Here is a 61508-nt window from a genome sequence, read left to right as displayed (position 1 = left end):
TGACCTTCATTTGATGCCTTATGCATCCAGCCCTACTCTCTGTTGTTATTTTTGTATTTATGTTTTTAAGACTCTTTGTTTTTTTCCTCTCGTGACAATCAGGTGTGTTTGTGAGAGTGAATGGTTGTTTTTCTCTGTGTGCCCCGGAATTGGTTCGGAAAGAGTTCAGGTTGTACCCCACGTACTGCCCGAAGACAGCTGGGACAGGCTGTCCAGTGCGCCCGCACCCTTGCAATGAGATTAGCAGCTCAGATAAAGGATGGATGGATGAATGAGTTCTATTGTAAATTAATTTTGAAAACATTTATGGTGCAGAAGTCAAAGTTCAGGACTGTATTATGATCACAAATCACATTTGTAATATTATATGCATTAAATATACCGCTGATCCTTAGTAGCATGATACTTTTAATCTTCTGGGCCACTCCTCCTGGCTGGCGTACGGGAGACTGTAACAATCACTTCTTGTTTAGCTATGTTTGTCGCATTATTTAGTTTTTTTTTCTCTCTCAGACAATTGCCAGCTATTTAGCTGTTCAAAGTTGGATATGTCCCCAGGGTCAGGGGCCGACAATTTTTATGAATAAAGCTAGAGGGTCAAGGCCGGAATGGTACAGAGATCGCAGCCCTAACACTAAGAGACAATCATGAGATAGGTGACTTGAGCCATATATATATATATATATATATATATATATATATATATATATATACACATACATACGTTCACACATACGTACATACATTTTTGGGGGATGGTGATTGTACCACGAACATCGCCCGAGAACATGTAACTTGTGGACGGTCCCTAACGGGCGGAGCGAAAGTCAAACTTCACGCCAACTTTTTCTCGCTGAATGTAAGCTGCGTCTTCCCTTCTCAAGGGTCATATCTACTGCGACAAACAGCAATTCAAATCTATTCGAATACCTCAACGAAGCTTGAAGCGAAGCCGCCGTCAGAGGACACACTCGAAGTGAGTCAAGCCCCTCCATCAAAACAAATGCGACTAGATTTTAATCGGACAGTTAGCCATGGCGGGCGGCGGTGGGCGACTGGTTAGCAAGTCCTCCTCACAGTTCAGGGGTGCGGGGTCCTCCGGGTACTCCCGTTTCCTCCCACATTCCAAAGACATGACATAGGTTGATTGGCTGATCTAAATTGTCCCTAGGTTTGAATGTGTGTGAATGGAAGTTTGTCAGCCATACACAATAATCATGTTTGGTTTTTTATGGGAGAAATTCTCGTCATACTTCAGGTTTTGCTGTTCTGACTGAAATAAATTACAGTTTACAATTATTTTAGTTGAGTCATATTTGTGTTTGTTTATACCATTATGCTAAGCATAATATTGTCTTGTCCATAGAGGACAGTGAAAGTGCGTGTGTAACTAGGAAGAGGGCTCTGAAAAAGCATGCTTATGAAAAATGTTGGATTTAGTTACCTTATTAGGAGTGATCAATTCATAATGTTCCCACACGGGAGACGTATTAAAAAGACATACAGTTAATATCTAAATCTAATCTCTGAATTATCCCAATTCTACAAACGATCAAGTTACTCTCCACAAAACCCCGCATTTTATTGTATAAGGATGAGGGGTTTGTATTGCCCTACATTCGAACCATTTCCCGTATCAGTCACGTGGTACGGTTGGGCTGCAGGGCTTCATACGTCATTATTTCCGGAACCTCCCTCCAAATGAAGCAATCCCCGAAAAAAAAATGAAGCAATTCCTGATACGCCCTTCGTGGAAACGCCCCTTCCCCTTCTCAGCAGGCGCTCCAAAGCCTCAATATGTAGAGGAACGTTACTACCTGCATGAATTAATCAAGAGTAACCATCCTTTTAATTCTTCTGTCATTTGTTTGAATAAAAATACATCTCTTTCAAAATCGATAGGAATCACTTCTGGGTGGACTTCTTGCAGACCTCTGAGACGCTGAATACTTCAAGTGGGAGTCACGAGACCTCACGAGCATCAATGCCTATTGAAAGATTGCTTTCCTAATGTTTTTCAGAAGGACTAGGATGACTGTGTGGGACTGTGCAACAGTCACAGGATTTTCCCTTTCAGAACAGCATTCTGTCCAGGAAGCATCTCCAATGAACTCTATTACTTACCTCACCGGTAATATATTTATGATGGATCACAAATTGTATTTGCTTTACTTTTAACTCGTATTTGAATGAATACAATCTTTTTTTTTTACCACTGTAGGTTTGGGTCCAGAGATTGTGGTTTCACATTTCAACAGGCTGAATTAGAAGCTTTTCCAGAGGCTCATCTGTCAGTGACACGATCATGCAGGAGTATTTGTATTTTGTCATGGAGCACAATAGGGTCCAATGTTAGTCCGTCACTTGCAGTCCGCATCTGAACTGAATTTGAGACTTTCTCAGCTTTAAACGGAAAGATTTGTATTGTAATTGCTGCAAAAACGCCTTGTTTGATAAAAAAAAGCAAAAGAAACATTCACTCATAGCTTTATTTCAAACTGAATTATACACAATAAAATATCAAAACAATGAGTATTTGTAACATTTAATGAGGGGTGTGGTGGCTATCGGAGTTTCTGGAAAATGTCTATTTTTATATTTTCCTGGACGGCCAATGTATTTTCGGACTGATCAAACCACACCACTCCTTCGATCCTCTTGACTGTAATTTGAGGTGTAATTTCAGCAACAAAGAATTACTGTACAAAATGCGACCAGTAGGGGTCATCCAGACTGTTAAAAGAATATCGATTTTAACAAAAAAAAAACTATATATATATATATATATATATGTATATATATATATATATATATATATATATATTTATATTTATATTCATGAAATGTAATCAACTGTATATGCTACGTACAACATGGCAACATCATGTTGAAAAGAGCTGTTTGAGTACCAATTCTAATTCAACCAGGAACTCTTTAGTGTAGCAAACACCTGTCGCAAATTTGACCTGTGGATTGTTTGCAATTGCAAGTCTGCATCCTGCTTTACTGTGTGTTAAGAATGCTTCTTATTTCCATTTTCTGACTGTGTTCTACATATCTTAAATATAGATTGGAATGGATGAGGAGCTACAGAATGACTTTCTGATGAACACAACCCTAACAAATGAACTGGTAGAAGTGGCAAAGGAGTCAGCATTTATAAATGGTTTCCTTGTGAGGCTTAAAGAATCCCCCAACTCATCAGAGGTGAGAATTTCCCTTCTTTTTGAATATGTTAGGTAGTCAAGATGGTTACGTAAAACTACCCAAACAATTTCTACAAAACTAAGGTGGAGCATGAGCCACTGGAACTAGTTGTGCATTCACCAATTGTGCAATCACCATTACACAATGTATTTTAGGTGGTGACACATGCTCCCTTCACGGTCTTCCCCACACCAATGCCAAAAGCTCTTTTCCTCCAAGGCATGGAACTGCAAACTCACTACAACACACTGGTGGATAAAATAAGCCAGGACCCTGACTTCCTGCAAGAGGCTCTTGCCAGGTGGAATGCTGACTTGTGCATAGTTGGGATATAAGCGCAGATTTCAAATATTACAAACTATAACACATTTTCTCTTGACACATTTTTGTATTCCAGCACCATTACTGTGGATGATTTCACCGCAAGGTTGTTCAAGATACACCAGCATGTCCTCAAAGAAGGACGGTTGCAGGTAAGCAACTCCACCTGTTTTTCAAATTTTCTTAGTGAAGCATGCCTTCAGGGACGTTTGTGCTCTGTGGGACAATCATGGTGGAACAGAGAAGAACCATAATCTTTTCATATCACATCACAATAACCACTCAGCATACAATTGTCCAATATACTTAAGAATAAGATTCATGGTGAATTAAGGAATATCATCCAAGGCCCCCCATTAAATCATAATAATGCTTGACCCCAGAAATAATGGACAAAAAACCCCAATTTTTTTTAAATCTTAAACCATTGTTTGTCTCGTTACCAAAATTAAAAAAAAAACATTAAAAAATATGTGTTTATATTATTACACATTTGCGTCACAAATGATACCACAGGCATTCTGACATTCAAATGATATAATAAAAACATCAGTCTTTTTTGGTTTTTAAACTTCTACCTTTAACAGTAACTCTTTTGATTCATTGTGATATGTTGTAAGCATGAAAGAAATGTGGAATATTCAACAAAAAAATTGGGCTCTTAAGTTTTCCTTTTATTATGAACAACATTAACCATGAAAGCAGCAGTTCAGGCAAAAAGCAACATCAGCCTATATGTCTTCAAATTGCAACTGTGACACTATGCCACCAAATATACACGTACCATCTTCTGGTTTTGAAGCTGTATTTGTTCAGAGCGGACAAAAAATCCAGAAGACCCACACCACCCAAGAATCTGTTGAATGTTTCCATAGCTGCATGTTGATAAATCTGATGCTTTGCAAGGGAAATAGTTTTTCTGCACTGATTATGCACACATCTCGTACTTTTGTTTTTGTCCCTATTTTGCATCTTTACATCGAATTATATATATAATTGAATAATTTTATATATTATATAATTATATATATTATATGTTTTTAAAAAAAGACAAACCAGTCTAATTGTAGAGGTCACAATGCTGACACTGTCTTCATCAAAATGTTTGGTATTCTTCCCATCTTCTCAGTCAATTGTGTTGGGTCTGAATCGATCCGACTACATGTGGGAGAAGACGGAGGATGGACACACCTCTCTGAAACAGATCGAGATCAACACCTTTGCTGCTGCTGCTGGAGGCGTCGCCTCACGCATGCCTGATATCCACAGGTAACAGTTGTCAATGTGTAACCCTAAAATAATTCAATATTATGCAAATAAGTATCTTGGATGAATATACCAGAAAGCCCCTGAGAATCTGGGCAAAATGTCCATAGCGAAACGGTCTTCTGATGTCGCACAAGCTTAAGTGTGGAAGGAGTAAGTACTGCCGGCCACAGGCGGTTTTACAGGGTGGCAAGGGGTGGCAGTTGCCATCTGTTAAAGAAATTTAAATTTGTTGTTTGTTGTTATCAAGTTTCAAACTATGCTTCCAGGTCAAATGAAGTTCAAGTGAACATGCTCCCTTTTGCCGTTAGAATTAGCAGGCAGAAGAACAGGAAATCGGTCAGCTTAAACTTAGCAGAAGTGTGAACCAAAAGATGTCTTGTAAGCTGAAACTGTTAGAATAAGCCGGAAGAGTGTGGGCGAGTGTGATGAAGTCAATGTTCAAGTTTTCCATTCTGTATGAGTTGCATATTCAAATTGCTTATGCTATGATGCAAATAAAAACCATGCGGGAGCAGGAAGCTCCGGCTTTTCCTCTGACTGCTCAGAGGGAGCCCCTCGCGAGAGACCAAAGACAATCTTGGCTGGTTGATTCATTTGTTCAAGCTTGTTTTGATAGAAACATCCTTCACACCATCTTTACCAAATTCCTTGGCACCCCACTTGCCAGAATTTCAAAATCTTACCATGTGAACCAGGCTTGAGACGTTCAAGGTTTAATCTTTTTAACAAGTATATGCTACTGGTACCCTACCCAACCGGCTTGTCTCTGAGCCAGGGCTGAGCTGGCCGGGCACCTCCGCATGCTCGTATGGTGGCTGCTGCAGGAGGGGGCTGGTGAAGAGGTGTGGTAGGCGTTCTGCCACATGGTCATTCAAATTGTGTCCCCAGACTCAGTGCACTCCATGCTTGCATGAAGTGCTTTGGGACTGTGGCTTAACATCTCATCGTTTTGGATAAATAAAGGGTCCATAAAAACAAAATAAGTGTTTATTTTAGTTTTCGTTTGCATTGTGATTTTTCATTAAAATGCTGCTTTAAAAATGGCTTGTAAAGCTACTGGTAAGTTTTAAGATTGAGACAGTCTGACCCTAGGATAATTTATCTTTGTATTAATCTCTATTAAAACAATTTCAACATCCAAATTGTCGACCTTAGTTTTTGCACTGAATTTCTGATGTTGATGTTCCTTAAAATTACTTTTAATATTGACAAAAATATTGGTTTTGTTGCTGCAATAGACACATCCTCAAGGTGGCTGGGCAGCTCGAAGCGAGCCAGCGCATCATCGACAACAACCCTGCGGTTGGTCAGGCCAAGGCTTTGGCCAAGGCCTGGGAGCTTTATGGCTCAAAGCGGTACGTCCAGTGAAACACTTATTAAACAACATTTCATTGAAAAATAAGTTTAATATCTGAAATAGGCATTTTTAGAAAGAATTCTTACCTCGTATATTGTATCCATTGGGCTTTCCAAAGATGGCTATTTGATACAGTGATGCACCGTACACCTAACGTAGAATGTGTGTCATGTGATAAAGTGTTTAACAGGAGCCCTGTTGTCATTAAAGAGCGGTTGTCATGTTCTTGGTGGAGGAGTGTCAGATCAATATTCTGGATCAACGGATAATTGAGAATGAGCTGTGGAAAGGGTAAAGTGTGATTACTTAAGACCTTCACAGAATCTTCAATCACCTTGATGTTTAAAATGAAACCTTTGCTGCATTATGCATAATGTGCTCACTGACCAGTTTTCATTTCATAATAACCTCACAGTTTTCAATGTGTTTCAGGAATATTGCCAGTATACGAAAGCGTTTTGAGGATGTCTCTGAATCTGGAAACCTTGATGAGGACAAAAGACTGTTGGTGTATGTGTCTTCTGCCCATTCATATGCAACATGACAAACATAGCCGGCTGTGTTTTTGCTTGTTTTAATACATTTCTGTCCGACCGCAATTTCAGTGATGGTAAGGAGGTTGCAGTGGTCTACTTCAGGAACGGTTATATGCCTCAGCACTACAAGTCTGAAAAGGTAAGTGCGTTTTTCTGCAAGCACGATTTGAACGTCCACAGACCATGTGTACGCACAAATGAGAATGGATCAGCCTTCGAAAAAAACACACCTGTCAAACACATCCGAGATGCACAATGTATTGAAACTTCAGTCATTTTTTAAAAAATCCATCTATCCATCCATTATCTGTACACTGCTCCTCACAAGGGTTGCGGGAGCCTATCCAAACTGTCTCACGCGCGCACGGGGAGAACATGCAAACTCCACACATGAAAGCCGGGGCCGGAATCGAACCCATGACCTCTGTACTGTGAGGCCATAGTGCTAACCTGCTGTCCACCGTGCCGGCCATTTATAAAATCAATCATAACAATTTAGATGATAATAACTTAAATCACCCGTTTGCTAATTAGTCGACTAATTTCCCCAAAAACTGTGAAAGACATTTCTCTTCACTTTTATCCTCGTGCCGTTCAAATTCATGCGTGTGCCTTTGTAGTGTACGAATGAATCCCCCGCTGTCTGTGTGTTGGCGTAGTCACTCAACAGGCAGAGTGCGAGTAAGCTGATTGCAAATACAAAAAGGTTTGACAGTTGACAAACGACCATCGAAAAGATCAATGGTACCCACACTGGGGCTTATCCGTGATCTAACACTGATGGCATTTATAATATATAATTTCCATTTTTTTGTTTACAGACCTGGGAGGCCCGCCTGATGATGGAGCGCTCTTTGGCTGTGAAGTGTCCAGATATCAGCACCCACCTGGCTGGAACGAAGAAGGTCCAGCAGGTGCTTGCTCAGCCCGGCGTTCTGGAGAGGTTTTTCCCCAACCAGCCGCAAGTAGTTGAGCAAGTTAGAGCCACATTTGCTGGCCTCTACACTCTAGACATGGTGAGCAACAACCTGGGGCTGTGCAACATAATGTAATGTTTTTTTTTTTGTTTTTTTTTTTTGCTTGTACAATTCCACAAAAGTTATTTTTTGTTGCTCTGCAATCCAGAAAAAATATTGCCTAATTACGATTGCACAAGGTGTGTTGCAGCCGGGAGAGATTGAATGCATGCAGGAAAGCGCCCGTCCAGGACTGTAGTTTGGCACCTATGTCCTACAGCAGGGGTAGGGAACTCCAGTTCCCGGAGAGCCATATCCTGCCTGTTTTAGCTCTCTCCCTACTCAAAACACACCTGATTCAAATAATCAAGATCATTTCAGGCTTCTAAGGAGTACATCAACAAGTGTGTTGCCCCAAACAACTTGGGTCCGAGCATCACTGGGGCACACAAACCCCTCCACCACGATAAGGTGCTTGGTGTGCTGGTGCTTTTATGTGCACAAGATAACAGGAGTTAAGATTGCCTTCTGAAACATTCTCCGTAGGAGACAAGCCAAAAAGTTAATCTTGTTTTCAAACCCATACTGTAACTGTTAGGCCATTTATACAGTTTTAGAAGAAAACTATTAAATGGTTTGATTTGGATGAAATCTGTTTTTGCAGTGCAAATATGTTTTAGGAGGTGAATCTTGCAAAATCTCATCTTTTTTTTTTGTTGTTTAAATTAAAGGGAGCAGAAGGTGATAGAGCGGTTGCAATGGCTTTGGAGACACCGGATCGTTTTGCACTGAAGCCTCAGCGAGAAGGAGGAGGTACAGTCGAAGAAATAAAAAGTCATTCATTTCATCATACACCATAACATGTTTCCTTTCCCTACACGGGTTAAACTGCATTTACCAGGCCAAGCTTGCATGGGATAGAGCTAGCATTGCTAATTTTCATGCTTTGCTAATTCCACAATGATTGAACTTGATAAATAAACAACATAACCACATTTCCTTACTTGGAGGAAACAACATTTACGGACAAGAGATCTGTGAAGTTCTTGGCAAAGTGAAGAGCAGTCCAGAGAGAATGGCCTATATACTGATGGATAAGATCCAGCCTGAGTCTACACAGAACTACATGCTCAGAAGAGGCAAGCCCTTAAAATTAAGTCATTGCTTAAGTGAAATGGGCTTCTTCGGCACCTATGTGAGGTAAGCAGTTACTATTGATTGTGTAACGTTGCTATTTTGCCACATTAGGATGCTTGTTTCTCATTGCTGCTGTCAGGATGAGGACCTAAAAGAAATACATGAAAAGGATCTTACATAATCCTCACTTTCCGTTTTTGTGCAGGCAGGGTAAAGACATGCTGATGAACGATTATGTGGGCTTTCTCATGAGAACGAAGCATTCAGACTATTCGGACGGTGGTGTAGCTTCAGGAAAGGCAGTCTTGGACAACCCTCTCCTCCTCTGAGAAGGTGCACACATACCTGGGCACCATTACTCCACTGTGCCCTCTCCCATTTTATTTCCACTTGACTCGTCAGCCACACCTACCTAATTAAGGCTCTGCTTGCCAGAGTCTTCAATATGCGCCGATCCAAAATGATCCAGCAGTTCTCTTTGGCGACTTCTTCTGTTGACAAGCCTATCTGCATTTGACTTTCCTGTCTTATTATTCTTTCAGGAATCCTCTCTGTCTTCTGCACCTACCTATGAGTTCTGCCTAAGCTTGATTGCCTGTCACCGTGGCTGTGTGGTGTTTTATTTTGCAAACCAACCGTGAGTTGCACCATTCTGCTATGTATGGCTTTCGGACCAATTCATGACCTGGCTCTCAGCCCCTTGCCCATTTAGCATTGATAGAGGTCACTTTAGGAGTACAGTGGAACCTCGGTCTTCGAACGACTCTGAGGTCGAACAAATCGGAGTTCGAACAAAAAAAAAAAAGAGAAATTCTTGCTTCGCAGTTCGAACAAACATCGGAGTTCGAACGGCGGTATGACGCGTGAGTGCGTACGCGAGGGTGGGATGCTGAGCGGCCAATTGACCAATTGTTGTCGCGTGCGGACGTGCTACGTGCTGCGAAGTGTTTTAGCCCCTAATCATGCCTCCAAAGAAGGTCAGTGCAAGCAACAAAGCTGCTACTAGCGAAAAAAGAAAAGTAGTGCGTACAACTATTGCATTTAATTCGGTGTTCGAACAAATCGCTTTTCGAACAGGGTTCTGGAACGGATTGTGGTCGAGAACCGAGGTTCCACTGTATTTATATGTAATTGTGAGTGTGAGATTTACCTGCATTACTCCTGCTCACCTCTAGGGGCACCAAATCAAATACATTTGGATTGATTAGAAGATAATTGATGAAACCCTCATCAAATCAGTCTTGAAATATGGAAGGGGTGACAAAAAAGTAAGTTGGGAGTTCTTTTACCAAAATAGAGTTTAATGCTTTGACTCAAACACACACATAATTCACACATGACCTCTATATATGGACAATGTTTATGAACTACAGCTATTTAAACATACAAGACATACCACATACTACCAGGTTCTATGGCAAGCCTAAATGAATAAAGAAGGAAAAAACATATGTGAGGTAAGGCAGGAATGGGACATCTGATAGATGAGTGTGAGAAAGTGTTATGACTCTCGTGACGGTGGCGGACTTTATGAAATGCACAAAGTTTGCTTGCGTTCACTACAATTTTCTATGCACCAAACTGAAGCCAGGGTGAGCTGCAAAGTCATGACTTACGTCTGGTCAGCAGAGTCTCACGTGTTGACTAGATAAAAGGTACTTGGACTTGTTTGCAGATGAAGAAAAGTAAAGAAAGAGCTAGAACCGTAAAAACAAATGCTTGGTAGGGTTCTTGTATGGCTCGGACCCTGTGCGGCCTCTGAGCTTTGTCAGAACTGCACTGGGTGGTTCACGGCTGGCCTTGTTGCTTGAGCTTGTGCTCCTGAAAGCCAGATTCTTACGGCTAACCACCGAACTCTGTTTCGTTGTCAGATCTGATGCATTTGACTTTCCCGTATGGGGCTGTATCTGCCAGGAATTTCTCAGTCGCTTGCGCTGTATCACTCTTATGTTTCATGAAATATACAAACACTGCACCAGAATAATCATTGGGAAATGATAATGCAAAGCGATGTCTGCCAATTGACTCAGGATCCATTGGTCCCGCTACGTCTGTGTGGACCATGTCGAGTGCATTTTTAACTCTCACAACAGGTTTTCTACTTCTTCAAGTTTGAATAAACTTTCCCTGAGTGCACACCTCACATTGTAATGTTGTTTTGTCAATTTTACCCCAACAACTTCTTGCAATCTTCATCATAATCAGCATCACAATTGCAGTGAACCATGATCTCATGCCATGTCTGCAAGTCACAGCACCTTTTGCATTGGTCATCGTTGTTACCATTCGCAGTGTGTAAATAATCAATGAATCAGTGAATGTGGAATTGTCTCCCATCCTTGTCGTAGAACATAATGTCCTTTCTCGAAGATGACTGTCGCACCACTGGATGTAGCTGCCTGTACAGAGAAGATGCCCTGCGGAAAAGATGAACTGTGTAACGCCGCCCCCTGCGTTATTTGTGCCATTCCCCGTTATTGTCCGTCAGACACACCTCCGCATCACCCCTGTGTTCTGCTACTCCATTGCATCTTGTGCTGTCAGCCAATTCCAGAATTGATAGAATAAATAATACAGCGGCGATTGGCTGGCGACCAGTCCAGGGTATGCATGCCCCTCGCTCAGTCAGTTAGGATCAGCTAGCACACCTGTAACCCTAGTGGCAATAAGAGGTGCAGAGAATGGATGGATGGAAAGATTAGATTATCGTGCCCTGAAGCATTGAAGCTGTTGAAAAGGTGTATGGCACGGCTGTGCCTTTTGCCTTTTGTAACATTAGCATTAGAAAAGTCAACCCTGGTGTTCAAACCATGATGTGAGACCTCAGAAAACCTTCACCGCAATATATATATGTATATATATATATATATATATGTATATATATATATGTATATATATATGTATATATATATGTATATATATATATATATGTATATATATATATATATATATATATATATGTATATATATATATATATATATATATATATATATATATATATATATATATATATATTACACAATTTTCCCTATTCCAACTTTGTCTGTAATTACCAGAAGACCACCATTTTCCTGTTATTCATATCCTTAAGGGTGTTGACTTACAACACATTCCTCAGTGGGGGGGAGTGCGAGCATTGAACAGAAACAAAGGTCATTGCTAGTGAAGTCTTTCAGCAGCCTATCATGCCGCACAGGATACACACGCCATCCGACATTCTTTGTTTTTTCCTGCAAGAGCCCCAAAAAAAAAAGAAAAAAAATTGTTGTGAATTTTTCCCCTAAAGATGTTGTCAGTGTAAGGCAAAGCTGGCCATTTGGCCTAGTCAAATTCCATAGTCACATTCCTTTCCCTACATACAGAAATTTCTGAAATTCACCAAGGTTCAAAATTTCAAATTGGAATTCATATCCTCACGTAAGACGCCAAAATGTACAGTTCGTACACAAATATATTTTATGCAATCGCAATCAGTTAATAGCAGCTATGTTATTAATTTTCCAACCTCCTTCGATTTGCAAAAAACTATTGACAGAGTGCAGAGACACTTTGAATGCAGTGGAAAAGACATGGCACAATGAGCAATTGGCTGTCATAAACAACAACGATCCCATCTCAAATCAAATTGTTCTCATTACCCAAATGTGTGAGTACACACAAAACGGGGGATGTTCCACTTCATGACCCGAAATAGTTGACCGCTTGTCTTATGCAAGCCAAAACAGCATTGTCTTTGCCTTACATTAGCCTCAAGGATAGCAGGGCAGAGTCCAGAATCGTATATTTTGTTTGTTCTTGAGATAGTGGCTAACAGCAGAGGTTTCATTTTTCAGAAACATTATTTAATTATCCGATTGGTATGGATTTAGATTGAAAAATAATTTACAAAAAGGATAATAAAAAGGAAGGATCAAAAGAAGAGTTGTACTGTTTTAAAATTCACATTTTAAAATTTTTCTCAACATTTTTTTTTACTTAACCTCATTTTCTGTGTAATAATGAATGTGAAAGTACTTCCACTTTATCAACATCTTTTCTTAGTCATCCATTATCTAAGCTGCTTTTCCTCACAAGGGTTGCAAGTGTGTTGTAGCTTATCCCAGCTGTCTCCAAGCAATAGGCAGTGTACTCCCTCAACTGGTTGAAGTTTCTCACTCAGAATGAAACTAAAAGTAAAAACTCATCTTGTACACACTGAAAGTAGAAGGACGGGGTGTTGCCCAGAATGCAGACAGAGGACGCGATGCGGACTGGCAAAATAGGGTAAGGTGCCCATCTATTGTAAATAGAAATTAAAATGTATGTTTTGTGTTAATTATATTCCTTCAATCTTTATTTAATTTTTTTCATTATTTGTGAGTATGCTATTCATTTTGTTTAATTTTGTTCAGGCTTGTGGCAACGTTTTTGGAGATATTTGGAGACAAAAGTGCTACCAGAGGCTTCAATGTCAAATTTTTTGTAAATTCACAGACTTTGGAACATGATTACTTACTAATTGCAGGGATGTGCTTGGGGAGCTATGGAACAAGTTCAACTAGTTTACTTAATAAAAATCATATGAAGTAGGGATGATTCGATTTTTGATTTTCAGTTCTCGATTTCGATTCCATTCGATATTTTATTTATTTTATTTTTTTTAATTGCTGCCACGCTCATGTGATGCTGCAGCGATCCACAAACAAAATAGGCATTGATGTTTAGTGCAAGCGTGTAAATGTTCAGTGCATTTTGAATGTTACCAAAACTATACACGATGCCAAGTTGCACTATTATTATGAAATTACCTATGAATCCTAAGAGAAATACTTGTAAACATATTTCACTTTTCTTGCGCAGCAATCCATTTTTAATGTAGAAGTGACTGAAATCATACGAATAAAATTGAAGAAATGCAATGTGTTAAAAAAAAACAACTAAAATCATCACTTGAATTGATTTTTAATATTGTTTTTATTCAACCTGTTTTTCTTCTCTAGAATGCATAATATCATCTGCACATTCAAAATGTGGTATGTGCCTAGAAAATGAGAGCGAGAAATCTCGAGTTTGATGCATAATACTCATAAACTCGGAAATAACGTTGCTCGTCAAAACACAATTTTAAAATTTTTATCTATTAATCAGAATGTCATGTTTAAACTAGTGAAGGCACATCAAACATATTATGTAATGCAAATAATTTTGGGTGCGTTGACTTCCCCTAAAGCATGTTTTCTTAGTGATAATGAATGTAAAAGTACTTCCCCTTTAACCACATGCTTTCCTAGTCATAATGAAAGTAAATACAAAAGTTCATTTTGTACACACTGGATGGTGTAATGTTTGTTTTATGGAGCATTGTAATTTTAAAGACAATGACGAATTGAATAATAAACTGAAGCTGAAAATCAAGTTTTACAATGTTATCTTGAAAAATCCTATCAATTACAAGCCTGCATCGTGCTTTACTGTGTTTTGAATGCTGCATATTCCCATTCTCTGACTGTGTTTTACATATTTTAAATATAAATTAGAATGGCTGAGGAGAGACGGAATGACTTACTGATGAACACAACCCTAATAAATGAACTGGCAGAAGTGGCAAAGGAGTCAGCATATATAAATGGTTTCCTTGTGAGGCTTAATGAATCCCCCAACTCATCAAAGGTGAGAATTTCCCTTCTTTTTGAAGATGTTAGGTAGTTAATATGGTTCCATAAAACTACTCAAACAATTTCTACAAAAGTAAGGTGGTGCACAGACCAATTAGGGGTAAATCACCATTGCGCAATGTATTTTAGGTGGTGACACATATTCCCTTCACGCTCTTCCCCACACCAATGCCAAAAGCTCTTTTCCTCCAAGGCATGGAACTGCAAACTCACTACAACACACTGGTGGATAAAATAAGCCAGGACCCAGACTTCCTGCAAGAGGCTCTTGCCAGGTGGAATGCTGACTTGTGCATAGTTGGGATATAAGCGCAGATTTCAAATATTACAAACTATAACACATTTTCTCTTGACACATTTTTGTATCCCAGCACCATTACTGTGGATGATTTCACCGCAAGGTTGTTCAAGATACACCAGCATGTCCTCAAAGAAGGACGGTTGCAGGTAAGCAACTCCACCTGTTTTTCAAATTTTCTTAGTGAAGCGTGCCTTCAGGGACGTTTGTGCTCTGTGGGACAATCGTGGTGGAACAGAGAAGAACCATAATCTTATCATATCACATCACAATAACCACTCAGCATACAATTGTCCAATATACTTAAGAATAAGATTCATGGTGAATTAAGGACTCATAAACATCGACATTAAATCATATTTAAGTGTTCCCAAGGCCTCTTTTTTAATCAACATGCATATAAAAGGTTGTAAATTATTTTCTAGAACTGAAATCAAAATGTGTTATTGTTTAAGATGACAAAGACATTTGAAACAATGTCAACTTTTCATCAAAAGTGTAATGATTTGCCGAATGACGAGGACAACCGTCATAGGGATTCGTTCACGTTAATGACAGGTGACAAGTCATGATTATGACAGTCTTATGACAGTCTAATAAACCCACATTGAAATAAAGTGTTACCAAAATATTTTCACTTTATACAATTTGAATTAGATTTTTCTAAACCATTTTTTTGTTTTTACCTTGATTTCATAAAAAAAAAAAAAAAAAAAGCATAGGCAAGAGGGCTCTTTGCACATGAAGTGGAAAATGTGCAGGTGCTGCTTTAGGAATCAGGCTGGGTCTTGTGTAGTTTCACTGTTGTATAACATACTTCTGTATGCACATATGGTAAGAGTTGTGCTGATATGTACACATTCCTACACACAACTGCATGTTGATAAAGGTAATGCATTGCAAGGGAATGTTCTTCTACACTGATTATGCACACATCTAGTACTTTTGTACTCTTTTCATATTTTACATCTTTACATTGAATAATACCTTGTGTATATAAAAAAGGACAAACAAGTCTCATTTTAGACTTTATCTTCATCAAAATGTTTGGTATTCTTGCCATCTTCCCAGTCAATTGTGTTGGGCCTGAATCGATCCGACTACATGTGGGAGAAGACGACTGATGGACACACCTCTCTGAAACAGATCGAGATGAACACTTTTTCTGTTGCCGGTGGAGGCGTCTCCTCACGCATGCCTGATATCCACAGGTAACGTAGTTGTCAGCATGTAACCCCAAAATAATTGAATATATGCAAAAAAGGCTTTTGGATTAATAGCAAAAATATCCATGGCAAAACGGTCCTCTGATGTTGCACAAGCTTTAGTGTGGCAGGAGTAAGTCCTGCCGGTAACAAGTGGTTTTACAGGGTGCCAAGGTGTGGCAATTGCCACCTTTACCAAATTCCTTGGCACCCCACTTTCCACCTCTGTTGGCAATTAATCTGTCTATTCTAAATTCAAAACGTACTTGGAAATGTTACTTATATTGTCTCCCTAGTGTGTATAAATAGTGTCCTTAGAATTTACTTGCACTTTGAGCCCTACTTCTTTGCGTGCTACGTGCCACCAATAGAGATCCAGACATCACTTGAAGGATGTGTGCATTTGTTTACGCAGTCGTGCTAGCAGGATAGTAGTAGCGACATGTCTTTACAATGGGAATAAAGTGATAAAATTTGAGTTTATCAGTCAACATTCTGTCCAATTGAATTCAAATCACTTTGATGTGACGCTCATAATGCGCAAGCAGGACAGTTTACAACTATCAAAATGGCAGATGGGGAGAGCTACAATAGGGAGTCCTCGCGATCATTGAATCCAAGAATCTAAGTTTAGGTTTTGGGCTTCGCGTTATTAAGCCCGGTTAGCACGACAGGATAGTAAGCCCTATTTTAGCCCAGAGTCTCCCCTTCCGACAATCATAGGAACGGTCCGATTACTGCGAGGTCTCTAAACGGTAATCTTAACAGTTTCTGTATGGTGTGTTTCGACTCCACCTCGTGTTGTCACCTTTGACCGTCTTTTCTTTCTGTCACTTTTGTAGCAATGACTGGTATAAAGAAGAAATTATTAAATGAACGTCAAATTGCGATTGAATGCCTGCACACCATCAATGAATCGAAAAACGCTCAAAATTTAAGTCTGTATCCAATGCTTGTCTCTATTCGTTCTGATCTTATCTCTCAATTCCCTCTCTTTTATTAATTTCCAGTAGTCCCTCTACATGAGTGTCTTCAACCTAAAGGGCTATATATATCTAAGAGGGCAGTTGAAGCCACATGAAGTTGTTTTTCCATGTTTCTGCATGTCTTGGAAGATTACTGGAAACATATGAATGGAAGTGCATCAAAGCATTACTCAGCAGAACATCTCTGTCTTGTAACATCCTTCGAACTTCAAAACAATGCACTGCAACAAACAGATACGAGAAGAGGAGGCCGCCATCTTGTTATCTTTTTTTCGCACTTTCACTTGGGGTGGTGGTCATGAAGACTAATTATAAAAGCCGAAGTAAGTTTCTTCATTGCGAAGCAAGAACTTTTCTCACAGATATTCATTGCGATCTGTCAATACCATTGCTCCAGTTTTGAACTACATGTAAGATCACTAAATGACTCAACACTATGTTTTCAAATCATGGCAATAAAGCAAATGTGTGATAACTATTTCATAATTGCTCTTTCACTAGCTCTGGGAGTCGCACCAGAGGCAAACTCTACTGAAAGGTTTTGACGTCCCACCAAGGGATGGCTTGCCTCTGTGAAACAAATCAAAACATTTTGTGTTTAATTTAGTTTTCTTCTGCATAGTAATTTTTCATCAAAATGCTGCTTTAAAAAAAGTCTTGTAAAGCTACCGGTAAATTTTAAGATTGCAACAATTTGACCCTAGGACAGATTATCTTTGTATTATTTCCTATCAAAACTACTTAAAAATCCAAATTGTAGACCTTAGTGTTTGCACTGAATTTCTGATGTTGACTTTCCTTTTTAAAATTTTGTTAATATAGACAAAATATTGTTTTTTTTTGCTACAACAGACATGTTCTTAAGGTAGCTGGGCAGCTGGAAGCAAGCCAGCGCATCATCGACAACAACCCTGGGGTGGGTCTGGCCAAGGCTTTGGCCAAGGCCTGGGAGCTGTATGGATCAAAGCAGTACGTACATCCACTGAAACACTTATTAAACAACATTTCATTGAATAATACGTTTTATATCTGAAATAGGCATTTTTAGAAAGAATTCTTACCTCGTATATTGTATCCATTGGGCTTTCCAAAGATGGCTATTTGATACAGTGATGCACCGTACACCTAACGTAGAATGTGTGTCAAGTGATAAAGTGTTTAACAGGAGCCCTGTTGTCATTAAAGAGCGGTTGTCATGTTCTTGGTGGAGGAGTGTCAGATCAATATTCTGGATCAACGGATAATTGAGAATGAGCTGTGGAAAGGGTAACGTGTGATTACTTAAGACCTTCACAGAATCTTCAATCACCTTGATGTTTAAAATGAAACCTTTGCTGCATTATGCATAATGTGCTCACTGACCAGTTTTCATTTCATAATAACCTCACAGTTTTCAATGTGTTTCAGGAATATTGCCAGTATACGAAAGCGCTTTGAGGATGTCTCTGAATCTGGAAACCTTGATGAGGACAAAAGACTGTTGGTGTATGTGTCTTCTGCCCATTCATATGCAACATGAAAAACATAGCCGGCTGTGTTTTTGCTTGTTTTAATACATTTCTGTCCGACCGCAATTTCAGTGATGGTAAGGAGGTTGCAGTGGTCTACTTCAGGAACGGTTATATGCCTCAGCACTACAAGTCTGAAAAGGTAGTGAATTACTGTATTTCTTCAAGGTGAACCCTAATATTATTTAATCAAACACAGATACATGATAAACTTACAATACGAGAAAGGTCATGTTTCTGGAAGACTCAAAAATCCATTCAGAAAGGGCGTCATTCACTAAAAGTTTGGACACAGCAATTTGTGTGAATTTATGATTCATCATCAATATCTTCGAATTTGAATTTTAAAACATCCACAGACCATTTACACGCATAAATGATAATGAATCAGCCTTGGAAAAAAAAATAAGAAGAAAAAAAACACTTACCAAACACGTCCGAGATTCACAATGTATTGAAACTGCAGTCATTTATAAAAATCATAATAATTTGGATGATAATAGTTTAAACAACCATTTGCAAATTAGTTGCCTAATTTCCCAAATAACTGTGAAAGACCCTTCTCTTCACTTTCACCCTCATACCGTTCAAATGCGTGCGTGTGCCGTCCCACTACTTCACCATTCTTTCAGGCATAATAGATCAATCATCCATCTCAGTGAATGAACTAAAAGAGGAAGTGACTTTTATCACTGAGTTTGTGCAAAAAACAACTCTAAGCATTTATTGGGGTTTTGAACAATGTGGTGTGTATTCTTTTGCAGGCTTCCATCCTACCATGAATGTGCCTCTGTATGTAGTATAATGTTTATACATTGTTGATCGGTTGAAAACACGACCATTTTAGATTGGTTGCTTTAACCAAAGGATTGGTAGGACACATAACTACCAACTAGATTGGTCAACTATAACCAATTTTTGATTACATTGAACCAATCTGTTTGTAGAATATATTCTTGGGGCGTAACAGACTCTTAATTCAATCAGAGTATAAAGAACTGCCCTGGATCCCAAAGTGAAGTCATTTTCTCATCAGAATAATTTCCATGGCAGTCACGGATGGTTTCATGGTACATCCGCCTGACTTGTGTGCGGGCAGCGTGGGATCGGTTCCCACTCCGTGACGGTGTCTTTGTTCAGGGTGTGGTGCGCCTTTTGCTCGTAGTCAGCTGGGATAGGCTCCAGCACCCTCCCATATGACCCTGTACAGGATAAGCGGTGTGGATAATGACATGACAATAATTTCCTTTTTTTTTTTTTTTTTGTTTACAGGCCTGGGATGCCCGCCTGATGATGGAGCGCTCGTTGGCTGTGAAGTGTCCAGATATCAGCACCCACCTGGCTGGAACGAAGAAGGTCCAGCAGGTGCTTGCTCAGCCCGGCGTTCTGGAGAGGTTTTTCCCCAACCAGCCGCAAGTAGTTGAGCAAGTTAGAGCCACATTTGCTGGCCTCTACACTCTAGACATGGTGAGCAACAACCTGGGGTTGTGCAACATAATGTAGTGTTTTGTTTTTTTTTGCTTGTATAATTCCACAAAAGTTCTTTTTTTGTTGCCCTGCTATTCAGAAAACCATTATCTAATTACTTTTGCACAACTACAAAGAAATCATCAACATGACTTTTTCATTCAATTTCATTCATTACTCTGCCTTTATTCCAAAAAATTGTTGCCCCCCCCCCTTTATGTTGATAAAGTCAGCCAATCTCACACACGTTGTGCTGCTATTGTACTGCTTTATTCAACTTCTCTGTCGCAACTTCTCCGCATCTCGCAAAGAACCACATAACATGAGCCAATCACCTTCGTGTGCACTTCAGGGACCACACGAAAAAACATAAACTCGAAGAATATTACCCTCTAATTGCTTTAGTCTGTTTCTTTTCTTTACTGATTCGTACATAACTACGGTTATGTTTGCTACAGCTTTTTATGTACACAAAATAACAGGAGTTAAGATTGCCTTCTGAAACATTCTCCGTCGGAGACAAGCCAAAAAGTTAAGCTTGTTTTCATACAACACTAGTTTTAAAAGTAAACTATGAAACAGTTTGCTTTGGACTAAATTTGTTTTTGCAGTAAAAATATGGTTTTGTCGGAGGTTTTTACAAGGCTTTTATGTGAATCTTGTGAAATCTTATGGGGTTTTTTTTGTTTTGTTTTTGTTGTTTTAATTAAAGGGAGCAGAAGGTGACAAAACGGTTGCAATGGCTTTGGCGACACCGGATCGGTTTGCACTGAAGCCTCAGCGAGAAGGAGGAGGTACAGTCAAAGAAATAGAAAGTCATTAATTTCATCATGCACCATAACATATTTCCTTTCCCTACACGGGTTAAACTGCATTTACCAGGCCAAACTTGCATGGGATAGAGCTAGCATTGCTAATTTTCATGCATTGCTAATTTTCATGCATTGCTAATTCCACAATGATTGAACTTGATAAATAAATAACGTAACCACATTTCCTTACTTGGAGGAAACAACATTTACGGACAAGAGGTCTGTGAGGTTCTTGGCAAAGTGAAGAGCAGTCCAGAGAGAATGGCCTATATACTGATGGATAAGATCCAGCCTGAGTCTACACAGAACTACATGCTCGGAAGAGGCATGCCCTTAAAATTAAGCAATAGCCTAAGTGAACTGGGCTTCTTCGGCGCCTATGTGAGGTAAGCAGTTACTATTGATTGCGTAGCGTTCCTATTTTGCTACATTAGGATGCTTGTTTCAGGCGGCACGGTGGCCCGACTGGTTAGCACGATGGCCTCACAGTGAGAGACAGCCGCGGCCGTGGGTTTGATCCCGGCTCCGGCCTTCCTGTGTGGAGTTTGCATGTTCTCCCCGTGCCTGCGTGGGTTTCCTCCGGGTACTCCGGTTTCCTCCCACATTCCAAAAACATGCATGGCAGGTCGATTGAACACTCAAAATTGCCCTTAGCTATGAGTGTGAGCGCGGATGGTTATTCTCCCTGCAATTGGCTGGCAATCAGTTCAGAGTATCCCCCGCCTGCTACCCGAAGATAGCTGGGATAGGCTCCAGCTCGTGAGGAGCAGCGATTAAGAAAATAGATGGATAGATGGATGTTTTTTTCACATTGCTGCTGTCGGGATGAGGAGTCAAAAGAAAAACATGAAAAGGATCTTATGTCATTCTCACTTTCCGTTTTTTTGCAGGCAGGGTAAAGACATGCTGATGAACGATTATGTGGGCTTTCTCATGAGGACGAAGTATTCGGACTATTCGGACGGTGGTGTAGCTTCAGGAAAGGCAGTCTTGGACAGCCCTCTCCTCCTCTGAGAAGGTGCACACATACCTGGGCACCATTACTCCACTGTGCCCTCTCCCATTTTATTTCCACTTGACTCGTCAGCCACACCTACCTAATTAAGGCTCTGCTTGCCAGAGTCTTCAATATGCGCCGATCCAAAATGATCCAGCAGTTCTCTTTGGCTTCTTCTTCTGTTGACAAGCCTGTCTGCCTTTGACTTTCCTGTCTTATTCTTTCAGGAATCCTCTCTGTCTTCTGCACCTACCTATGAGTTCTGCCTAAGCTTGATTGCCTGTCACCGTGGCTGTGTGGTGTTTTATTTTGCGAACCAACTGTGAGTTGCACCATTCTGCTATGCATGGCTTTCGGACCATTTCATGACCTGGCTCTCAGCCCCTTGCCCATTTAGCGTTAATAGGGATCACTTGTTGGGGTGTTTGTAATAGTGACTGTGAGAAATGCCTGCATTACTCCTGCTCACCCCTAGAACACCCAAGAGAAAAACCTCAGAACACCACAGCATTCCTGGAATCACTTAAGACCATAGACTCACACAGAATCACATGGCATAGGGGAGAGTCGCCCTCTATGTGAGTGGATGGCAAAGGAAGTATAAAGAAGGGGAACAATTTTGGACCAATTTGATTTTCTTTGGCAATCTCGCAGGAAAAGGCTCCATGGCCGTGTCTCCAACTTTCAGGCATCCATTAAATAGTTCTATTGACAATATGCAGTCTTCTGGTAATTAATGAGTGTAGCAGGTATTAAAGATAAGAGAACCGGGCAAAGTTCCCCTGAGAACCTTTTACCGGTTTAAGTTGACTGGTCTACAATCAAAATTTTATTTACTACTCCTTTTCGCTGTGAACAGTGATTCTTTTTAACTGTCAAAGTGCCAAATTGTAGTTTAATGTAGCACTCTTAACACGTTAAAATATGTTTAGGCATTTAAAACAAATTGTAGGAGGCTTTTTGTCCACAAATTCATAACCAGTTAGTGAATGATTCTCACGTGCTTGCCTCTGAGTTTATTAACTTTTTTTAAATCAATGTTGTACAAGACATATCCCCCATATTATATTCTTCTAAACAGTAATATAACCACGTCTATGAGCCGTGCCCAGTTTTTACTTGTAATTTTGCAAATTGTTCACCAGGTGGCAGCAAAAGCAAAGGTATTTTTACACGCATATGAGTAAAGCAATCTGCCTTCATATGTGGAGTTTGCATGTTCTCCCCGTGCTTGCGTGGGTTTTCCCCGGATACTCCGGTTTGAGCCCACATTCCAAAAACATGCATGGTTGGTTGATTGCATACTCTAAACTGCCCCTGTATTGTTGTGAGTGAGAATACAGCTCCAACTGTTGTGAAATGGGCTATATAAATAAAATTGTATTGTTATGGTTGTTTGTCTTTGGGTCTCCTGTGATAGGCTGGAAACCAGTTCCCGCCTTCTGCACGAAGGCAGCAGGAATAATAATGCCTTAGATTTATATAGCGCTTTTCTGGACAACCGGACCCTCACAGTGCTCACAATACAATATTCATGCACTCATGCATTCACACTCTGGTGGCGGTAAACAACATTCTGTAACCATAACTTCGCTGTGGCAGGCTGACAAAAGCGAGGCTGCCAGTGTGCTGAGAATCAACCCCAGAACCTCAAGTGTGTGGCCCAAGTGCTAACCAAGGGCGATTCTAGGATTCAGAAACAGCCGGGGCTCAGCCCAGGGGGAGAAGTATTGATAAATATGACAACATCATTGAACAGTAGCAGTTTACCTGCCAATGTCATGCACGGACCCCAGAAAGTCTGTTCCTGCTTATGCAATGTCAAGCACAACATGATGCCCTGATTTTAATGCAAATGTGGGATGCAGGTACACTTGGCCGGGAAAAGGCAACATACCTTTTCATAACAGCACACACACCTGTGCAAAATCAAGCAAAAATACTAAAATAAGGAAAACTCCATCCGTGCATACAGTTAGAGTACGCTTTTACGCTAGACTTCCACTGGGGACAAAATAGGGGCCTCTGACCTGTAAATAAAAGCTTATAACCCCCCAGGTAAGACATTACATTGAAGCAAACAGATCAACACAATTTTTCTTTTCCTCTTTCCTTACCGGAAGACCACGGTCACTTCCTGTTATTTTTATCTTTAATGGCGTTGACTTGCATTGGGACACATTCCTCAGTGGGGGTAGTGGGGTCATCAAACAGAAACAAAGATCATTGCCTGTGAAGTCTTTTAGCAGCAGATCATGTCCCACAGGAAACGCACGCCGGCCGCCATCCTTTTGTTTTTACTGCAAGAGCACCAAAAGAAGAAGACCCCCCCCAAAAGAAAAACTGTTGGTATTTTGTTTCCTGTCAGTCAAGACAAAGCTGTGCATTTGTCCTTGTCACATTGGTCACATTCTTTTCACGTGTTCAACCAGCCTCAAAATTTCAAATTGGAGTTCATATCTTCATGTGAGACCCCAAAAAATACAATTTATCACAAATATGAGAATATATGAGTGTGGAATGAAGATATTGAGTGTGAACGTGTTTCTATTTTCAATTCCATGACTATATCAAGCTACTATATCAGGCTCAAGATGTATCCTCATGCTGCCTTCTGACTGACACGCTGTACTGTCCATACCTGTATACAACACCTACACAAAGTCAACCCCAAAACTTCCTTAACAAGAATATGTACCTTACAGCTCCACTGGTCGGAACAAGGTATTCTGATTAATATTGCATTTGTGGAATATGAGTTAAGCGGCAAAATCCACACAATTTTGGACATCTCAGGGGCAGCCATTTTGACTTGCTGTCAACTGAAAATGGCATCACCGCTGTTCAGGGATGAGCTAACGACCAATCATGGTTCTACTTCAGGAAACAGGTGAGCCGTGAGTGGTCGCAACCTAACCCCTGAGCCATTGCAATTCAGTTGACAGAATGTGATAAAATGGCTGCCCTCTAGATGGCTAAAAAAAGGTGGATTTTACTGCTTAAATCATATTCCACAAACGCAAAATAAATCAGAATGCTAAGTTTAAACTAGTGAAGACACAATTACAAAGAATTGTTCTGATAAGACTCCTTCAACAGTAACACACCCACCACTGAGTGACAGTATCGCTCCACGAAAACCTTCCTGCTGCCTCTTTTAAGGGTGAGCAGTTTTACCGTTGTTTAGTTGCATTATACACATTAACTCCTCATACTTGTAGTTGGAAATGGCAAAATATGACTTAAATGAGTTTGGTTCAGTTAGTATAGGTGGACTTGGAGGATCCACTGTATAGTGCATCACAGTTGTAAAGCACAGACCCTGTGCTTAATTTGAGCGCCCAGTCTAAATCTCATGACCCTTTTAATTGCCTGCAAAATGATGACAAAGCATGAGGAAAACAAGGACAGGGGTGCGGGAATCTTACAACTGGCTGTTGATGGGTCAGTGGTGCAGTCACCATCTCCCTGTTATGTTTTTCATCTCCCTTGAATTCTCAATCCACAGTTCCAAGCCTGCTTCGTATCCAACAACTGTGCTGTAATAAGCCTGTTACACAAGTGCTCTGGCCCAGTTAGCCAGTGACCTCTCTCCCTTAAGTGTGAGTCAAGTGTGTGTCTGTGCATGTGGGGGTGTGCGTGTGTGTGTTTGAGCGCATGTGCGCGTGTGTCTGTGCATGCGCTTGTGTATGTCACGGCGACACAGGGGAAGAGAGGCAGGATGTGTGCCGTGAAAGGATGGAAGTGGGTCAGAGTCACCCTGCTCTCCTTTTTGACTCCTTCCTCAGGTAGGAAGCAGAGACGTCAGCAAGTTTTAAGAGCTTCTGTGTGTGCGTGCGTGCATGTGTGCGAATGAGTGTGTGTTGGCTTGTAGTGGCAGATTGTTTTGCATGACACTCCACCTCTCATCACCACTCCATATTGTTAGTGGCTGATTTAAAGAGTCAATTTTCACTTTTTTGGTCTTCAGAGAGCTCTGGTTTCATAAACAGCGTACATGCTGGTGCAAGCCTCTTGAAAATATGTTAGTATTTGGGGAATTCTGCAAACAGCCCTGTACCATACTCGGCATTCCGGCATACAAAGAGCATTTTCCTTTACACACCACCAGGGCACCTGACAATCCATCCATCCATCCATCTTCTGTACCGCTTCTCCTCACTAGGGTTGCGGGGGTGCTGGAGCCTATCCCAGCTATCTTCGGGCAGTAGGCGGGGGACACCCTGAACTGGTTGCCAGCCAATTGCAGGGCATACAGAGACGAACAACCATCCGCACTCACACTCATACCTAGGGGCAATTTTCGAGTGTTCAATCGGCCTGCCATGCATGTTTTTGGAATGTGGGAGGAAACCGGAGTACCCGGAGGAAACCCACGCAGGCACGGGGAGAACATGCAAACTCCACACAGGAAGGCCGGAGCCGGGATCGAACCCACGACCGCAGCTGTCTCTCACTGTGATGACATCGTGCTAACCAGTCGGCCACCGTGCCGCCCGCACCTGACAATTTGGTGGCTAAATGTAGATTAAACTTTAGACCAGCTGGAAGTAGGTCTAAGTTGTGGCGCAGAATCCCAACCAGTGCGCAGTGGCACACTCGTTTGTCGTGATAGATGATCTTGGTTATTCAGTTACACTTAATATAACTGAATATTGTTATTAATTAATTACAAATGCATCTGTGTTCATTATCCATACCAGTGAAGGATAATGACAGGCAGATAAGTGAAATGTTCAACTAAAACGCCGATGTTGCAATCAACCTTTTTCTCCCCCTGTTTCTATTCATAAAACAGAATTAATAATTCAATCAATCAATTCGACACTGCTCTGCATGTTGTGCTGGGCCACCTGGAACGACAGCAGAGCTATGCAAGGATGCTCTTTGTGGACTACAGCTCGGCATTCAACACGATCATCCCAGACATCCTCGTTGCCAAACTGGACACTCTCGGCCTCCCTGCCCTCACACGCATCTGGATTAAGGACTTTCTGACCAACAGACCCCAGACTGTGTTGCTCGGCCCCTACACGTCCTCCACCCTCATGCTGAGCACCGGTTCCCCCCAAGGATGCGTGCTGAGCCCTCTCCTGTACGCTCTCTACACCTACGACTGCAGCCCGGCCCACGGCAACAACACCATCGTCAAGTTTGCTGACGACACGACAGTGGTCGGTCTGATCTCGGAAGGTGACGAGACAGCCTACAGAGAGGAGGTAAAGAGACTGACAACTTGGTGCAAGGACAACAGACTGCACCTTAACTCTGCTAAAACAAAGGAGATTGTCGTCGACTTCAGGAGGAACAAGACGCTGCCGCCCCCCCTCTGCATCGAAGGCGTGTGTGTGGAGAGGGTCCACACGTTCAAGTTCCTGGGAGTACAGATCTCCGATGACCTTTCTTGGAGTCACAACACCACAGCAGTGGTAAAGAAGGTCCGCCAACGTCTGCACTTCCTGAGAGTCCTCAGGAAATTCAACCTGGACAGGAAGCTGCTGCTGGCCTTCTACCACTCGTCCATCGAGAGCCTGCTGACGTACTGTGTCTCCACCTGGTACAGCGGCTGCACTGAGGCGGACAGAGTGAGGCTCCAGAGGACAGTCAAAACAGCGCAAAGGATTATTGGCTGCCCTCTCCCCCCACTGTCGGACATCTACACCGCCCGGTGCCTCAGAAGGGCTCTCAACATCGTCAATGACAATACCCACCCAAACTCACACCTGTTCGACCTGTTGCCCTCTGGCAGGCGCTACAGATGCATCAAATCAAGGACCAATAGACTGAGAAACAGTTTCTTTCCGAGAGCCATCTCCATACTGAACTCTCACACACACACGAGACCACCCTAACCTCGCAAAACAGCATTGTGATGTGTTTCTATATGCCCTATTCAGTACTGAATTCCATTGCACTGTCTTCTCTATTTATCTAATTTATATATTTGTCTGTATTATTGTTGTATTGCACTGGAGAGGGGAGCCCTCTAATCTCGTTGCACACTTGAGTACAATGACAATAAAGGGATTTCTATTCTATTCTATTCTATTAAGTTTTTTTCTCTGTTATGTACTTAATTTGCTATTTTTTTAAGACATTTTTTAATTGGTGTCAAATTATTTATCTTTTTGGCAGCCTTCCACATGCCCTAAAATGCAATATTTTTTTTGCAACTGGCTGAAATTATTTATATTGAAAGTATTTAAATCATTTTAGGTTTCCCAAACTTGATTCCGTTAAATCAGTGCATTTTCAGATAACAGTATATCACAGCAATGTAAAAAAGGAAGACATGGTATTGGATATCGGCAGATTGGACTCAGTTTCAATGTGGATAAAAATCCAATACATTTCAGATATCTGCCAATGTGAGTGTAACATAATCGCACAAATTGGTCATATACTTTCCATGCAAGCTGGAGCCCACCAAAATACAAAGATTGGTGAGGCGTGTGCAGTTCATGTACCGTCAAAAGTGGCAGAGCATAGGGTCACTCAAAGTTTGATGATTAATTAAATGTAAACTATTGTGGGGAAACATGCATCACTGTTTTGAGCACTATTGTTATGATTTTGACGTACGACAATAGATTTAATTACTGCACACTTGACTACCGCCATTAAATGAAGCAAATCCAATCTACCGGTATTCTTATTCTGCTCCTATTGTTTCCCAATGAACCTAAATTACTAAACACTTGACAAGAGGCTATCGCTACAGTGATACAGTCTAACATTTCAAAGGTTATTACATGCAAATGAAGGAAAACGAGGCACTTGGTCAAGTTCCTGAATGGCTGCCTCACCTCCAAATGCAATTATTGTCACATGACCAGGTAGCATGATATTATCTAATACATGACTGTCTTGGTAGCACAGGTTTTTGTATGTTTTAGTCCAAGCTCCATGGGCTATGGTTCTCTTTTGTACATTATAAATCTGCAAACGATGACATTATGCAACTTTTAATGTTGATTTTAAAAAATATGAATGTCAGCAGAATTATAACTTCCATTGTCGTAACAGGTCATTTCAACACGCTGGAACTTTTGTGACTACCGATTGTGCATTCCAGCGACATCCCGCACAGAAGGAAGAGTAAAGATAAGATCCTGTTTTGAATCTTTCCGAGTTCATCGAAACTATAAACTGCAGACAATGACATTCCATTGCTATTAATGAGCTCTTGCCAAACAGCCGGATGAAAAAAATCCAGAGAGAGCAGTCAGCCAAGGTCATAAACTCCTAACACACCCTCACTACTCATTACTTACCACTTACCAGCGGCTTGCTCACAGCCAGGGAAGCCTGAGCTCTCTAATCGAGTTGAAATGGAATTTCATGGCTTGAGTTCATTCCCTACTAAAGTGATACAAGGGCTCGGTAAGGCTGTTTTTGACTATGTCAGTGATCACCAACAAATGTTCGTCATATTGAGAGTTGGACAAATGCATGACAGACTACAGTTGGGCGAGTAAGCAAAATTTAATTATGATTTCAATTGTTATCATCACGATCATAAAAACATTACAATCCAACCAAAATGATTAATGTCTGGAATGTCCCTGTGATGCTTGCGGCAAGTGTATGGATGATGCCATTCTGCCCTCCCTGAGCGCGCTGTGAGATGTTTATTGACAGCCCAAGTTGAGTTGAGTGTAAAAAAAGTAAATGAGAAAGATAAGAATTATACTTACACTCAATGAATACGTGTGTTTGTTCATCACGATTTCAAAATAAATCAAAATAATCTGTCATGTTCTGTGTTTGTTTTATTTTTTGTGTGTGTTTTTTTTTTTTTAGTATTTAGTTTCATGTTTGTCCTTGTTTGGTGTGTGTCATGCGTTAAATCTGATTGTGTTCACCTGTGCTGGTCATCTCACTCCCTAGTGTGAACCAATCTGCTCCCTCCAACACTTTGTGTCTTGCCCAGGTGTTCTTCGTTGTCTCGTTACTTCGTTTGTATTTAGTTCTTTGTTTGCTTTCGCTTCTTGTTGGTTTATTGTTGTTTTCCTGGTCCGATGTTGTTCATGTCGAGGTGTCCAGTCTCCTGTCAAGTGTCTGTCGTCCGGTTCTTAGAGTGTTTTAGTTTTCTTTGTTACAGTTATTTTGTTCATTTCAAGTCCTTGTTTTGTTGATCCTTGTTATTTTGCACTTTGATCTTTTTGTTTTCCTCAGTCCCTTGTTTGCCTTTTTATTTTCAATTAAATAAAAAATAAAATTTAAGTCACCCAATCCTCGCTTCCCTGCGTTTGGGTCCTCCTCGACCTCAACCTCCACCACAACCTGACATAATCGGGATTATTATTTTTACTATAATTGCCAAGTCCTATGAGAAACTACAGTGAATCCCATAATGTAATGCTAAAGGAAGATAGGGTTAGGGTTAGGGTTAGGGTTAGGGTTAGGGTTATGGGTGACTATAACATTGGTTAACATACTGCGTATACCGTCACAAACCCAAACTGTACATACAGTAGGCAACTGTACATATATGTTAGTTCAACTATCGTATATCAGATGCAAATACACAGATGAAATATAGGATTTGATCACATGTTAAAAACTGTATCTACATTCAATATCTAATCCCCATCGGGAGCTATTATGAGATTCAGTTTCAGTCCCGTCTCGTTACCTGTCAGCTTTCCCTAGTTCGTCAATTAACAGCCCAGAATGACCGCTATATGACAAATATTACTTTGGTTTACAGGGCAATTATGGTTCCGCCCCCATCAAGCCTGCCAAGTAACAAGTGGCCAGGAATATGTGATTAGCAGAACAAAATGAATCATTATTGCTTCTGCTTGATTGTTAAAATTTTACTTAAGATTTTAGACATACTTGGTTGATTGTCTGTGCAATTAACAATGTTTGGAAAATTCACTTTCTAGGTGAACTACTTTGAAGTTCAGCACACAAATCTTAAAATTAAGTATTTATGAATTGACATTTTTTACATTAAGTTTATTGTTCCAAAATCGTAGGGCTGGTCATAGCGCTGCTGTGCCTCATCATAATATTTTTTTCTCTTCCAAGAATGCATTGCATTTTGATGTATGCAACATGCAACTGTTGGTAGCCGGTGTTGCCAAATAATGTCCAGTTCTGCCTAATTAAGACTTGTTTACAGTGTGCATATCTGTGTTTTCTCCATGTAGAACCCTCTTGAAATAAACTGAACTGCCATTCAGAAACTATTCATTGGCCCCGGAATGAGCTCTGACTAATTTAACAGCTCACTTGCTAGTTAACTAAGTAGCCAACTCACAAAGTTACCAAACAACTCATTTAACTAGAGTCACAAAAAAAAAAAAAAAGTCAAAAACAGACTGAAATCGTCTAATCTAACTTAACTGGTCAGAAAATGTTATTCATTTAGGCCAAACATATCTTTGGTCATATATCTATGCCAGCAACGTATAGTGACATGTAGAAAAATTAAATGCTCATCCACCAGATGGCAGAATGTACAATAAATATGTTCAACCATCAGTTGCAATTGGAATTAAAACAAAAAATCCAATACAATTCAGTGGAATTCAATAAAAAGCCAATAGAGGGCGTCGGCTGTTATAGCTTTGTGTTGAACAGGCCCAGAGTTCTACAGATGGGAACTTTACTTTATTTTGACAGTCCGTCCTCGATCCTCAGCACCGACCTGGGCATCCTTCCGTCATCATCCCTCCATCCTGATTCATAAAATAATAAATCTACTTCCCCGTCCATCCTTATCCTTTTACAGTGATTCCGGTCTTACATTTCACCACTCCGCCCCCCTCTCGCTTCTTGAAAATAAATAAATAAAAAATTTATAAAGCATCCGTGTATGATGCCGTGGGAGAGAGGTGGACATCAACGATTTCAGAATTCAGAAACATTATCTAAATCTCTTTAGCTGGCTAATTTCCTATTCACTTACCTTATGGGCACCCACTTCTGGGTTCACAATTTGACGAATCGCATGCTACCACATGTTGCATAACCATGTCCTGCACAGTCTGTATTTGACCCGGTAAGGGACGATTACAGGGACGGACAAAAACTCTCTTCCGACCTTCCCTAGTCCGTCCTTTTAAAAAAAAACTACTTGTCCTCTGTCCACAATATGGGCATCCGTCCGAGACAGACGGACGGACTGTTCTTTCAATGGGACGGAATGCCCATCTCTGCAGATTTCACACTGAGTGAGCAAATCTTTGTTTAAATTCAGTTGAAATAATTTTTTTTCAGTGTCCAAAGTACTTGTCATGGCTCAAGAAAGATTGTGGATCACTGAACTTAATAACTCAAACTATAAGCAGCTAGCTATCCGATTTGATATATAAAAAAAGATTTGCATAATTAAAAAAATAATTACAAAAAAATATACTGTAATACCCCGTTTATCGCGGTTAATGGGGACCGAGACCACCCGCGAAAACTGAAAATCCGCGAAGTAGCGGCACAGCTTCAAAAATGCTTAAAAAAAACTATACAGGTATACTACAGTATACCCCCCTGTATACAGTACACCATATAGAATACGGGTAGAGAGAGAGAGATTGAAATTCATGTTATCACAAAAAAAACCAAATTATTATTAAAACTTATTATTTTTTTATTCCCCAGCCATTATTTTTGTATTTATTCAATTACTTCTTTTTGTATTTATTTAATTACTTCGACTTTTACCAGCTGGTACGCCGTCCGGTGTGCCCTGTGAAATGAAAGGTGGCATTATTCATTTATTTATTAATTAATTTATTCATTCATAACTGACAGCCTCGCGCTCCGCTCTTGCCCGGGCGGAAGAGGTGCTCCTCTCCGGCTTAATTGTCACGCACGCCGGACCTGCTCCCCCGAAGCGTGTCTCCGTTCGGTTGAACTCGGTTTCATTTCGCCCCGCTCGTGCCCGGGCAAAAAAGTTTTTAATTTTTTAATATTTTTTAGACCCGCGAAGCACTGAACCCGCGAAAGGTGAACCGCGAGGTATTACAGGAATAAAAAGGAAAGAACAAGGCCAACAGAAGAATTGTTATACTGTTTTAAAATATGCATTTTATATTTTTTCTAGATATTTCTTTAAGTCAATTTGACATAACAGGAAGGTTAAACATTAGTCATCCCCTTCATTACTTCCGATAGTGACAATAGTACGTTTCAGATTTATCGACATCGCTGCCCAGCATTGTATTTCCAAACACACACATTCTGTCCCCTTGCCCAACAACACAACACATTCTATCAGCCTGTGCAAGCAGAAGCTTAAAGATGAAGTGTTGCCACATTACAGTTCTTTCTAGGTCTTTCAGGAATGGGGAAGTGTTTGAGGCTGCATCTTACGGGAAGCCAGCACGCGTGTGTGTGTGTGTAGGGGTGTGTGTGCGTGTGTGGAGGAAGGAAGGCGGGGCCATTGGGGAGGGGCTTAATGGGAAAGTGCGTGGGTCTGAAGGGTATGACAAATATTTGCTAAGGCAAACAGGAAGAGGGGATTAAAAAGAGAGGCAAAGTGCAATGGTAGAATGCTTTAATCGTATTCATCACAAGCAATCACACATTCACGGTTGGCTCGGCACACGTGCTTCGAAACAAACCCTCGTGGTCATTGCAAAAGAAGGAAATGTCATAGCAGGGTCTCGTCCGCCACACTGAGAGGTTATTCAATAAGGGCATTATCGTTGCTGGTGAAAGCGATGCACTGTGTTCTCTTTCACAACGCAGTGGTCTTTTTATGTGAGGAAAAAAAATAATGTGGCACCAAGTACTCAGGTCGGCAGCATATTGTACAACTTGTTTCCAAAGGCGAGGCACCAAATAGCAAAGAAATTGTTCTTAAAATGTACTTGAAAAATAAAAATGTAACTATTGGGGACAGAAATTGTCGATCAAAATACACAACCGGTAAAGAAAATTACTCTTCACTTGGTTTTAGTGGCCCACTTCTTGACTTCCGTACCCCGGCTTTTCCAAAAACATTGCAAACACATGAATGTTAGCTTCAATTCCGAATCAAAATTGTCCATAGGAGTCGATGTGAATGTGAATGATCGTTTGCTTGTATATACGCTACAATTGGCTGGCAACCATTCTATGGTGTGCACAGAATTTTGCCCAATGATCTGGGATAGGCTCCAGTGCAATCAGTTTAAAAAAGGAATACATCCGTTTTATAAATAAAAAAGAAAAAGAAAAAACACCTGCTGCATGTGGTTTGTCGCTGCCAACTGCTGCCCCGAATACATGTGTATTTCTCAGTATGAATGTGTGTTTCCTTCAATTGCAAGCATGATTGAACAACAGAGCAAACACATACCTCACAGTTCAATGACACACACGCACACATTTATTGCTATTCGAATGTGTACCAAGTTGTCGTCTTTACCCTCACAGTGAGGGAGTCAACGCTGACCTTTTCCCTTTAAGGACATGGCGGCCGCCAGGACCATGTGTCAGGCGCTTTTGAGTCAGCCAACTGGAATGTGGCGCTCCCCCGGCATCTCCTTGAAGACCTGCATGACTTCTCACCGGTTTTATTACCTGTTGTTCTCTCCTTAATCCCACCGGATGATGACGTCCTATTTATTATTGTCACATATACACACTCACTGATGTTTTTGTGGGGAAAAAAACATGAAAATCCCCTTTCAATAAAATTATATATGCTCCACTTTGAGCCTTGGAAGGTTATTTCTTGTATCATCTGGTTCTGGGCTGTGTGACCTTTAGCATAAATATTTGAGGTGAAACTCAATAGTCCCACCCAGATTCCTCCATGTGGACGAGTAACCCGAAACAGGTCAACCTGGCTGACCTGGTTGCAAGCCTGCTTGACTACTTTGTTGTTCTCTATTCGTCACAAAGCTCGCCGGAAGGGCTGGTCCCAAACATAATCAGATACTTTGGAACGTGTAATGCATTTGGTCGTTATTATTATTAAGTCATCCTTCGAGGAACAGTTCATAGTGTGCGTTACAGTTAGCAAAAATGATTTGAAGCCTGGTTTTCAAGCTTTTGAGTTTGTGTTTATTCATTGAATTGAAATGGATCATCCATATTTCCCGAACAAGCTAAGTTTTTGCATTTTCAATCATATTTTGTTTGAGATAAATCAATAAAAAACTAATGATTTTAAATACATTTCATTTTTGGACAATTTCCAAACAAGTCGTCTAAGGACATCTGGTACTGCTTGTTTAACCGGGAGCAACTGCGCTGGCATGACTGTCTTACAAAGGCATCAGACTAATTACATCAAGCTCATGAGATTTTTTTTACATGCCAATAAAGCTTTTTAATTTCACTTTATACTGAGTTGTTCCATCGGCTAATGGATGGAGACTATATTTATGAACACAACAGCAACTTCAGTCATTGTAGATCATCTTTTCGTGGGGGGAATCATAACACATTCTCCCGCAAATGATTGAGAGATGGGTATGTTTGGCACAAACTCAACTCTCCTCACCCCCAAAAGGACACAATACCTACAGTGAAGCATTTTGGAGGAAGCATCATGCTTTTGTTTCTTCAACTGGAACTGGGACATTAAACACATTGGAACGAATTAGGAAATATTTTAAATAGCAGGTTCAATTAGAAAGCAAAATAAAGGAAAAGCCTACTGGAACAGCTGAAATTTACTTGAGGTAAATTATAGGCACTAAATGGTGGCAGGTGTGTGCTGACTCTCATTTACCTTGAGTGTAAATTTGACCGTTGATCTTCTAATTGTAAGCAGCTGGCAAACTGATGTCCGTATACTGCGTAAAACTTTCATTGGAGGTTTACGTTCATACGAGTAGATTTTTTTCCCCCTTGCTTACAGTGTATGAGACTGCACGCAGAAACAAACGTGACCCATCATGAATGCCAAACAGAGGCTTTTCTGTCCTGATCTAAATACCTGGCTTCTTCAAGCTCCCATTCCCATAACCTTTCACTTTTCACAAAGTGCTGCCTCCCCATCCCGCAGCCTATCAGCTGCTCAGGGAACTGGCCAAAGACAGAGTCAGGGTCACTTCTGGCTCAGACAACGCACTCCCCACTACCTTGGAAACCCAACAGGCATCCTGGAAACAAACAGAGACACACTGAGCTACTGCAATCACTTCCTGGACTCCCATAGAAGCCTGCCAGACCTGGGAAAACGGCTCACTACTAATTCTAAACCAAGGCCCCAAAAAAAAGGGAAAAAAAACCGTTCATAATTAAGTATTGGCCATTTTTAGGCAATTTTTACTTTGGCTTCACCCTGTTTTGCTCTTGGACATTAATGTGGTGACCCCACACTAGTCAGCATTATCAAAATGCGATCACGTCTGATGTTTCTTGAGTACATTTTATGTTCTTATCATCTAAAGCAAAAAAAAAGGTCTGTAATATTCCAATGAATAGTCACTATTAATATATCTTTAAACATGTCAGTGGGTCTCAGACCAATAGATTGCCCCCATTTAAAATAAGAAAATTTATCAAAAAGAATGTCTCAACTTAAGGTACAAGAATCATGGAATGGATGGAAATCACAAAAGCGTTCTTCTATCTATTGAATGGCACTCTTCATGAAACTAAATCATTATTATTTCTGCAATCTCAGAAATTAACCCAAACTCATAAAACCCCAAGAAAGAAGTGTTAGGAGCAACAGTCAAATAGTAGAGCAATATTGATGGCTAAAATGTAAGGATGATGATGCTAAAATCGGAAATGGAAGTGATCATGACATTGGCATCTGTCCTGGCAGCAAAGTCACAAGTTTCACTAAGTCCCAGGCAGTAGAGATTACTACTTTGCATGTTTTGGGCTTTTCCGCATTTGATTATATTTACAGTTTATTATTAGCAGGAGTTACCTCACCTTCATACTTTAAGAGTAATGACCAATGTTGATTCTGGAACTATTTAATTAAACGACATTCAATATCTGAAAATGGAGGATGGCGAGCTTGCTGAAGCAAATTGTCCTCTACCTGATCGCCTTCATACAGCAAGACCAATCTATTGATTTGCATATGCAGTAAGTTAACACAGGGCACAAGTAAACATACTATACTACAAGACTAAAGATGGAAATGTATATTAAACGTGTCACAATTTTATCGGGGCACGATCATTTTCATAAAATGTTCAGGTTTTCTACCTGCCTATTTCAATTGTAGTATTGTATTTGTTTTTCTTTTGCATGGCCCTCAAACTCTCATACCAAAACTCTAAATCAACTGGATGCCTACCATAAATGCCACATTCGCATTCATTACAAGTCAGACAAAATTATATCAAATGTTATATATGTATACTCAATACATAATATTATACTTATATAGAAATAATAACAAGAAATACTAACAAATAGATAAAAGTGTTGCAGAATTGAAAATCCCCAACGTGCGCATATGACCTTTGGTTCCCATGTTGTCGCATAGGAGCTTCTGCCTGTTTTTCTGGGAAAAACGTCATGGAATGAAATGTGTGGGAATTCTCCCTGGCTTGAAACAGGATCACTTTGTTTTTCCAAATCTTCACACATGTGCCAAACCCACAAGATACCTTCATCTCACAGACCTCCTCGCATCTTCCGTGCCCAGACACGTTGGACATGGAGGTGCCGGGGAAGGCCTCGGCCCGTGGGACCCGGCGTCTGAGTGCTGAGGTGGGGCAGAGAGTCGTTTCTCAGTGCCTGAGTCACTCACTGCTCGCATGTTAAAACAAATTCTTACATTCGTGTGAATACAAGTGCAGGAGGATGACTGCCGGCCATCTTCTCATGCAGATGAAGCGGAGACGTTGATGCATTCCTACATAATGAGACAATGAATAAGAGCATCCGTTGATGAGTAAAATGTGCTTTGTCTTGGTTGCTTTGATTAAAATCTCACTCTGCTCTTTTTTACTTTGCACTGAATTTACGCAATGTAACAGTTGTCTTGCAAAAAGACCAAACGAGCTACGTGTGAAATGGACGAAAGTGTGGAACTGCCAATGTAGCGTACATTTTTTTGCCTAGAAATGCGTCCTGTACTTGCAAAGATGGCTAAATGTACTTGTGGGCTAAAATAATTTTTTTTGTATTTTTTTTTTTAACTCAAACATGCGCAAGTCAATACCATGTGGCATTATGGGGAAAACATGCTACATTTATAGTGAGTGCTTACGAACGTATTTGTCAGTTAAAATGTTTTACAGCACATTGGCAGTTCCATGCTTCCGTAAAAAAACCGCAACATTTATTGGAAAACAGAAAATACAAGAAAACTGCATAAATCTTGCTCAAACAGACATTTTTATGACTGCAATTTACAAGAATCACTAGACCGACTGGCTGTGAAAAAAAATACGGAGTTTGCTATTTAAAACTTCAAACTGAAGCTGTCATGTGACTGATGTTTTTGAGTTAAAGTGCAAAGGTCACGGGTTCAGGTCTCAAAGAGGGAATAAAATATGTGAGCGTTGCTTTAAGATGATGCCGCAACATGTTCTCACGAAAACCAAATTTATGATTTTTTTTTTAACAGCATGGTCACAACTGTATCCGATCTCAAATATACACATTTTCTGGGGCGTTTTTCTGTTTTCCACTCATACTAATCGCTACAAACTAATCAAGTATTTCATCAACCTGTAGGTGTGATGATTGCATCGTAATCGATGATTATATCTCATTATCAGTTTGAATCTGTGACATAACACTTTACATTGACAGAAAGCTCTTCTTCTTTTTAAACATTATTTAGGTTCAAAACAGCAACTGACTAAAAACGTCACTCCATCTGCTCATCCATTTTCTACAACACAGAACTGATCGCCATTCAATTAAAGGGAACAAATAGACAAATAACCATTAAAGCCGCTCGCTAAATTAGAGTGCCTAATTATCCTAGAATGTGTTCGGAATGTGGAAGGAATCCAGACTACCTGGAAAGAAAACAATGCAACCTATGTCACACATGAGGGTTAATCAGCCGTTGGTTCGGTTCCCACTATGTCTACCCTGTGACTGGCTGGCAACAGTTCAGGGCCGCCGCGCCGGATCATCACGTTGTCGTCGTGCGGTGGCAGAGTACCCATACGGGGAAACCAAGAATGATCCAAAAACCCGGCGTCCGAACCGAAACTCTGTTTCGCTCCCGGACCCACACCTCTATGAATAGAGTTGTAGCCATACGAAACTTACTTACCAGCCGTTGACTAATAATAGATTCAAATGAGTGCACACAACGAGCAGTCAGAGTGTTTTCAACAAAAAGCCTTGCACTAATTTGTAACATTGGGATGTGTGTGGTTGCTCTGCTTGATTCAGTTGAGGTGACACACCATCTGTCTCAGACTAAGGAGTATCTAGAAGTAGTGATTTGGTGATGTACAAAGGCTTTGTCATTGGTTTAAAACAGGAGCAATCATGTTTTCATCCCGAGACACAATGAGGAGACTCTTGTGGGTCCTCATATGTTTCTCTTTTACAACTGGCAGATGTGCCAAGCCATTCAAAAAAGACACGTTTACTGGAATATTTTACTGATAACATTGTATTCTACATTTATGATTACAATTTAATTGGCCCGCCTTATGTTCGCTTCACTGGCGCACCAAAAATGTTCATGATGGTGTTCAAAAGGACCATGCGTATATTGAACATTATTGAAGTATAACATTGTTTCAATGATTGTTCTTTTCATTTGTTGTTTCCGTGACTATTGGAACATCTCCAAATTATTATAATATCCTAGGAATATAAAACAGTATAACACTATTAGTTGTGTTCTACTTGTGGGCTGGAGCATTTTAAATGGACATCGCTGCCCCCCTTCTATTGTCCTCAGTCACTTGTCATAATTCCTCCAAAAATTCTATGAATATATAATAAACAGGGAAAAAATGGCGCCCTAAATAGAATAAATAGTTTAGTCCATTATAAACGCGGTTTATCATAGCTGACCCACATTATGATCGATATGTTTATCAATTAACCAAATATCGGAAATAGTAAAATTAATGCAACAAACGAATGATTGATTACAGGATTCTCAATAATTATGTGGATAAAAATTAATTGACAATAGTTGAAACAATTATGTGAAGAAAAAGTTACTTGCGCAGTTTCTTATCTTTGCAAAGAGGTCAGACAATTTCACATGGAGATATGCAGTTGAGGTTTTTACCAAGAGGGCCTTTCAAACGTTGGATTTTATACCTTCCTGCTTGTAAATTGTTCAGACTTGTAAAGATAATGTGAGAATAGACAGACAATGAGACAGACGGAAAACACACAGCACCCCAGGATTCAAGGGGCAGGTCACAAGGGAAAAATCCACTCTCCACCTTTCACAAACATTCTTGATCAGACAAACTGGACACTCTCTTGAATAATAACAAGTGTGATTCACTATTGAAGCTACGGCAACACACGGGAATGTCTTTTTCTTGAAAATGTTCACTACGATAATATAAATGTTTGACAGGCCCGATTAAGAAAAGAACAGGCCATATGTGGCACGAGGGCCATACTTTACCCAACCCTGCTCATTATGCTGTCCAAGGGCAACAAAAAAGAAATCCGCTAGGATTTACTAATAATCAGATTTAACAGACACTGAAGCACAATCCGCAAAAACAAAAAAAGATATACAGCATATAGACATAGATGTTTCCCAGTATAAGTCACACACTGACGCATGATTTGGCATCTTTCAAGGAATAGTCGCCATGCAAGCAGAAAGGGGAAGGAGGGCATGGAGACAGCGCGATAAGAGGGTCAAAGTGATGAGCGATGTTTCCGTCAGTATTACCCAATCTAACAGTCGGGACAGATGAGTGGCTGATTATGCAACTGAGGAACGAGCACTTACTACATGACTTACGGGAAGAGGACAGACATGATCAGCTGCTGGACAACACTCTCACTGATTAAAAATGCAAGGAAGAAGATACGGCACACTGTAATAAGATAACTGCAAACACCACATTATTTATCATTATAATCCAGGTGTCTTTTTTTCTGAAAGCTACTCGTGTTCTATTTTAGTGATGACTCATTTCTAAACTAGGTGTGCGATAAGCGGTCACATACTTCCATCAGTTTACTGGCATACATTTGTGATATGGCGCACGGTTTCTGCGAATGACAGAGGAAATGAACCTCGGAGACATTCACAGAAAAAAACTGTGGTGCGATGCAGCTTGTGCGGCTTCCAAACGGCGGTGCAAAAAACAAACAAACAAACATGTTTTGGATTTTTGCTCATTGCTTGGGTCTCTAGTGATGAGTTTAACTGTCCCCAAATCAGACATGAAAATACTGGACAAAATACAATACAATATTGGTACTGGTTAACATGAGGTTCAGGGTCCAAATCTCAGGTCCACTCCTACCGTGTGGAGTATGAAACTGAACTGTCGTACGGTGAGCGTTCAGCACCGAGACTTCACGAGTGGCAATCGCTGGTTTTGCATCAATTGAACATTGAAATTGTTAGTGAATGATGTGGTAACATTTCAGGTATACTGTAATTGACAATCAAAATTACACGAGCCCTCACAGAAATCTGTTTTTTTTTTCAGTTTCTAAGCTAACTGCCAATTCAAACCAACAGCCCCATTGGCAGACCTCAGTCTGAAGGGGGGCACATGAAATGCATGGGGGGGGACAGTTATTATGACAGACAGTACTCAATTTGTTTAATATTTTTGATGGTGCGTTCATCTATGAATGCAGTGAGAAAGTGCGCGGTCAATTGTCTTGAATGGCACCTTTTGGGACACCCACAAACAAGTAGTACGGCTGATAATTTACATAAATTTACATACATATACATATGTTGCATTCGAGGAAGGTAGGAAGTTATATAGATCCCACTTGGATTGTCCCAGTTCCGACTTCAAAGGGTTCCAGGCAAATATAAACAACAAAGATGGATGATTCTGATGAATTGTTTTTTTTTTGTTCTGGTTCATCGCAACACATTTGGACTTTTAGCAAACCTTCCTTCATAATTTCCTTTGTTTATATAAATCAAGGAATATTTTATGTATTATACAGCATTTCATACATTTCGCCGAATAAATTAACGCCGGAAGATAGTGGTCTATCTTAATGCTTATCCTGTTGTGTGAGGTATTGCCATTTGTGTTCATCTGAATGGCTTGTCCTCACAAGAGTCGCGGGTGTGCTCGAGCTAATTCTAGCTGCATTTGGGCGAGAGGCGGGGTACACCCGAAACTGGTTGCCAGCCAATCCCAGGGCACAAACAGACAAGCAACAATCCACACTCATATTCATACCTAAGTGCAATTTAGAGTTTTCTATCAAGCTACCAAGCATGTCTTTGACACCGGTGAGGTTGTTTGGAGGAGTCATTGGGTGCATGGTGACTGATTAAATGTGCAGCCCTCGTCTGTTCAGGTGAGCAGCTTCATAGCCCACTGGTGTCTAGATTAACTACACGAGCGTTGTGAGTACACAACATTGAGCTTGTTAGTGAGATTACCACATGGGGCCACGCCACTGCAATCTCACTTGATTACTTCACACCTCCTAAACAATGCAACGTGGCCACATATTTGATTATATGCTCTGCTTGTGGATGCCACAATGCTGTAAAACGTATTTAAGGCAAATCCATGTTTGACGCAACTGGCTCGTTACAGTAAATGTAGGCTCACTATTTGGCAAACAAGGTTACTGCAGCTGTTATCTAATCACTCAGTCACTAAAATGTATGTTTTAATAAACAATTTAAGAAAATATCATTTCCTATAAACTCAGGCAAACCCTATTGTAAAGTAGTACCCAAAATGTTAATCACGTCATATACATCTATAATCTGTCCAAGGTGTACTGAAGTAATACACAAGACTCAAGTCAACATTGTAACAAAAATATTTATTGAACTCGTGTAAAAAAATAATTTCTAACATAATTTACAATTCTAATCTGAATGGTTGAAGAAAATGAACAATCAAAGCTGCATTCAAATGAGGTTTCTTGCTTTCACATACACACAAACACACTGCATCCAACAGTTCATCAGTAGACGTTCAGTGTTCAAATACACTAACATGGAAGTGCTTTGGGAACTATTTACAAGTTATTTACAGGACATACACACACATGTGTCTGCTCTTTTATTACAAAACAAAATTCAAGCCATAATAAATATGGTCAAAAAATATTCTTGCTTTCGTCTCTTAAATAATGGCGGGCCCTTCAGCGACTGTGGAATGAAACATGAACAGCCGTAATTCTTCTCATAAATAAAATAAATAAAATCTAGATAAGAAGCTTGTCGCAGAAAAAAAAATAAATACCATATTATACAATTCATGCCTCCCACCAAATGTTTAAGACCTATGTGAGGCACTGTTTTGACATATTCTTTTCAGATTGTGAAAGAGAGCGGAGGATGGTGCATTTGGGTATGGTTGACTTTGCAATGAGGAGTTGAAGTTCAGGGTGTGGATTTACACATGAAGGAAGGAAGGAAGGAGCAAGGCAGATGCTGTGGTTACGAAGCGGGTGAGGTCAGTACAGTGTTGTTGTTTGCACAGGATGGTGCCAGAGCCGTGAGGTACGACTGGTTGCCAATGAGATTGGATTGAGCAGTAGTAGAGCTAGTAGTGGTTGCGACGTAACGGCATAGGCTTCACTGATCTAGGCCCATGAGTGGAAAAAATAAGATAAAGCCTTGAGCATAGTAAAAAATTAAAGACTATCAAGAACATTAGCCTTTTTTTTTTTGCATTCCAAATATTCAAGTATTTCCAGGTAACCCATCCCCCCACCCACCCCAAACAGTCTCATAAGGCACTTTAAAGAACAAATCTGCAGCAGAGTGGTTACATAACTCGCACTCTCCTGGCAACGTGCTGTTCGGCAAGCAAAGCACGCCCTCCTACAGGCTAACAATCAGGCATCAGAGCCCATGAAGATCGATGGTCTGATGTGGTCACAGGGAGTAAATCAAGTGAGGCACGAGGATGGCGAGGTTCCGAACATGCTGCTTTTCTCCACCGTCACAGCGCCACGGTCACAGAGGTCGATGTGAAGGCCGAGGGCTCGTGGCTGATGCTGTGCAACTTGATCTCTGTGCTCGATTTGTCCGTTTGTGGCGCGGGCGGCAGCGTCGAAGACGACGTGCTCTGCATCCACGAGTGGTTGATGATGTCGTCAAAGGATGGCCGATCGGCTTGCCGCAAAGACAGGCACCACTTGATCAGCTGCTGGCACTCTGCAGGAGGAAGGGCAACAATTTGGTTAGTCACATTAATGTAACATGTGAGAAATCACAAATATGTTCATTGCCGTGTGCGCATCTTACCGGCGGAGATTCTCCTCCTGAAAAGGACCTGCCCTCGGAGGATCTCCTCGTCGTGTTCGAAGGGGATGTCTCCACACACCATGTCGTATAGCAACACACCCAGCGACCAAACTGTGGCCGAGCGTCCCTGATAGCGGTGGTATTTGATCCATTCTGGTGGGCTATAAACCCGTGTGCCTTTAAAAAGAAAATAAAATTATGAGTACCCAGACAGTAATGACACTTACATAACAAATAGGTTTACAAAATTTGGGGAAATTTCAAAGCTAGAAATTTTTCATTGGGGTAAAACAGAACAAAGGTTGCCTATTAGTGGGGAACTTTAAAATAGTTGTGGAAATATACTTCATAATTATCTTGAATACCATCACCAGTGTTCATACAAGTGTGATGATACCTTGACTTGTGAATGCCCTAACATGACTTTTTTTTTGCCTAAAAGCCATCACTTGGTGGATGTTTTTTCTTTGTGTTATGAGCGCTCTATGCCACCGCTCAAGTTCAATGAAAATTAAGCACCAATCAAGGTGCTGCTTGTGGTTGTAGAGATGGTCTAATGTGTATGGATGTCTACTTACATGAAACAAATGTTAATATGAAATTAACTTTAATTAGCAGTTAATTCCCATGGAACATTTCCAGTTTTAAATATTTCCAAAATTCCCCATCTCAATTTCCTATTGAATTTTACCGTTAACTTTTAAGAAATGTTCCACCGCCCATTAAAATATCAATCCCTGGCTCATAACATTCCTTCCAAAATGAAAAAGTGTGTATCAGGTTAATCCTCTTTGCATGTGTTTTCTGCGCGCAGGTGCCAGGGAGCGTGACAAGACGTGAGTGCGTGAGCACTAAGAGCGAATATGTGTGGGCGGGGGAGCAGCCATGTGACTTTGTTTACAAACTTTGAGTTGTAAAAATACCCCTTTTGACCAATGGGAGGCGCCAAAGTGCCTGCATTATTTCTGGGTTCGTAATTGCGGGCTGGTACACGTATGATTCAAATTAAAAACATCAATTTAGCAATTTAAAATTAGAATAAAATGCAACCAGGATTATAAATGAGATAAATGAAAATATATTTTAGAAACATGTTGTTAGTGGCGCCTTACCATCAAAGTCTGTGTAAATGGTCTCCTTCAGCAGGGCTCCGGAGCCAAAGTCGATGAGTTTAATCTCTCCCGTCCGGAGGTCGATGAGGATGTTCTCGTCCTTGATGTCCCGGTGCACCACGCCACAGCTGTGACAATGACGCACGGCGTCGAGCACCTGGCGGAAAAAGCTGCGGGCCAGCTCCTCGGGCAGGGCGCCCTTCTCCGTGATGAAGTCAAACAAATCCTTGACGTTTTCGGGCCTCTCCATGACGATAATAAAGCTGTCCGCTCGCTCGAACCAGTCCAGCATTTTGATAACGCCCCTGAAGCCAGTTCCGACCTTCTTTAACAGCACAATCTCCATCGGGACCCTGGAGCCGTTGGGCTGGAGAAGAGGAGGGGGAGGAGGAGGTGTGCGCGTGAATTCACGTTGTTACAACATGGGATGAATCAGTAAATAAAGGGCGCATCATAGGCATCACTCACCAGCTCCCCCCACTCGGAGATGCGGTCCTTGGCGACATGTTTGACAGCCACCTGAGCAAAGCAAAATCATGGTTAAAAAAAATTAAAATTGATATGAACGGTATATAAGCAGTACTGGTAATCAATTGGAATACTGACCGGTGCTCCGTCTGACGCCCTCGTGCCGGAATACACAGTGCCGAAACCCCCGCTGCCCAACACCGCCCCAACCTGGTAGAGCTTCTCGAAGGGTTCCCTCGCTGCGCACACAAACACACACATCTACGGTTACAGTCAACCACCCAAATACCACCAAATTCTCCATAAAAGCGTATCCGTTACAATAGATTTGCAACATTTGACTTCGGGTCGTACATAAAAGTGGCGCCCTTGAGAGCGGGCTGCCATTACAGCGCTTCATCCTCCATGACGGCGCAAAAAAAAAAGAGAGCGAGAGAGAAGGGCGTTCTAACCTGGATGAACTTGCAGCTTAGCCGGCATGTCGCTGGAAATGTGGGCCAGGGAGTTGAGCTTGGAAAGCAGCATTCCTTTATTTCAAGTCCCCTCGAAAAATACAAGAACGATGCTGATCAGTCTTGGCTTTGCCGGGTTGGAGTTAAGATCCTGGTGCGGTTCTCCCGTGTCTGGTGCCCACGTCGCAGGAACAAAAATGCGCCAAGGATCCTTTCATCCGGATAGAGGGAAACCCGCTTTCGTTCCAAAAGGAAAACAACGAGTGGAGAATGTCGTCCGGGCGAGAGGCTGCGTGTTTGCGTTAACACCAAACGCACGTTCACAAGCCTCTCAGCGGTGTTTTGTAAACAAACGAGTACAAATCGGCGACATCAACAGACGGCGTAGCGAGTCCGAGGATCTCTCAGGCACCGGCTTTAGTAACATAAGGCGGGGGGAGGACACTTATAAGGCTGTAGTAATGGGCGTACCCAACCACGCCCCGTATCGCCCTTTTCTGCTCTGTCCACCAATAGGAAAGCGAGTTCTCCCTCCAAACTCACGTCAATCACCAGCATGAAAATACAGTGAACTCCGTAACCCAGCCCGCCAGACACAGACGTGGCGGGAATCAAAACGCGCCAAAATGGAGTGGGGGGTTGAATTAGGTGCTGTGGACTCACTTTGGAAAAGGAGGTGGAGAAGAAGGCCATTCAAATCTAAACACCACCCCTGCAAGCCACCCTCAGCGGGAAACTGACGACATTTTTTTTCGTGAGGACAGAGGAGCATACATGAAACAGAAACTCACGTGCTCCCTTCTTCAGTGCCTATTAAGTTACATACTTCAACCATAACACTTTATCATGTTTCCCTTAAACTTATACGTGTTTTTCCAAAGTGTAAATAGATAGTAGTACTGTATCTAGATTTGTAATGTTTACATTTCTGCTTTTAATAGTATAGCAACCGCGTGGCATAAACTGGGGGAAGTCCATCAACTGCATTCCAGCTATTCCAACCCCCTGCCATTTTCCTGATTGTTTCCACATTAAACACGGAGCTTTATTGGCTAAAGTGAAGTCCTGGACTATGGTCTTTATTTGAGTTGTCTGACAATGCCTCTTAAGCGGTTTGTGCATCAAAGAGCGGGGATGGGGCGGGGAGTGAATGGATGCATTCCACTCATTCTTTCAAATTGGGTGGCCGCGTTTGGAGCCGCTCACAGGATGTGGGAAACTGGAGATAAAAAGCTTTCCATTTACTCCCATCCCCCACGACAACTCCACCCCTGTCTTTGCTCCTCCCATCCCTGAGCTCCCCTTTTCCCGCGCGAAGTTATTGTTTGAAAAGCATGCACGACCCCCCCAACCCCACGGCCGCCTGCCCCACCCACACCCACGCAGCGTGAGAGCTCTAGTTTTCGTTTACTTTGAATGGCAAACGCTAAATGGGTGCACACACACAAGAACTGTCGAAATTCAATGGACGCAATTTTATTACACTGCAAAAAAAAAGCCACAAAATTAAGCATTTAAAATAACACATTTCAAGCGGGGTCCAAACTGAGAATTAATTGTATTCATATTATTCGCTATTGGCATTGTTTATTTTTTGTAAAGACAGTGTTGTAATCCATTAGGTGGCCCAGGTACAACCAAACGATTCCAGGTATGAATGAAAAGGAAAACATATTTAATTATTTGTTAATTAAATCGATGTTTTTGTGAATATTTACCCAACTGAAAAAACACTTTGTTTAGAGGGGGTGGTACAAGTGTGGGTGTGTGTGTGTGTGTGTGTTTGGTGGGGGGTTCTATCACTGTGTACCCGTTGACTGGAATGGCAACGAGAACATTGGAATGTTCCTACTTGCTTTTGGGATGCCCGGGGCACATTCTCGTCATAACTTTGAAATGCTGCAAGATAATACACAAATCAGGCAGAGATTAACCTAAGGGTTTTCTGTAGCATTCAAATAATTGGAAATATAGTGTGCAGTATGTAAAAGCTGAAACAGCTGCTCTCTTGTATTTGGATTCCTTGCAGCAAGTTGTAAGAAGCACGCATGATCTTTATTGTTGCATTCGTGTGAAAGCATGTGTTTTACCGAGTCCTGAAAGGTTCAGAGAGGGGTGTGGATGCGCTGAGCTCATGCCCAGTCAGGGCCATTGGAGAGGTGTGTGAAAATGGAGAGGTTCGAATCAAACGGTGTGACAGTGGAAGGCCTTTGAAATGCCTGCGGTGAGTGTGTCTCTCCCGGGCTGCAGCTATGCCTGCCTGCGTGGTCAGCAGGGCTCAAATGACGGCCCATGTGTCAGGGGTGTGGGGGGTGACATTATTAGCTGCATTGCTTGCTTTAGGCCAGTTGCTCACTCAAATCTCAGGAAGAATTGAAGACAGGGTAGGCAAACAGCTTCTTCACGTAAAACAAGATCTCTTCCTTACGGACATATTGAGCCTAACGCCCGATATGACATTGTTTCACAAACACACTGAAACTATAGCCGAGTTGGGGGAAAATAGTTGTCAAGTGCACAATCGCTTACGTAATATTTCTTCCTCTTTTTAGATTCATGGAAAATGTGACCTTAAAGCGAATTAATTTTCTTCACCTTCAGTGGATGCAGCAATATATTTTATTGCTAAACACAGTAAACGCTAAATAGAGCTTTATTTTCATTTGCATTCAGCATAAAAATGGGCGCATCTTCATTCTCATGCTGGAGCTGGTTTACGGTGTTTTGGACCATGTAGTGCCTCACCGGGCGTTCTTTCTGGCGTCCATGACAATTTGGTGATAGAAAGTAGACTGAGCTCGGTGTAAAAACATGTGCATCCTCATTTTCATGTCAGGGCAAGTCTAGTTCTGTTTCTTCTGTGAATTTGGTAGAGCGCGCTACGCCTTGATAGGCATTCCGGAGTGTTCGATTGCATGCCCCCGGCGCATCTGGCAATTTGGAGACTAAACGTAAACTACATTTTACATTTGTTGAAGGGGAAGACAAACAGATACTGAGCTCAGTGGAGGTGTGTGGTGGCATGAGTTATTCCTTATGAATCATTGCAAAAATCAATTCGTTGAACAAATTATCATTATCGTCTTTAAAATATTTGTAGTAGCAAATCATTGAGTATGGCAATTATGTATACAAATCTGGAAAAAAAAACACAATTTGCATTATAATTTGGAACTGAATTCCTCAAAGATTTTGCATATTTCCGAGACCTTAAAAAACAGAAACATTTTCAGGCTCTCCACAGTCTTTCTGTACTTCCTTTACATCCCTTTTCGCATATTCCTGACACATTCATAATGTTAACAGGATCAATATACAATACATCTTGTAGCTTATGAAGCTGCTTTGTTACATAATTTAAAACTCATCTTTCCACCTGGTTCCAAAAATACAATCCTTCATTTACTTACATTACATCCCATCTTTTGTCATTTCCGTTGCTTTTATGTGTCCGTTCAATGTTTTTCTCTCACCGGCCTTGTGTCCCAATGGTGTTGTAAAAATAAAACTCCATTGCCTGATGACATGCTCACAATTTTGCCTCGATATTGTACCAGGAATTACACATGTAATACAGATTTATATGCTTATATATAGAATTTAAATTGTAATGACCACGAAAATAGGCCACCCTCATTATTATAAAGCTATAACGGGGAAAAGTCTGTCATACACAAGAATCATAAATGTAGCAATTAGGCAATCATGCCCTGAAGTGCTCCAGTTAAATCGCTCAAAGCACCCTAAAAATCATCTGCTACGCTCTCCTCTGACAGCAAGTCATCATGGAGATGTGATGGGTAATGCGGGCTGCAGAAATGGAACCGTGCCAGGTGTCTCCTGGTGTTGTCTGCAGCATGACAGTGATTGACAAAGATTACCCCCTTCTTAGAGTAGGGGTGTTATCCTGCCCAGCAGCTCTGCAGCATCACTTCTCTCACACAAACAAAGCCTGGCCATGTTACTTATGCTGATGGGACGGACACAAAATCGGCCTTATTCACTAACCGTGGGTACACACAAATTTGTGCGCCAAATGTGCATACATGTATTTGATGCACAAATGTGTCACCATGTCGCGATGGTTCACATGATAAAACATGACCATAACTCGAGCATACTTTCAGCAAAGATTTTGCGTCTAACTTGAAACATTTGTAAAAAGGATCATTTGTAACTCGCGGTTCCACTGTATACTATCGTTTATCCGCACCGTCAGACCGCTTGCATTTTTCGCACTGAAAAAAAGGACTTAACTTTCGGTTACAAATGATGAAAAAGTGTTCAACTGACATAATTATCTATTCTTATGCTCAGAACTATTCCAATGATATATGTTAATTTAGCACCTTTTAATCATGCAAAGCCAATGTACAGCACGGGCATGCGCAGTTATTTGAAATAAATTCTAATTCATCAACCGAGGTTTTATCGGAGACGATTCATCAAGGGACTGATGGAAAAGATCTTGCATATACGCTCAACTAGTGTGAACATTTCTAGGTATTTCTTAGTGAATGAATTAAACCTTTGACTTTATCTTGCCATTTTATCTTCCACTTGGTACCAAGGAACATGTCAAGGCTGCGCACATCGGTTTTAGGACTTAAGTGTCTAATTCAACAGTAACCCAAACATTACAAGCGTGAACATATTTCAGTCAGTAAATTGTCATGTGCGTGTGTTCAAAGACAAAGTAAATACTCCAATTAATGGTCGTTCAACTTGCCTGAAGTGCACATGTAAACATACTGACTATTGCCAAACTATTCTGGTTCTGTGTGGTCTTGCGTAAAAGATGTCCCTGATTGATGCTTCATCCTCTCCCAGCACTGATCTCACCACACAGGGATGCCTGAAGAGAGAGTTATGGTTGGCAGCTGCCCACTCGACTACAGAGTGCCATCGAAGCTACAAATTTGACCGCCCCGCGCTGACGCACTTAAACACACACAAATAAACACGCAAACCCTGAAATATCATCCGCCGAAGCTCGGAATTAGCTGCCAAGTCGTTTTAACTCCTCCCAAATAAGGAAGTCGTCAGCATGTGTGAAAGTTTGCATGTGCGTGTTGCAGGGGACCGGATGAGGTAAGGGGTTGGGGTGTTAGTTATTTTTAGAGGTGTCATAAAGGAAAAAGGAATCGCTGTGCGGTGGGTAACCTCCGGTATGGCCTGACCTCTCCTCAGGTAGCCCCCCCTTTCCCGATCCTGAGGAATCTTGACTAGCGAGGCCATGGGAAAAGTGCTTTTGTGGACATCAAAGTGTGGCCTTTATGGCTTAGCATTCATTGAAAGGCCTGTGAAGGACCCCGAGGGTCACCATGGGTCAACTTTCATGACAGCACAGGCCTGCTTTGGGGTCAGAGGTGATCAACATACCTGTCCAGACCACTCATACTTCTCTTCCAGGAAATTATCCCCACTCGTCTCAATTAGGGGTTTGGCTACTGAAGGGCTTGCGAATGGTTTCTTTATGACTATTGTCGTGTCTTTTTAGGGGTAGTTGTAATCTGTGTGTAAAAAGGGAATGACGCATTGAGGCTGCCAGTGTTTACAATGCTGTGACTGCCGTCAGATCCAGACCTCTCGCTTGTGGGAATTGAGATCACAGGAAATAAGACCTCGGGGTTTGTCCCCCAGATTCCTGCTGGTAATGACACTGTTGACAGAGGGGGATTTCGTAGTATCCTATGAATAGGCGAGTCTGTAATTTGTCATGATCGATTCCTCAAAGAGTTCATTTTTACCTGGGTGTAGATGTGCATCGTGTCAGATTTACCCTCTCTACTACGTTGTCACTCACAAACAAACGGTTTTGTTTGGCTTCAGGTTCTTGGGAAAACGTTCACTCGGTGCATTTTGGAATGATTTTGGCCATAAAAGTAATTAAATAACAGTGAGTGGGATTAAACGCAAGTACGCATTCTTTGTTGGCGTTTGAAGTGTGAACTTTAAGTTCATTTCAATTATTCATTAAAATGTAGAATTTTTAAAAGTGAGATGCCTAGGCTATATGTTTGTAAAATTATATTAAAATATAATACTTTGAATAGTTGAAGGAATTGTGATCATTTATACAAACTACTTGTGTGATCCTTGGATTTCACCTGGTAAATCCACACGAACTCACGCAACCTGTTTTCCACAATAACAATTGGGACATTTTCACAATGGCATATTTAAACTGACATTGCATCATTAAAGTTTGACAAGATGATAACTTTGATAGACAATAGTTGATGATTACACAATTAAGGAAAAACTACGGCCAAAACTGCCTTTTGATAACCCTGGTTTCCTCTATTATGTGAATTAAGGCCTAATGGGACACCGCTGAACACATTTGCAGTACGATACACATGTATGTAATTTACAAGTAATGCCATTATTGATTATTTGTGGCATACTATTGGATTTCTTTGGAGCCGAAATGATAGCGTTTCTATCACTGGTCTTAGCTAAGCGGCCGCTTTTGACGATGCACACGCGGCATGCAAATGTTTTATCTCAAGTTTCTTCCAGTTCTATGTTGCATACTCGGATTGTTGAGCATATTGATCACTCATGAAGGTTTTTGCTTCTTAACCAAAACGCAAGTGTCCAAACGAGAGGCCCCTGAGAATGGGAAGACACGTGTCTTTCAGAAAGCCTGGCAGAATGACAAGGAATGTGCTGAACCAGGAAGAAGGCTTCTTGTGTCACCTTCCCACGGAGGTTAAGAGAGGAGGGGGCGGATTGTCCACTGAGGTCTGTACACATTTATCCTCGTGGGAATTTGAGCGTGGTGACATATTAAAATGTTGTCACCCAAACAACTCATGAGACTGTTACTGTTCATTGTGAAAGCATGTTGGCACTCGGCTCAAGTTAAATTCCCAACCTGAGATGCGCTAAAGCGTTTTATTTTTCCATTTCCCTGTTTGGTAATGGAACTTTTAATCACATAGAAGACACATTTAGAGATGAATAAGAATCCTCTAAAGGTGTTCATTCATGGAACAATGAAAAAAAAAATATCCCCATGACTGTAGTTCTGCATTTTAGTTCTGCATTTGCTTTTATTTAAAAGCTGGTGGCTGTTCTATTTTCGACTCTGCTAATACAATCCCCACCCCCGCCTCCCCACCAAAACCCCTGACACTGTTTACAGCTGATTTGCATTGGCACCCAGGATAGGGAGTTATTGTTGTTGCCGTGATGGCAGTGGGGTTTTTTTTCCCACCAGCTTCCTCATCTCCTCCCCTTGAATCAAAACGCTTCTGTGTTGCTGCCACTGATGTCATGACCCAGAAATGACTGAACGCGGCTTCCCTGGGAAACCCCATATCAGGAAGTCCAGATTATTTTCCCTTCGACTTGATTGTTATAACAGAGTATCTTTAAAAAAAAAGGCTGAACTTTCTGATTGGGTTCCCATACTTTGCCAGCTGGGATGGTTAGTGTGGTTGAACTTGCTGAACCCAAAAACAAATGAAGCTTGAGTGCACAGCTTATATTTGTGGATTTCTTTGGCCAGAACGAAGCTGCGTCTGTACTCACTATGGTTCACCAACTACAAAATTATATATACTACTAGTAATGCTGAGTTTAGCCTGACAGGTATTAGTTCTAATATTTTGGCCCTCTACATATAAGCCGCAGCAACTCATAAAAAAAAAAAAAAAAAAGCTATATAAGCAGCATTAGGCTATAAACCGCAGTTGTTTACTGCAAGTATAGAACAATTTTGTACTGTGAATGCACCTAAAGGTACATAAACATATTGTTATAACAGTGCCTTTTAACACGGCAACAACTTTCCTAATTAAAACAGAATAGACCCAAGAAAAAAATTATTTAGCGTATTTTCAGAACTATAGAGCGCCCCTTACCGCTGAAAGAAAAATCCACAGAGAAGCTGCACTGTTGTATTTGCCGCATGGTTCAAAATCTAGGAAAAAAGTTGTGGCTTATAGTACGGAAAACATCAATGATTTTTCTGCATAATAAAGGAACAATATGACGGATGCATCCGTCTCAAAAATTCACACCATTTTTCACACCATGGATGCATCAAACCCGTTGCATGAAGTCTTGTTCAAGTTACTTAAAATGGTCAGTTTTGTGGAATTGCAGCTTCCGTTGCTTGATGAGGGGATTAACCTCTGAATGGTTAGAACACAATGCAGCATTTGGCGTATTTTTCACCCACCCAAGCCAACCTCCCCACCCCCTGCCCTGGAGGAGCCATGTTGTCCCTTGGGCAGGAATGCTATGCAAAGAATTCCTTTACTCCCTTGTACGCTCTTCTTGTTCCCCATCTGTTTTCTTCCGGTGACATACTGTCGCCATGTCATCACAGATGATTTTCCCTCTGTGATAAAAATGAGTGAAAAACACCACCCACTCTCTGGTGGTATGGGTGTAAATAAACATGAGTGACGACAATTTGGAAATTACGTCGTCACATGGTGGAAGTAGATGGGCGGATGTGTGGACTTCACAACATCCTGTATTCGTCAAACAGTCTTGGCAGGAATTATTTTGACATTTACAAAAGATGAACATTTCTTTTTACACAATAATTCACAAACCGAATGTATTTTTTCCTATTGTGATCAAATATTCATTGTTGTAGAGAGACTATACAGATGGTCAATATATAATCTATTAAGTACTGTATAATGAGAATTTTAAACTAATAACCCATCCAGCAACCCTAACCCCGATACAGCAATGTAAACTACAACCACAGTGGTGAGCAAATATTGTTGAATGAATGCATCACTTATTTCACATCATTTACATTGTAGCTCATTCGACAGTATATTATAATTTACAGTACAAACTAGCAGTTATCATCTTTAAACTACTTCCACTTGAACATGATGTGGAAACTTCCAGGAATCAGCATCGACTTCTGCAAATACGCAAGGCCTCCATCCTTATGTAAACCGTCCTTTATTTTACAAGGAGAACTGCCTTAAAGTTTTACGTCAAAGGCAGCTGTTTACACTTCTCTTCTCCCACAAGATGCCTGCCTGACAAGCCCTGCACAGTGCTTCAGAATGTGGACACTTCAAACAAAGCAGCACAAAAGCATGCTGGAGTAGCCCTCTCTTGCCACAGTCGATACAACACACACGGATGTGGAACTTTCCTTTCATGTCACTTGTGTACAGGGAAGCCTATTGTAAACATGGGCCATTGATGTGAGCAGGAGAGGAGGGAACGTGGGAGAGGTTCTGCCTGGAGTCCCGGCTTTGTTGACATTCCCCTGGCCTGACGTCAGCAGCAGAGCACACTGCTTGACGGATCAACAGTGATTGTATATGAGTCTTGTTTACTTACAAAAAAAGACATGGAAATAGAAGTATTTGAAAATAGGATCCATATATGAGGGAAATACAAAATCGATGGGAGAAAATGGTCACAAGCCTTCAAAGTTATGAATGAAAATTTCACCAGTTTAGCACACCACGGTACGATACTGGGAAAGAGGGCGTGTAGAAAGGAAGGGTGTGTCTGCCAGCTACTCGTGTGACATCACTGAATACAGTACAACAAGGATGCGGAACACAATGCAGGACCTCCTGCATTTGCCTTTTTGTGTTTTGGCAAGTGGCTGTTTATTACATGTTTTAGTTGAGAAAACTCAAGTGACATTTCTCAGTCGTCTCAGTTGAGCCCTAACAGTAGGGTTTTTGTTCACAAATATTTTTTTGAATCAATCATCCTATCGATTATTTGATCAATTACTCGGGTCATCTGCCCCCCTCCTCGCCCCCACATCACCCAGTTGACTTTTTTCACCCGGTAAAATGTCTGACAGTAATAAGCATACATCTACAAATAATACATAAGTGTGCCCAACTTGAAGCATATAACGCTATACTGAAACGTATACAATATTTACATCTTCATTTTCATATGCACCAGTCTGGTGTCCTGCTCTTTTGCCTCTCATGGTGCTTTATAGGCTGCTCCAATGGCCCGCTGGCAGGTGGCACAAACACTTTATAATAAATAAATAAACACATAAATAAAAGATCCAGCCACGACTGTCACGCTCACCAGCTCTTTATTTATTTTTTGTTCGGATTTCCCACAATAATCACGTCACTTTACACTCACACTTGATCAATGCTTAGCGAAGTGTTGATAAGAGACGTGCTTTCAGCCAAGCTATGCTAATCTAAGATAGCTGAAGAAGCTTTAACATGCAGCGAGACAAGTTTAACCGGTCCCGACCATTTAAAGGAAGACAAATTGCTCTCAGTGCTTTAAAATAAAAAGTGCTGGGACTACCTTGATTTGATTGTGGCTAGGAAAATTAGGAGATGGGTAAAGGCAGTGATATATTTAAATACAAAGACATAATACTGATTTTTTTCTTTAAATCTTTTGTTTTTGTTATAATTTTACAATTTACAATTTCCTGTTGACACAAATCCCGGACAGGAGGTTGTCAGTCATGCGAGACAACTGTTTCTAAACCTAATGTGGACACATGAGAGAAATACAGAGGTAGAAGAGGGAGACAGTAATAGTAATAGTAGTTGGAGTAGGGAAAACTTGGGAAGTAAGCTATGCACGCTAAATGGCATACTCCTGTGTTTGTTTGGATCATAAGAAAACAGTAGACAATGACTGTTTATTATCTTGGACCAAAAGATTTACTGTATTGTAATTTAACCAAGAAAATTCACAAATTTGAGAGGACAAAAAACACTAACAAGCCACTTGTTATGAGAACAAAAATACCTTAATTGGTCGTTTGACCAGCAGTCTGGCCAGCTGGCAACAAGTGAATCAGAAGCGCTAAACTTACTGCTAGTTAAATTTGACCTTTTCAAATTGGTCTAAATCGACCACAAACCTTGGACATTTGTTTCCTTTTTTGAGTATTACTGCATGGAAATCAGACATTACACGGACCAACGTGTTTATTTACATGAGAACTACTGGCCTGCCATGCATATTCCAGCAATTTCAGTTAAGTATGTATGAATAGGGCTAACATTGTTACCAATATATGAACTGTTCTAAAAACATAATGAAAAAAAAATCTGTGAACTTGCTTAGTATTTGTAAAAAAAGAAAAAATCTTGAGTATAACACAGGTAGAGCAGCTGATTTTGTGGCACATGCAAAACAAATAGAAGCTCTTAGAGCAGAACAACTCCCTCAAAGAGTCACCAGGCCAAGCAAAGCTTGTAATGTGAAACTACAGCGTACGTCAATATCACATATGGCAAGATCTCTATTTTAAAAGTTCAAGCGTGGCTAATCGGGCCTTACTGTTTTTAGTGCTGACTTACTGGCTTGAATGCATGCGATGGACCCTCACAAATGCCTTCCATAAATCCGCATTAACAGAGCTGAATATTTTAAATATCTTTGGGGTATGCTTTTGAAGACACTTAAGTTGGTCTTACCAATTTGACGGCATCCCCAAAAGATACTTGTGCCGCTGTAATCTGCTCTTTCCTGAAAGCTGAAGATCCTTAAACAGGAGCTTTTACTGCAGGTGCACAATAAAAGATAGCACAACCACACCCAAACATATATTGCTCTGTCAATATTTAGAGGTAGAGCACCTCTATGCAGTGACAGCGCTATGAATGTTTGAATACATTTCACTGTATGCCTTACGATGCTATTTGTCATGCACTGTCAAGTTAGTTTGTAGTTTGCAATCTCGCCAACTGTTGGCAGGTATCGACTGGTGTAATGAGTTCAAATGTAAGTTCTGCCAATAGTGATTCCCTTCTCGTTTTACCTGCTTTTTATATAATCAGACCTTGCAGCAAATTATGCAAGGTAGAAACCAAATGCATGCACATTTTGTCCGTTTACATAAGTTTCCATTGCAGCAGTCAATAATCATTGGGGATATTTGAAATTGCAAATATAAGGTGGCATTCGCAAATGGCACCATCAAGATAAAAAAGAAGGCTTTTTATTGGATCCAGCACATTATTTTATTGTATTTTCATTGGCATTGCTATGACAGCTTTTTAAGACATTTTATTGATTAATTCAGAAATTTCTTTGATTCATGTTTGGAATATCCCTTCAAAAATCTGGTTAGAATCCACACATTGGTATTGTCCTCAAATCAAATATTGAAAAAAAAAATCATTGAACAAAATTAGCAAAGGTATGCAAAACCAAAAGATCGCAAGCTAAATTTTATCTGAATCTGATCCAGATTCAAATTTGGAAGCAATTTAAAATTATATTGAAAATCTGCTTGTTGCATTAGTCAGCCAACATTTTGGACAATAAAACGTAACCAAATCAGTTTAAGTTTATCTGCATCCGGCCCAGATTAGATAAAACTGATCTGCCCTTTAGACGTAGCTCACAGTGCAGGCTGATGATATAACACCACTTTCGCTTTCTCAAATGTGACATGTGGATAGCTCAGATTGGGAGTCCCTGGGATTGCATAAGACACCATGAAACTTTATATACAGCAGGCCACTGTGGATAAATTAATGCCACGAGGGGAAATTGCATCTGCAGTGGCATTAGTGATGTCTGGATAATTTATTGTTGCTGGATTAAATGGGTGAAATCCCAAACACATCACATTCATTGTATTTCATTTCTGCAAATGACTGCCTAGTAGGCAATAAAAAAATCACGACAGGAAACCCTGACATATTTCCTTTAAAAAAATATAACCCTGTTCACATTGAGTGTTTCAGAAATGTGCCAGTCTGCTGGACCTCACAAAAGTCTTTTACAAATGTCGTTTGTTTTAGTTGGTGGATTTATAAAAAATGTTCCTGTACCCTCTAGTTTGGTTTAAATTCAGTAAAAATTCCCACTGTACCAAAATGCATCAGAACACAAACCATGTGACATTGCTTTCTTCCCTTATAAGTCTTATTAGACAGTAGGTTTGCTGAGCAGACTAGTGAGTCAAGAATGAATAAGGCAGTACAAAAAAAAAAACACCACATGAACAAAACTGGTGGTTGTTGATAACTTTGGTAACTATTTGGGCGGTGTAGCAGGCTACAACACAGCAGCAAAGATCCACAAGCACGACTTAAGCACATCATCATTGTTTGCGTGGTTCATAGTCGCTGTGTCTTGTTAGCTGTCCGCGCCATAGCTGCTAACGTTGCGCTATTGCATCCATGCTGATTGACAAAATAACAAAAATAAAAAAAATAGTTTTTGGAATTGTTAGCATTCATCCGTAAAAGGTCATACTTGGTTTATTGTTGTCATGATTTGTGTTACTTTCCTATTTGTTTTTTATTGGATCTTTAGTTGTCATGTTCTCCTTGTGCCACCCCCCATGTCTGTCTCACTTGTTTCTCTGCATTTGGGTCCTCAATTCTGTCACTTCCATGACAACTGGCATGTGAATAGATTGTGTTCTTTGGTTCTGTTCTTTGTTGTTACATTTATAAAAGTATTTTAAAATTGTTTTTGTAGTTTTGTTTATACCGCTCATCCACCATAATCAAGTATTAAACTGGAGGCAATTAATCACATTGAGCATGGTGGAACTGTTAGTGGCAGTGGACGTGCATCATTAAATGGATAAGATGACTTGCAATGCAACCTTGCCAAAATGAACTCCAATGTAACACAGTACCTTGAATATTTAACCTTGTTGGAATCAAATCAGAAATGAAAGGTTGCTCTACTCATGAATAAGTCCTTGCGGTTATATTCAACCAAAACCGTCAAAAATGTCCAATTCATTCCAGCAAATCCTTCATAATTCTTATGAGAACGTGCTTGTGTCATCGCTCACTGTCTCAGGTTGCGCGGCTTTAAGTGGCCATAAGCTGCTGTTTTCGTGAGGTGAACGTCGGTGTCAGCAGGTTAAACAGATGATGTTTCATGAATGATTCATCATGTGTCTCCCATGATCTCAAATATAATCTGCTCACACATGGCAATGACTGTCACTGACAGACTGAGGAAATGGCTCAATGTTAAAATATTGAGAGAGAGAGAAAGAATTTGGGCTGACAGCCGACTTGTTAACATGTCAAGTGTGAACTGAGGTTGCTATACTGCGCCGTACTTTAACTCAATCTACATTATAATGCTCACATTCAACTTTAATACAGTAGTCACATAAAAGTTGATTGACGCTAACAAATGTGATAAAGGTGATTTAATCTGTGTGTGTGAGATCTTGCTCTGTGCAAACTTGACCCTCACCCGGTTGGTCTTGTTTTAAACTGCCACCCCCGAGACAGAAAATACCTGCCACGGTGCCATGCTAAAGATACCCAAGCCCTTCCATCTCCAAATGTGTTCTGTTGCTGACAATGACCGCCGAACCCCGCTCCCTGTCAGAGAGTCAGTGAAGAGAACAACTCCCATTCAGGGATCGATCGAATGTCCCCAAAAGTAAATGAGACCAGGGATAGTTTCTTTGTGGAAATGAAGCATTTCTCAGGGGAAATTTACACTAGATGCACCCCATGGGTCAAGACGCTAAATAGGTTTTGGGCCTATTAGTGGTGGATCCCCTCATGGTAATGTGTTAATGAGCATCGGTCCCACAGCAAAAGACAGGATAACACATGCAAGATGAGAAAATGTAACAGGCCATATTAAATGACCTGTGCCTTGACTTTGATTGTGTAAAACTATTTAGTAAGGATGTGATATGTATGTCGTTTTCTCCAGGACAGGACCCACATTTCTTTTACCGGCAGTTTTATGTCTTGCTATGCTTGTTATCAAAATTTAAGTACAGTGTTTATTGTGCTTTATTTTATGTCTTTTCCCCTCAAATTCCCACAGAGTTGATATGCAGTTAACTCATTCAATCCATAAAATCTTGAAAATTGTAGTCCCGCCTCCCAAAGACGTATTTATATGTCTTAGCCTTTTTTTTTGTTTTTTTTGGCGTCATAGCTCCATGTTTTTATATCTTTAGAACACAATATTCCGTAGGCCTTGCAAAATCAGTTAAAATCCAGAATAAATTGCTGTGATTGAGGTGTTTCCTCTCGCAAAAAAGGCTGGGATTAAATGAGTTAATAAGAATGAAGAATTTTTTAAAAGTTGCACTGCAATGCAACTTCACACTTTGTAATTAACATAAAATAATCCTTTAATAAGCCGCCACCAAGGAGGAATTCGAGAAATTCAATAAGTTTTTATTTGAAAACATTTCCCAAGTGACATATATATATAGTGGAGATTGTACACTACATTTGTTGTTTTATTGAATGAACTTGTTTTTTGGGGCCTGGTTGTTCTCATGCAAGTGAACCAGCCCCATCCCTCCTCGTACACTGCTCGGCCAATCTTAAGTCTACCTTCCGTTAAAATGATGAGCAGTAGGCTGGATCTTGCCAGGCTAGAATGTACGTTTCAAATCGCATTTGGCCATCATTTCTTCCATGCCTTCTCTTTTGTGTTACGACATTCTACTTTAGAAGCAAAGTTCAAAGTGTGGAAAAACGTTTGTGCCCTTTAAGACAATGAAATCATTTTAAC

At 40.7% G+C, this 61508-nt stretch overlaps 3 protein-coding genes across 14 annotated transcripts; 2 read left to right on the top strand and 1 right to left on the bottom strand.

Annotated features, from left to right (window-relative positions):
• Positions 1 to 832: 832 nt before the first annotated feature.
• Positions 833 to 11614, top strand: LOC148340184 (glutathione synthetase-like). Of its 9 annotated transcripts, none has more exons than XR_015842466.1 (18): positions 833 to 976; positions 2022 to 2131; positions 2222 to 2290; positions 3070 to 3207; positions 3363 to 3508; positions 3605 to 3680; positions 4658 to 4797; positions 6036 to 6152; positions 6365 to 6445; positions 6587 to 6664; positions 6760 to 6829; positions 7512 to 7706; positions 8028 to 8117; positions 8378 to 8459; positions 8657 to 8846; positions 8989 to 9420; positions 9959 to 10051; positions 11132 to 11614. XR_015842466.1 is itself a non-coding variant. In XM_088289670.1 (17 exons), exons 4-16 carry the CDS (start codon positions 3076 to 3078, stop codon positions 9110 to 9112), a joined length of 1521 nt encoding a protein of 506 aa, XP_088145796.1. In that variant the 5' UTR covers positions 833 to 976; positions 2022 to 2131; positions 2222 to 2290; positions 3070 to 3075; the 3' UTR covers positions 9113 to 9116; positions 9326 to 10919. The 9 variants fall into 9 exon arrangements, 5 of the variants coding, with proteins under 5 accessions (XP_088145796.1, XP_088145794.1, XP_088145795.1 ...); XR_015842467.1 differs by lacking the exon at positions 11132 to 11614 and having other exon boundaries at positions 8989 to 9116; positions 9326 to 9420; positions 9959 to 10919; XR_015842464.1 differs by having other exon boundaries at positions 8989 to 10051.
• Positions 11615 to 12819: 1205 nt separating this feature from the next.
• LOC148340183 (glutathione synthetase-like) lies at positions 12820 to 34360 on the top strand. 4 transcript variants are annotated; one of them, XR_015842469.1, is made up of 15 exons: positions 12820 to 13047; positions 14301 to 14433; positions 14568 to 14713; positions 14810 to 14885; positions 15808 to 15947; positions 17780 to 17896; positions 18113 to 18193; positions 18335 to 18412; positions 18508 to 18577; positions 19708 to 19902; positions 20615 to 20696; positions 20911 to 21100; positions 21605 to 21732; positions 28738 to 29094; positions 34084 to 34360. XR_015842469.1 is itself a non-coding variant. In XM_088289674.1 (14 exons), exons 1-13 carry the CDS (start codon positions 13010 to 13012, stop codon positions 21726 to 21728), a joined length of 1470 nt encoding a protein of 489 aa, XP_088145800.1. In that variant the 5' UTR covers positions 12820 to 13009; the 3' UTR covers positions 21729 to 21732; positions 21939 to 23105. The 4 variants fall into 4 exon arrangements, 3 of the variants coding, with proteins under 3 accessions (XP_088145800.1, XP_088145801.1, XP_088145799.1); XM_088289674.1 differs by lacking the exons at positions 28738 to 29094; positions 34084 to 34360 and adding an exon at positions 21939 to 23105; XM_088289673.1 differs by lacking the exons at positions 28738 to 29094; positions 34084 to 34360 and having other exon boundaries at positions 12825 to 13047; positions 21605 to 23105.
• Positions 34361 to 42548: 8188 nt separating this feature from the next.
• pim1 (Pim-1 proto-oncogene, serine/threonine kinase) lies at positions 42549 to 46475 on the bottom strand. Its single transcript, XM_088291714.1, has 6 exons — positions 46035 to 46475; positions 45721 to 45821; positions 45583 to 45633; positions 45115 to 45481; positions 44003 to 44179; positions 42549 to 43912 (listed from the first exon to the last, which is right to left on the bottom strand). The coding sequence occupies exons 1-6, from the start codon at positions 46105 to 46107 to the stop codon at positions 43698 to 43700; spliced, it is 984 nt and encodes a 327-aa protein (XP_088147840.1). The 5' UTR covers positions 46108 to 46475; the 3' UTR covers positions 42549 to 43697.
• Between the last annotated feature and the right edge of the window lie 15033 nt (positions 46476 to 61508).

Source organism: Idiotropiscis lumnitzeri, chromosome 3 (genome assembly GCF_059441095.1).
Source record: "Idiotropiscis lumnitzeri isolate Australia: NSW breed Sydney's pygmy pipehorse chromosome 3, RoL_Ilum_1.0, whole genome shotgun sequence".
In the NCBI taxonomy this organism is placed as follows: Eukaryota; Metazoa; Chordata; class Actinopteri; order Syngnathiformes; family Syngnathidae; genus Idiotropiscis; species Idiotropiscis lumnitzeri.
The sequence above is the reverse complement of the archived record's forward strand: the minus strand, read 5'-3'. Positions and strand labels throughout refer to the sequence as shown.

Coding starts and splice junctions, on each gene's coding strand:
- LOC148340184 (XM_088289670.1), top strand. CDS start 3,076: ATGGATGAGGAGCTACAGAATGACTTTCTGATGAACACAACCCTAACA. Junction 3,681..4,657: donor TCAAAGAAGGACGGTTGCAG/GTAAGCAACTCC, acceptor CCATCTTCTCAG/TCAATTGTGTTGGGTCTGAA. Junction 6,153..6,364: donor GAGCTTTATGGCTCAAAGCG/GTACGTCCAGTG, acceptor TTGTCATTAAAG/AGCGGTTGTCATGTTCTTGG.
- LOC148340183 (XM_088289674.1), top strand. CDS start 13,010: ATGCAGACAGAGGACGCGATGCGGACTGGCAAAATAGG. Junction 14,714..14,809: donor CTGCAAGAGGCTCTTGCCAG/GTGGAATGCTGA, acceptor TTTGTATCCCAG/CACCATTACTGTGGATGATT. Junction 14,886..15,807: donor TCAAAGAAGGACGGTTGCAG/GTAAGCAACTCC, acceptor CCATCTTCCCAG/TCAATTGTGTTGGGCCTGAA.
- pim1 (XM_088291714.1), bottom strand. CDS start 46,107: ATGCTGCTTTCCAAGCTCAACTCCCTGGCCCACATTTCCAGCGACATG. Junction 45,634..45,720: donor GGGCGTCAGACGGAGCACCG/GTCAGTATTCCA, acceptor TGCTTTGCTCAG/GTGGCTGTCAAACATGTCGC. Junction 45,482..45,582: donor TCTCCGAGTGGGGGGAGCTG/GTGAGTGATGCC, acceptor CCTCTTCTCCAG/CCCAACGGCTCCAGGGTCCC.